This window comes from Homo sapiens, chromosome 20 (genome assembly GCF_000001405.40).
Source record: "Homo sapiens chromosome 20, GRCh38.p14 Primary Assembly".
NCBI classification, from domain to species: Eukaryota; Metazoa; Chordata; class Mammalia; order Primates; family Hominidae; genus Homo; species Homo sapiens.
The window spans coordinates 20,966,114-21,038,202 of record NC_000020.11 but is presented as its reverse complement, the minus strand read 5'-3'; the positions used below and the strand labels follow the sequence as shown (position 1 = coordinate 21,038,202).

Below are 72,089 nucleotides of genomic sequence, written 5' to 3'. Positions count from 1 at the left end.
AGTCTATTATTAATGGACATTTGGGTTGGTTCCAAGTCTCTAAAACCATTTTTTTTTTTTTTTTGAGATGGAGTCTTGCTCTGTCACCCAGGCTGGAGTGCAGTGGCATGATCTCGGCTCACTGCAAGCTCCACCTCCTGGGTTCACACCATTCTCCTGCCTCAGCCTCCCGAGTAGCTGGGACTACAGGCGCCCGCCACCATGCCTGGCTAAGTTTTTGTATTTTTAGTAGAGACGGGGTTTCACCGTGTTAGCCAGGATGGTCTCGATCTCCTGACCTCATGATCTGCCCGCCTCAGCCTCCCAAAGTCCTGGGATTACAGGCATGAACCACCGTGCCCGGCCTGAAACTATTTTTATGCATCTATTTGGGAAGGCTGAAAGTTAGAAACCAACAACTGACATTTATACTATTGTGATTATGTGAGTATTCAGCATTCACCAAAGTGTTAAATATAGGATAGTCTATTTCTTTTTCTACATTGCCAGTGCTTCTCAAAGTAGACTCTTCTTTGCTTCGAGGTAAAGCTGTAAGCTGGTGGGGGTGGGGGAAACACTGGTTTCCATACAGACCTTCAGCCAGTGGTTCTCACCCTGGCTGCACATTAGAATCACCTGGGGAGCTTCTAAAACTCCCAACACCCAGATTGCACCTGAGACCAATTAAATCAGAATCCGTAAGGTAGCATCCAGGCACTGTTGCCATGCAAAGCTCTCCACACATTCGCCTGTGCAATCAGGGTTGAGAACTACAGCTTTATTCCTCCAGTGCTCAGCTTACTTCTTGTCCCTGCCCCTCCTGGCCCTGCAGGGTTCTGCCAGGCAAGTGGGCCTCCTCCACCTCAGCGCCACCTGCAAGGTTCTTGCCTGCAGTTCCCCTAACCCCCCTTCTACCTTTTACTGTCTTCCCAAAATGTGTTGAACTCTCACTAACTGCTAAGGCTTCCTCCACTCCATTTGCTTTGCTGTTACTGGGTTTTATTTTTAAAAACCCATTATCACAATTTTAACTGGACCTCAGAATTTTAACTGGACCGCACAAAGTGTGCGCTCAATTTACCATCTTGAGCTGTAAAAGTTTAGGTTATTTAAAAATGTTTTTAATAGGCTTTTAAAAAAAGTTATCTGCCTGATAGTGACTCACAGCCATGAGCTTACTTGTGTGCATTAGCAAACGGTGGATACACCAGATTTCCTGAGATAGTTGTTGATGGTGCGTGATGATATACTCTGGCTGGATAATGTGGCTGTTTAACCATGGGGCGCTGTAGTAGGAGAAATACTGGTCTTGGACTCACAGAGTTGTGGGTTCTAATTCAGTTCTGGGTAAACTATCATGTAAGTTTTCCAAGGCTCAGTTTCATTATGTAGAAGATGGGGAGAATTACAGTTGCCTTACAGAGTCGTTGTGAGAATGCAATTATAGCTCCCAGAGGAAGCTCCTGGTGCAGTGCCTGGCACAGGCCATTTTCCTTCTTGCTTCAAAACTGCCTTGGGATGGTGCAAGTAAACTTGAACTTTCTGCCTAAATCAAATGTCTCCCTATTTTATTTTGTGGTCGTGCTGGTGTGCCAATGCAGGAAACTGTCTGCATTTTCAAAGGAAAAAATGCAAATATAGGAGGAAATGGTTCTGTCTTTATGGGCAGGGCCCAAAGGTTCCTCTCCTGTTTTGGGTTACGCAGGGCCATGCGTTAGTTGTGATAGCAATGTGATTTCTGTCCTTTTCAGGCAAACCTTGGTCATCTCCGGCATATGCTGCTCCTTCTATTGTTTGGTTTTCCAGTGATTCCTAAAATATTCTCTCTCCCATTCCACGTCATTATAAAGAACATTTCTGAAGGAAACTTGAGAGTATTTCTAACCAATATCCATAATTTTTTTATTTTTATTTTTATTTTTTTTGAGATGGAGATTTGCTCTTTCGCCCAGGTTGGAGTGAAGTGGCGCGATCTCGGCTCACTGCAACCTCCGCTCCCCAGGTTCAAGCAATTCTCCTGCCTCAGCCTCCCGAGTAGCTGGGATTATAGGTGCCTGCCACCATGCCCAGCTAATTTTTGTATTTTTAGTAGAGATGGGGTTTCACCATGTTGGCCAGGCTGGTCTTGAACTCCTGACCTCAGGTGATCCACCTGTCTTGGCCTCTCAAAGTGCTGGGATTACAGGCGTGAGCCACCGTGCCTGGCCCTTTATCCGTAATTTCATGAGGACCCAGCTGTTGCTGTTGGTAATATATTGATAAGAGCACAGCTTCACCAGAGAAATAATGCAGAGAGAATGCAACCTTAGCAAGCTGACATTTTGTATATTCTTCCAGCCAGGGCTGTGTAGACAGGAACAGAGATACAGTGAGGCAGGAATTGGGGCATTACCCAGACAGCCCAAATTCCAGTTTTTTGGTCTCAGTCATGGTCCTTCCTCTTTTTGCTCCTCAATAGCACTGAGTAGTGTTTAAGCCCAAAGCCTTTGGAGAAACAGAGGTTGGTTTGAATCCTTGTATGAGCTGTGGGCATCTGAGCTTTGTCTGCAGCCTGGACGTGGCAATCCTTATCCCATGAGGGTGAATGAAGATCACAGCACAGGGCTTGGCACATAGTGCTAGATAGTGCCCAGCATCACTGTGCTACTGAATGGGGCCAGAGAAGAAAAGCAGCGGGAAGCTGGGTGCGGTGGCTCAGGCCTGTAATCCCAGCACTTGGGGAGGTCGAGGCAGGAGGATTCCTTGAGCTCAGGAGTTTGAGACCAGCCTGGGCAACATGGCGAAACCCCGTTTCTACAAAAAAAAAAAAAAAAAAAAGTAAAAATTTAGCCAGAGGTAGTGGCGTGTGCCTATAGTCTCAGCTACTCAGGAGGCTGAAGTAGGAGGATCGCTTGAGCCTGGCAGATTGGGGCTGCAGTGAGCCGTGATCATGCCGCCGCACACCAGCCTGGGTGACAGAGCAAGACCCTGTCTCAAAAAAAAAAAAAAAAAAAGAAAAAGCAGAGGGAAACATGAATCAGATAATTTTCCTATGTAAGAACTGCTGAAGAAATGGTTAAGGAAGGAGACTTCACAGCTAACATAAGGTGTGGGGATTACCTCTTGGTCTTAGAAGCTGGTGTAAATTCTGTTTAGGAAAATGGGAGCTCAAGTCTTATGTCTAATTAACGACACTGTGGACTTTCTTATGCACAGCTCCATTTTGTCCTCAAACATCCTCATGGAGCCAGGATGGCAGGAATCACCTGCATTGGCCCCAGATTTTAGCAGCATCAATGGCAGCTGATCTTGCCCTGGAAAAATGAAGAGCAGCACGAAGACTGGAATGCTCATGTCTTGATCAAGTGTAATGCGCAGGAAAGTTAACCTGACACATTTGATGAAATGGATCATCATCTTGGGGCTGGGGGTAAATTAAGCCCCTGGATAAGTCAGGGAAGTGACATTCTGTTTTCTTTCTGAGTGACTTTAGAGGTGGCTACGTATGGATCAAAAAAAGGAGTAGAGAGAAGTGAGTGATGCATCAGCCTCTTGTGTCTCAGGGTGCTTGGATCATAATCTGAGGGGGCCTCAGCTTCATTCGTTCTTCCAGGAGCACCAGTGACCAGGTGTTTCTGGAGCTCAGGCTCAAAAGTTCACCACCTCTAGGTATGCAGAATGCTGAATCCACAGAGTGGATATTGAGCTTCAGACTGCATGGTCAGTGACAACCATTTGTGCTGAAAGATGACCCTGCTAGCCAAGGGATGAGGAGCAGACAGGGCAGTTGAGGCTGAAAGCTAATGAGGGACCAACTTATCCACTTGGTGGGAGAAAGAGTTTGTCAAGGAGGTCGTGGGGGTGTGTGTGTGATGGTCCCTTCCTATTCACACCAATTTTAAATTTCAAAGAAAGCCTGGTATTGTGACTTATGGAGAGACTTTCACCACTGTTCACACATTCCTTCTTTGCATGGCTTAAAATACAACTAATTAAAAATTGATTTTAGTGAACAGATATCCATCTGAGAACAGATAAATGCTTCAGCAAGGCCGTTCCCTATCAAGTATGAGTGAGCGTAGCTGGCTTGTTTTTCTAGAGCCTCTGAGGAACCTAGCAAGGGGGTTGGGGTTTTGTTAGACCCTGAAGTGGCTGCAGGGCCTGGAGGTTGTGTATTGAGGCTGCAGGACACAGCGGGACTGGGCTGGGTGGGTGGAGGGCTGTCTACACCCCAAGCGAAGATCAGGAGGTTAAGTGGCTGTCAACACGTGTGCGTGCGTGTGTGTGTGTTGTGCGTGTGTGTGTGGCGGTGCTGATAGTGGTGGAGGTATGGAATATGGGATGAATAGGCAAAAGTGAGACCAGGAAGCAGAAGTAAGGGAAGAAAAAAAAGAGAGGTGGCAAGAAACCCCATTTATTCAACATATTAATCACCCACTGTGTACAAAAGAGCATTCCAGGTCCTTTAGGGCTGTAGTTCTCAAATCTTTTTAAGTAAAAAGATCTTGTTGGGTATGAAAATCCTATTATATAGAGGGCCAATGCATATATAATAATTCATGTTTTACTACTTCTTGACTAAAAAACAACATAATGTCCAAAAGTTAAAGCACCCCTGGTTTAGGCCCACATGTTAGAAACACTTCATGGGTGGGGAGAAATTAATTAAATGCAAATGTTGTAATAATTGTAATAGGCAACGTTTCTTAAATGTTTACTATGTTCCAGCCTCCTGCTAATTGCTTCATATGGACTGTCTCATTTAACCATCACGATAGCCCCCTGAATAATACCTGAAGCAGGTATCATTTCTATGCCTGTTTACAGACAAGGAAATTGAGGCTCAAAGATAAGTAACTTCCCCAGGTTTTCACAGTGAGGCAGAGACAGCTATGTGATGGCTAAGGCCCATTTTTTTCTTCCTCTTGAGCATCTAGCTAGAATATATTTCCTCATTGTCTTTGCAGTTAGATGTGGCCACATGACAGTTCTGACCAATGGACTATGTGCAGAAGTGGCTGTGAAAGCCTCCTCCACGATCCTCCGCATGCTCTGCCCTGATCTGGCAGCTGACTGCAGAGGGCCCAACGAGGAGTCTGAGGCCCAGGGAATGGTGCAGCCATAAGATGCAAGGAAACTAGAGTCCTGAATGATCACATGGAAAGCACCTCCCAACCAGAAACATCCACTTTGGATTTTGTGTGAGCAAGAAATAAACGGTTTTAAAAATTTAATTAATTAATTAATTTTTATTTCATTAGCTTTTGGGTTACAAATGGCTTTTGGATACATGAATAATTCTATAGTGGTGATTTCTGAGATTTTTGTGCACCTGAGCAGTGTACACTGTTCCTAATATGTAGCCTTTTATTCCTCCCCTACTCCAGCCTCCCCACCTCTGAGTCTCCAAAGTCCACTATGTCACTCTGTGTGTCTTTGTGTCCTCATAGCTTAGCTCCCACTTACAAGTGAGAACATACGTATTTGGTTTTCCATTCCTGGGTTACTTCACTTAGAATAACGGCTTCCAGCTCCATCCAAGTTGCTGCAAAAGACACTATTTTGTTCCTTTTTATGGCTGAGTAGTATTTCATCGTATATATACACACCACATTTTCTTTATGCACTTGTTGGTCGATGGGGACTTAGGTTGGTTCCACATCTTTCCAAATGTGACTTGTGCTGCTTTAAACATGCATGTGCGTGTGTCTTTTTCATATGACTTCTTTTCCTCTGGGTAGACACCCAGTAGTGGGATTGCTGGATCATATGGTAGATCTACTTTTAGCTATTTAAGAAATGTCCATACTGTTTTCCACAGAGGTTGTACCAATTTACATTCCCACCAGCAGTGTAAAAGTGTTCCCTTTTCACCACATCCACACCTACATCTATTGGTTTTTGACTTTTTAATTATGGACATTCTTGTATGAGTAAGGTGGTATCTCACTGTGGTTTTAATCTGCATTTCCCTGATGATTAGTGACGTTCAGCATTTTTTCATATGTTTGTTGGCTGTTTGGACATCTTCTTCTGAGAATTGTCTATTCATGACCTTTGCCCACTTTTTGATGGAATTATTATTTTTTTTTTTGCTGATTTGTTTGAGTTCCTTGTAGATTCCGAACACTAGTCCTTTGTCAGATGCATAGTTTGTAAATATTTTCTCCCTGTCTGTTGGTTGTCTGTTTACTCTGCTGATTATTTCTTTTACTGAGCAGAAGCTATTAAGTTTAATTAGGTCCCATTTATTTCTTTTTGTTTTTGTTGCATTTGCTTTTGGGGGCTTAGTCATGAATTCTTTGCCTAGGACAATGTCCAGAAGGGTTAAGAAATAAACTTCTATTGTGCTAGGTCGCTGAGATGTGAGGCTTTGTTTGTAATAGAAGCTGGTATTATACACCCTACCTATTTGTGTAGTTTGCAAACAGTGGAGCCAGGATTCACCCAGGCAGTCTGTGAGCTGAACTACCATGGCATACTACACATAGACAGTGACAACAAGAAAAGGAAGTAGATGTCTTTCTTAAATCTTCTTATTCCCATTCTTGGCACTTGTAAGAAAGGGCCTCATCCCATTATTTTGGCCTTTAAAAAGATGGTCAATTGTACACATGAGCAGATGCAGGAAAGGGAGGGGATGGCACTGGGAATTTGGAAAGGGAAGTGGGGTGCACAAAGGGGACTGAGGTGAATTGTGGTCAAGAAAGGTGAAAAGAAGGTACATGCTGGGGTGAGTTGCAGTTCAGTGTGACACCTGGTGGACCATGGGGCTGGGATAACTCTTTTTTTTTTTGCTAAATGATTTCCATTCTTTATTGAGATTCCCTGTTTGTTTTTGATTATGGTATTAAAAAAATCCTTTGAACATATTTGTAATAGCTGCTTTAAGCCCTCACCTGCTAATTCTAAAAATACTGTCATCTCTGGGTCGTTTCTATTGACTCATTTTTCTTCTGGTTATGGGTCACATTTCCCTACTTTGCTTGTCTACAGTTTTTGGATTGTATGCCCTTGAGTTCTGGATTTTGTTGAGCATTGAGTGTAGTTCTGGCAGGCAGTTAATTTCCTTGCCAATGAGTTTGATCCCTTGGAAGCTTGTTTTTTGAACTTTGTTAGGGTGGGTCTAGAGTAGTCTTCACTTTAGACCTCTAGTTGAGTCCTACTCCCAAGGTGTGGCTTTTTGGGAGTATTGACTCAATGCCTGGGACATTCATTGATGTCTCTCCACTCTAGCTGTTAGAACTCCAGCGTCTCTCTATCCTCTGTAAACTCCAGAATCCCCATCCAGCACATAGCTCCCCAGGGATTGTTCTCATGAATTTTTTCTTTGCACAGGTGCAATTTAGTCTTGAGCCAAAGGTTTAAGAGGATCTTTATGCAGATTCTGGAGCTCTTTTTGTGCACAACTCCATCCTTTTCAGTCTCCTGATCTCATACTTCAGCCATGTCAGCAGATCCAAACTGTGATGTTTGACTCCTCCTCTCAATGCAGCCACCATGGTCTGTTTGGTCTCCATCTCTCTGTACTGTGGTCTGGACAGTGTCTCCAGGTAGACAGCTGGGCCATCATTGGTCTCACCTTGTGTGTTTCTCTTCCCTCAGGGCCACAGTCTTGTGTTGCCTTCTAATGTCTAAAAATAGTTTTGTTAGTGGCCTACAGTGGAAGAGATAGTCTGGAATTTGGCATGCTGTCATGGCAGGAAGCAGAAATTATCTTCCTGTTGATCTGATGTTCTTAGATTTGGAAAGAGTCAGTTGCCTCTTCTACCCTCTTCATACCTACTCAATATCCGTTTGCAAGCAGGCTGGAGGGTACTTCAATGGGGGTCTTGAGGGAGATGCCCTCTATGCTGTGGATGGGATCAGGACCTCAGAGGGGCAATGAGTGTATATATCAAGGGGTTATGCCCTGTTGGCCGGAGTTTCTTGCTCAAGCCCCTTCACTTGTCAGGATGCAGGCAGCCTTTTTATTTTCCTTTTCTTAAATAGGGGAGTAGGAAAGAGCTAGGAGGAGTAGAAGGTTCAGACCAGGAGATCTGAGGACCATACCCAGTCACATCAGTTATACACTGTGGGATACTGGACCAGCCATTTAGACTGTCTTGACTTTCATTTTCTCATCTGTGAAGTAGGAGAAATGGTCATAGTGCCATACAACATCAGTGAGCTCATGGGTGTGAATGCAGCTTGTAAACCAGGAAGCCTCATAAACATGAAGAGTTTTTTCTCTCAAGGAATCCAGGTGCAGTATGTAGTGTGTGATTTGCCCAGGGCCCCAGGATCCCTTTGGAGAAATCCCAGATTGTGGAAAGAAGCAACTGGGAGAAAGAATAAGGGAGACATTTCCTTTCCCATCAGCCCCCCTCAGGCCTCATTGGTCCGTTTGTCCCTCAGGCCATAGTGAAATCACATGTGTCCCCTTGGGTGTGTGTGTAGTGGTGGTTATTGGCCCAGGAAATAAGCAGGCAGCCCTGAGGCCTGCGATTGCCTTGAGAGGCTTTCTGAGGTCTGCCTGGCCTGTGTCTGGATGCCAGGGCTGCTGGTCCCCAGGGTTCAGGCTGGGTGGCTTTGGGGACCTGCAGGAGAGGAAAGCCCTTCTTTCTGTGAGGTTCTGGCTTCTCTCCCATCCACCCACCCTACCCCTTAGGCTGCTGCAGAAGGTCAGGTATACAACTGTCTGAGAGGCCGGGTTGGGTAATCTCCTGTGCTCTGAGGCTGAACAATAGGGACCACCAGGGAGGGGCGCCAGTGTGGCCTCCAAGGCTGACCCCAAGGCTTTATCAGCAGGATAAGGCCATATGTCCTCATTAATCCAACATTTGGGTCACAGGGTGAAGAAGCGTATAGAGCCTGGCTAATGCCATGGCTTAACTCCCCTCCCAAATTATAATTATCAGTGGCAGGGGAAATTTAGTTATTAAGAGATGGTAGCGGGGAAGGCAGAAAACAAAGTAGATTTTGGAAAACAAACACATTTAATTTGCATGTAGTGTTCTTGAAAGCATAATGGGTTAATTTCAACATCACCCTCCCTTGCCCCAAGATTAAACAAGAAAGAGGGGGTGGAGTGAGAGAGGACAGTTTCTTTATGGAACTTTAGACTGTGATGTGGGATTTTGTGGTTTTCTCATTAACCTTTCTGAACCCAGGTTAGACCCACACCCCACTCCCAGTTGCATTTTTTTGGTTGTTGTTTCAAAAGTGAAATTTGAATCCAACTTAACATAATTGGACACCATTCCTAGTGTTCACAACGTAGCCCCGGAGCGGCTAGCTGGCATTCTTGGCTGGCCAAAAAATAAATAAACAAATAAAATCTGCCTTTGCAAATTAAAAAGATAATCAGGACATGAAGAGAATAAATAATTGAGTGGCAGGTTTTCAGGTCTTGTTATTTTAATTATGAAATCACTCTCCTAAAGTTCACTGATACATTTTCAAGTTCATTCTCCACAGAGTGGAAGTTCTACATTCCAGAACAAAAAAAAAAAAGCACTTTCCTCCCTGCTTGATTTAACAGACAAAGGTGAACTGGCCAAAAACCAGTTGTTGTCCCCCCCACTGCCACCCCCACAAAGCCTGAGCTCTGTGAAATGTTCTGACTGGTGCCGTGCATGTGCTAGCAAATGGCAGCAGTGGGAGGGTGGGGGCTTCGGGATGTGTGGGTGGCCCAGGGCCCCAGCCAGAGGCATCTGAGTGTAAACAGATGCACGGTTTGCTGTGCCTTTCCTGAAGACACAAGAAGACAAGCTTTGAGCTACTTGTTAAGCAGGTAGAAAACCTAGGATTTCTACTTAATTATAACCAACATCCTTCCATTTTGGGAAAGATTCACCTTTGCTAAATTAGAGACTTGATTTGTAGAGTAGCCAGCAAGGGAATGAACAGGGACTGATGACTCTGCCACCCAAGGCTCCACCATCACGAGAGATGGCTCTGGAGTGGCAGCATCTCAGTCACTTTTTTTTTTTTTTTTTTTTTGAGACAGAATCTCCTTCTGTTGCCCATGCTGGAGTGCAGTGGCAAGATCTCGGCTCACTGCAACCTCTGCCTCTCATGTTCAAGCGATTCTCCTGCCTCAGCCTCCCAAGTAGCTGGGATTATAGGCACCCACCACCACGCCTGGCTTATTTTGTATGTTTTTTTAGTAGAGACGGGGTTTCGTCATGTTAGCCATGCTGGTCTCAAACTCCTGACCTCAAGTGATCCACCTGCCTCGGCCTCCCAAAGTGTTGGGATTACGGGCATGAGCCACCACTCCCAGCCAGGATCTCAGTCACTTTTGAAAAGGCTGTTCCATTTTCTGTTTGACTGTCCACCAAGCGCATTAGAACAAATTGCACAGTATGCACTACATTGCTATAAATTTCCCAACTCTTTCAAAATGGTTTCTTCCTGAGCCCTTTTCTCCTGGGCCAGTTGGGTGGAGCAACCCCAGGAAGCAAATGCTGTGGCAGAAGCGAGTGTAGCCTTCAGGCTCCCAGGTCCCTGCTGGCACATGTTGGTACAGCACTTTCCCGAGCTCTGCCTGTAACTGGTAAAGGGGAAAGTATTCAAAGGCTGAGAGCGACAATGCAACACTGCAACACTGAATTCCAGAGAAGCGAGTGGACATCGAGAAAAGACGTCTTGGCCAAAACTAAAACTTGCCCAATGAAAGGGGGAAGAGGGATAGCTGTGGCGCTTTGAAAACATCACCTTAGTACGTGATGAATGTGAGTTCTTCTGTGTCCAGAATGTCAGATTAGTGGCTTGGGATCCTTATTAAATAGTTCTGAGTCATAAGAAAGCTCATATACTAGTGTGAAGATACTGACTAAAAGAATCGTGATGAAGCAGCCGTAGAGCTAAGCAAATGTGCCAATCACTTCATGAACTAGAATGAGGTGACCAGGGAGGGAGATTTAGCTGGGAGAAGACTAGGTTGGGGTACAGCTCGGGGTCTGTCTCTGAGGAAGAACGCACCCACCCTATGACACGTCACCATGATTGGAAAGGCGACAGCAATAAATACAGGTTACCTTTAATTTGTCATTAACTTGTTTGCTTTCCTGAGGGTGTACTATGTGGCCTTAGGTACCGTGAAATTCCAAGATCAAAAACATGGCCTCTTGCCAGGTGCAGTGGCTCAGGCTTGTAATTCCAGTGCTTTGGGAGGCTGAAGAGGGAAGATTGCTTGAGCCCAGGAGTTTGAGGCTACTGTGAATCATGATCAGGGCCACTACGCTCCAGCCTGGGTGACAGCAAGACCCTGTCATTTTTTTTTTCAATTTAAACAATTTTTTTTTTTTGAGACGGAGTCTCGCTCTGTTGCCCAGGCTGGAGTGCAGTGGCGCGATCTCCGCTCACTGCAAGCTCCGCCTCCCGGGTTCACGCCATTCTCCTGCCTCAGCCTCCCGAGTAGCCAGGACTACAGGCGCCCGCCACCACGCCTGGCTAATTTTTTGTATTTTTAGTAGAGACGGGTTTTCGCCGTGTTAGCCAGGATGGTCTCGATCTCCTGACCTCGTGATCCGCCCGCCTCGGCCTCCCAAAGTGCTGGGATTACAGGCGTGAGCCACCGCGCCCGGCCCAATTTAAACAAATTTTAAAAAGACCCACATGGCCCCTGATTGTTGGGACTCATGGTAAGGACAGAAAAATTCATCCTCATCATCCTCCTCCTTCATAAAAATTACCGAGCATTCACGTATGAGGCTTTATATATTTCAGCTCAATTGATTGCCACAGAAAGCCCCTGAAGTAGGCAGTCTTTATATTCCCATTTTATTTTAGAAATGTGGAAAATGAGGCTGAGAGAAGTACAGCGTTAGCAACTGCGGAGCCTGGATCTGCAGATACAAGTCGACAGATCACTAGGCAAGATGTGGTAGGGGCTGCTGGAGAGGTAGAAATCAGCTGCAAGGGTGGTTGAGAAGTGGGAGGTCAGTCACATTTGGGTAAGGAAAGGGCAGGCTTCAGGGAGGAGGTGGCAGTTCAGTGGGGGCTGGGAAAGGTAAGACGGATTTCATCAGGTGGGGACCAGGGTCTGGCAAAGGAGGACAACTGATGGTAGACACTTACGTGGGTGAATGCTCAGCTAGGCCCTGGCGCTCTGTTTCTGAGGACACTGTCCTAGCGCTAGGGAGGGAGGCCAGGCAGCCTTGCTGTCCGACATGTCCTGTCCACATTCAGACTGACATTACCAGTGATCACATCATATCAAAAGGTGAGTTTCTGTAACTAAAACAAGTATTATTCAAGATAATATCTACATGGAAGAAAAGGTAAGTGGAATGTTCCCCAGATGGCAGTGTTGAGAGTATGTTTGGGGAAAGGGTGAATAAGGCTTCCTATGGGTGAATATTTGACAATAAAGATAGAAAAGGAAGAGATAATTAACTACAGTGAGAATTAACAGCTGGGGGCCTGTGGGGCAGAACTACGATGCACCCAGTATCTTTACATACCTTATGTCATTTTATCCTAAATAATATCTACAAGGTAGGGTAGAAGGGTAAAAAGTATCAGGTAGATATTATTGCTGCCATTTTATTGATGCACAAATTAAATACCAAAAGATGAAGTAGCTCACTCAACACCACGTGGCAGGTTCAGTGCAGGTGCCGGAGCATTGAGCCCAGGCCTCCCTCATTTCAAAGCCTGAACTCTTTCCATTATACCGCTAAAGCCAACTCATAGCACATAGCGAATGCCAGGCAACTAATTTTTTTTTCATTTTTATTTTATTGTGGTAAAATACACATGATATAAAATTTACCATCTTTTCCGTTTTTAAGTGTGCAGTTCAGTGGTATTAAGTGCTTTCTTATTGTTGTGCAACCATCAGCACTATCCATCTCCAGAACACTTTTCCTCTTGTAAGACTGAACCCCTATACCCATTAAACAATGACTCCTATTCCCCCCACCCCCCAGCCCCTGGCAACCACCATTCTACCTTCTGTCTCTATGATTTTGACTATAAGTATCTCATATAAGTGGAATTGTACAATACAGATACCAAAATCCATGGATACTCTAAAGTCTCTTATATAAAATGGTGTTGTATTTGCACATACCCTACATACATCCTCCTTAATACTTGAAATCATCTCTAGATAACTTATAATACCGAATACAATGTAAATGCTATGTAAATAGTTGTTAAACTGTTTTTTATTGGTATTATTGAAAATATTCAGAAAAAACAATAAAAAATAATACAAATAAAAATAGTGAAATAAGCCAATTGCAAAAGGACAAATACAGTTGGCCCTCCATTTCTGTAGGTTCCATATCTGTGGATTCAACCAGAGGTGGTATTTCATTGTGTTTTGATTTGCATTTCCCTAATGATTAATGATGATGAGCATCTTCCATGTGCTTTTTGGCCATTTGTTCATCATCTTTGGAGAAATGACTATTCAAGTCCTTTGCCCATTTTTAATCTGGTGATTTTTATCATTTGCTCTTATTTTTAACCCACTTTCAAAGCCTGTATCCAAGAGGTCTGGGGAGGGACTGTGGTATCTGTAGATAGAAAAAGCATCACAGATGTTTCTGAAACAAGTAAAGTTTGAGAGCCGCTGTGTCACATGGCAAGAGTGTTGTCTCTGCCAACTTAATTAAACATGCACATATTCATATGAATGATCCAATGTTGTCCAATTCCTCTCTATGTCAAACAGAGTCGCTATGATTGTGTTTTGGTCATGAATTGTCTAGGCCTCTTCTTTCATCTTTAGACAACCTCAAGGTTAATGCTGGTCACTAGTGGCTGAGGAGGCTGAGCAAAGAAGAGGGAGCTAATGTCTAACGAAGTAAAGAGCTTTAGTTAGGAAAAGGCTGATGCTGTTCTCCGCAGTGCTGTGAACTTCATGTTTTTATTCTTCTTGGGACCACACTGCATGAGTGGACAAAGAACAGACTTCAGGAACCCTGAGGGGAAACACCATATCCAAGATATGACCAAGAAGGAGCAGTCAGTCTAGGTCTAATAGGTGGCTTCAGCAAGTGGATTTCAAATAAGACCAAGAGTGCTAGGAAACCAGGAATCCAGAGGTGTCAGTCAACCAGAGATCTGTTGGTTGCAAGTGACAGAAACATACCTCTAACTGACTTGGGACAAAAAGGCACATTGGTGTCTCATCTCATGGGGAAGGCCCATGACATATACTCTACTGGTCTCTTTTTTTCTCTGTCTCTCTGAATATCAGACTGGAAGGGAACACAGCTGCTGAGAGGTCCTTGTTGATAAGTCTAACCATCTGTCTCTCCTAGGCTTTAGTTTGAAAATTCCAGGCCAGGATTCTGGTTGGTGTGATTTGGGTCACTTGCCTGTTGATGGATCAGTCACCTGTGGCTGGGTTAGGGGTGGACTAAGACTGTCAGTCCATGAGAGAGCCCTGTGGTTTGGTTGGGTGAGGAATAGTTTCTCCCAAAGAAAGGAGGTCCTGGCTGCTGGAGTGAATGCACACACATAAACATGAGAAGGACGTGTAGGGAATGGGGACAGAGCACAGACAGCATTTACTATACACAAACATACACACACACACACAGACACACACTCATTTAGTCCTCAAAATATTCAAAAGTGTCATTTCGAATACAGTTACCTGTATGGTTAAGAGCAGGCTTTGTCAGATGGTCTGGTGTAATTGGTAGGTAATGAGGCACACCAGGAGAGTCCTAAATACACTATCCAGTCTCCACTGCACCTGAACATGCTTACCACAATTTTGGTTGTTTAAGAATATTAAAAAATTATTTCGGTGGTTCAATAATAAAAGGGAATTTTTAGGAAAATGGGCCTAAGTCTTAGACTCTGTGCATATTTGCCTACACCTTGAGTGTCATATTTAGCTCATGATTCTGTAGGTTGTCTGGGCAGCTCTTCTGGGCTGGGTTGTCCCGGCTGACTCCTGTTGTACTCTTGCCAATGTACATCTGTGGGGTGTCTTGTGACTGGATGACCAAAGATGGCCTCATTCGCAAGTCTGATGGTTGGGCAGGTTGTTAGTTCTTATCCATGTGTCTCTCATCTTCCAGCAGGATAGCTCGGGCTTGTTCACATGGTTATCTCCAAGTGCAGCAAGAGGGCAATGCTAAATGCTTTTCAAGTCTCTGCTTACATCATATGTGTTGATATCCACTGGCCAATCAACAGAGTCCTATGGACAATCTCAGAGTCAGGTCTGGAGGGCACTACCGGGGGCGGGCTTGGGTTACTTCCTTATCATAGGTGGCCACGGCACATATTCAACAGCTCCTTTAATGGTCAGCTTTCCCTATATTTTCATTTGACTTTTAATTCAGTTATGAGATTAACCAATTTTGAGATTATAATATTTTATTTCATTAATTTTTTTGAGATAAAAATCTCGTTCTGGTACCCAGGCTGGAGTGTAGTGGTGCAATCACAGCTCACTGTAGCTTCAACCTCCTGGACTCAAGTGATCTTCCCCGTCAAGCCCCACAAGTAGCTGGGACTACAGGTGTGCACCACCAATGCCCGACTAATTTTTTAAATTTTTTGTAGAGAGAGGGTCTCACTATATTGCCCAGGCTGGTCTTAAACTCCCGGGCTCAAGTGATCCTCCTGCCTTGGCCTACCAAAATGTATTTTTTTAATTAAAAAAATAAAAAATAAGAGTAGCCTTTGGATCCCAACCAGATAAGGACTCTTCTCACCTGGCATTAGATCCCATCATTCTTCACTCAGAAGGGTTGTTTGTCAGGCATTTCCTTTTTCTGTGTGCCTTGGCTGAAGATGTATGAGGAGCTCACATCAATGTGGTTGTTGTTCTGTCAATGAACAGACCAGAATTTGCAAAACAAAATCATGTGGAAGCAAGGTCACTCAAGGTTGGTGAGCGATACTTCACTCCCTTAGGTATGCCCTATATTTTACCCATGATTACTCCTGAAAGTAAATTTTTGGATTAAAAAAATGGACACATTTTAACAAATGTGTAACCAGTAACATTCAACAGGAGGGGTAACCCAAAGAAACTCTTTATGATGCCAAATGTAGACCCAGGTAGTAAGTGCCTTCTTTTTCTTTCTCCCTGATTAAGCGCAAATATATATATATATATATATATATATATATATATATATATATATATATATATATATATATATATAGTCTCTTCTTGAGGAGTAGCAATGTTCTGGTGCTTTCCCCATCAGGAGGAGCAGTTTCTGCTTATGTGCCCTTGTCCAAAACTTGAACGTGTATTTTAAAAATGAGACACCCCCACCCCACCTCTCCCAAACACACAACCCTCAGACTTTACATTTCCCGTTTTCTCTATGTTGAGTCAATGTACCTACTAGTTGTGGAGCTGGTGTTCAGGAATAAATGATACACTGTCCTCAGTCAGCTTTGAATCTGAAGTCTGGGTCAGCAGTTAGGATCAGAGCAGGGGGTGGACCCAGGTCACCTGCACACAATAACATATTTACTCAATGGTAAGCTGGTTTGGGCTATTACTAGAGCAAATGCCACCTGGTTCTGGAAACATGGCAGGTGGCAAAATCCTTGCCTATGTTTAAGGACTGGCTTGGGAAGTAGGGAAAAGACTGAAGCTTAGACAGGCCAGGCAACTGTGGACTCTACAGCCCTCAACTATCCTGGCAGAAATGAGCCAGTGAGCTTAAGACCTCAGTCTGTGACAGACAGCTCCTTATTTGTGAGTAGTTAATGTTTCTTAGCAAGCACTTCTAAAAGAAATTGGTATGTAATGACAGCACTCACTGGAAAACAGGCCGATTAGAAAATGCACTAACTTATCTGGTATTCATTTGAAAAGTAAATGGATGCACGGCAAGGTGAGAGTTCACTATCAATTCAAATATTTTCCCTTAACGGGCTCTAGCACTCCTGCTTTAATTCAAGCAGAAACACAAGTATGAATAATCAAACTAGATGACGCTCATCAAGAACCTTTGTGCCTTCCACCATTTCAAATGGTCATTGAAGCTTAATGGCAAAAAATTTACATTCTTCCTTTAATTTGTATTCTATTCCTTCCTTCTGAGTGATGTGATTGTGGCTTGCTGTTGCCTGCTGTATTATTTTGATGCAAATGCTATGTTGTGTGTAGCTGAGTCCAATTTCCTGGCTTTTGCTAGCAAGAGGAGTGACTGTGAAAATAGTTGAAAATCAGGGTTATTTAAAGAGTTTATAACTACTGCTCCTAATGAGTGAAACAATGCAATTGATGAGCCCACTGTTTGGAGACACCTTGATGGCCCTAGGTTAACAGATGCCCACAAAGGAAAATAAAATCAACAGGAAAAAAAAAATCACTGTTTGCTTGTGTCTGTTTCCCCAGCCGGAATATTAGACTTTATTCTGGCTGCTGTCTACGAAAGAATTAAAAAATTTGTAATCCAAGCCAAACTCCCCTTCTTGCGACATACTCACCCGGGAAGGAATGCTTTATTGAGATACGGGGGGTTGCTCGCCAAAGACTGCAAACACAGGGCCCCAAGGGCGATCCTTGAACGTAATGTATGCACAAACTAATTTATGGTACTGTGACTAATTTCCATTTCTTGTGCTTAGAGTTGCCTGGCTAATTACAGGGATGTTTTCTTAACTTTAGTAATTACGCTCTGTGCTTTCGACAGGCAACGGAGCAAATGAGTGAGGGCGGATTGTGCAGTATTGGAGACAGGCACGTCCAGGAGAGAGGGGAACGCGCGCGGCCCTCGCAGGGCCGGCAGCCCTGATCACAAGCCTCGCCAGCTTTGACCAGCGCCCGCAGGCTGCATCGGAAGCATCTGGAGAAATATTTGATGGAACACCCCGTAATTAGATGGACTGGCTTAATTAGGAGAAGTTTGCGGGCAGAGGGAAGCCGGGGGGTCTGTGCTGGGATCTGAAGGTTTGCAGCCTCGTCCCAGGAGGCCCGGGGCACAAAGCTCTGCCCGCTGAGCGCGCACGCGCTGCTGTGTCTGCACATCCAAGGCGGCCCCGTGGGGTCTGCGAATCCAAGCTGGGGGCCAGGGGCCTGCCCCCCGGCAACAGCATTGCCAAAACGACAGCAGCCACGCTGCATCATCCGATGCCCCCACCGCGCGTGTAGTCTAACAAGGCGGACAGGATGAAAACTCGATGCAGTCGCCCTGTGGAAGCTGGCTGTGGGAGGCATTTTTCTGAGACTGGGAAGAGGTGGGTAGTGGTGGTGGGGATGAAGGGACCGAGGTATTTCACTCATTATCTAAGGCCCCCTGCCCCAGCACGGAATTCAACATTCCAAGCAAGCACTTTGCTCTTTAGGAACCAAGGTCATAATTGTCTAACCCCATCAGTCAGGGCTTTCAAGCAAACAAACGCCAGGCGCTGCCCATAGAATCAGGCTCCCCAGGAGGGCAGAGAAAGGGGGCTGGGCAGGGGCTGTGGGCACATCTTGGAGATATCTACCCACTGTTTGGAAGCAGGTGTTTACTAAACACTTACAATGCTCAGGATTCTAGGTATTGTGGCTTGAGCACGCACAATATGAGGGAAGAATCGGACGGAACGTTTCCACCATCTGGAACCACAGCAGCCAGAAGCAGAAAGGAGAGGTAATTGTCACCAAAGCATCACAAACTCTCCATGTTTACTTACTCTGCTCACACTTCTGGAGACATCTTCTCTTCCTCCCATATGGGGGGACAGCAAGGGAAAAACTGAAGGTGCATGTGAGCGTGAGAGAGTGTGTGTGAGTGAGTGTGAGTGTGTGTGTGTGTGTGTGTGCGCGCGCGCGGCAGGGTAGAATTGTTTTCCCTCAGCTCAGAGATTTTTGCTTTCTGGAACATCAAGGCTATTTATTGCTAACATACTATTAGAAAACATGAGAAGATATCAATAATTTGTTCCCCCTTTAGCAAATTAGAATGATTCTCCTTCCTTATGAAGATGAGGTGATTTTTGTACACCAGGCCATTCAAGATATAAAAAATGATCTGTCCCCTAAATATCTCATTAGATATAAACATTTGATGAAATGCGCTTTAAGGCACTTGTGATATCAATTTTAAACTAAGCCAACCAGGTAACCTGCATCAAAACAGGCCACACCAAGCTCAAATCTGTTGTATTGTGAATGCACCATTGAAAAACATGAATGGACTTTATTCTGAAATTCTAAAAATGATTTTCAAATGCATTTGAACAAAATTCTTCACAAAATAATGAAACCTACATCCGAGCTACTACTAAGTCCCCTTTTAAAGTTCGGCTTCTGAGTTAAAGAGTGAATGTTTCGGAGGATATCACCTTTAGTAAAGGAAAAATAACACAGTAGAGGGAATTTGCTAGTGGCAGGAGTATCTGCAACATTGCAGACATCATACGGGACATTCGCAGGGCAAATATTCCTGACAGTATGGCTTCCTAGTCACCTGAGAAAGAAGAGGTATAACCAAATCCACAATGTTGGCTAGAATTAGCTCATGCAGTGCCTAAAATCCCAGTCAGCCATGACGGAATGGAGGCCCTCTCACTGTTGGTCCTGTGTTCCTCTTAGAACAGCCCTCACTGAAAAAACGTCCTTCTTTCATCTGTTCAAGTGAGGCTGATGTGCTTGCTCATGTGATGTGGAAGAAAGGAAAGCAACAAGAAATGTAATTATTTTGACACATTCTTTAAAAAAAGGTTATTATTCCTACTTAATGCAAAGTGGTTTACACTGCCATTATGAAAGAGAGTCCACCGTCCTTGGTCTCTATACTGTGAGCGCGCCGAAGATTCAATGCCAGACACAATCGGCAGTCACTAATAGTTTGATGACAAACTGCGGGGAACGATCATCTCAGGGCTCTGAGAAGTGTGGAGGTTCCCTCCTCCTTCCAGCATTCTGTATGCCCTACATTTTACCCCCTTTTACAAGGAAAAGCTTATTTTTACCATGTGAGACGGAGCAAACAATTTTGAGGGTCCCATCCCTCATGATTCTATTGTTTTCTCCCCAAGTGACTTATTTATCCTGGAACACCATTGCATGAGGCCTAGGTGGTGTGATTCTTTTGAAAGAAGTTCTGGATGAGAATTGCACCTTCGAGTTATCATGGCACTGTCCTGCCTGCTGCGAGAGCAGTTGTGGGTGCCTGTGAATCATTGTGTGTGAATAGTTGCTCCTTTGGGGGAGAAATAGGCTCGTTTCTGTCCCATCCCATTTTGTCCCGAAGACGGTTTAATGCTAGGAGATGGACATCTTACAAACCCCAAACTCTGCTCAGCTTCGACCCACCCTGCAGCTACAGAGGGGGCTCAGATGTTCCACCACAAAATACCATTTGCGAGCAGGAGATCAAAGCCACTCTGATAACTCACCCGTCTTATCATGCTCCTCGGGCATCCGGGGGAAGGAAAGGATCAAAGTCATAAATAGAGGCCATATCACTGATGAATAATTTACATGCACAGTAGGTGGGAGTGAGTTAGTACATAAAGGTCCCTTTGAAGAGGAGAAAAAAAATTGCTGCCTTTCCTAGCGAACACTGGCTTTGGCAGAAGCCCATAAGAGGGAACCTTTTCACGAAAGGATTTAGCTTTGCTCGGACCATGGCCACAATGCTCTGAGAGTCATATATGCACACTGGGGCAGGCCTAGCAGGCTCAGAGGGCTTTTAAACACTCATTTATTCATTCATTACCCAAGTGGTGAGAGCGCTCAGACTCCATAGCTGAGTTAATAACTCCAGCCAGAAGCCTGCAATGAAGGAATTCCAGCATCCCTGGTTTTCTCATCATGATAACTACCTTTCCCTACTGTGTCCACTCTCATCTCTAGGGGTTCTAATAAAGTTATTTTAAATTAAAGACAGGCTTAAAACTCCACCAAACCAAGAGATTCATACCAGATTTTCCCGCAGAGTAATAATTATATTTGGAACAAAAGTGCTTTTAGGTATATGTGTATCTGGATTAAGTGAGGCTGCTGGTATTCTACTATAAATGGAAATTTCATCTCCCTTTTCAGGATGTAGGCATAACAATTGGCTTTTGAAAGCAGTCAAATTCATGTTTCTGAAAAGAGGAAAAAAAGCAGAAAGAAATAAAGATGCATTTAGCTTTTTACTCGAGAGCAGGCACGTTGTTCTCCCAGTCTGCCTTAATTTTGGATGCTGACATCATTCATGCGTTTTAAATTATTAGATTGATAATCACTTCCTTAAAATAATTTCAGCAGTCAGCTACGATAAAATAGATTTCTTTCAAAGACTCCTTAGTTAAATGTGCTCAGTGCTACTTTCTGTATCATGCAGGTCAATTTAATTCAGCTCAGCTCCTCTACCCAGCTAAACAATTGCTTTTCAGTCTCTGGAGAGCGTGGTGAATACAGCCAAGAATACCCATCTAGAGATGGCCTTGGACACTTTTGCTCATAAAAACTTGACATCTGAAGTCCCACTCTTTATTAATCTCTTGTCAAAGAGTTAGTCAAGATTTCTGAAAAAAGTCAATGTCATATAAATCATTACTAATGATTCAATAATGAGTGAGATTAAAATGGAAGAATGCAACATTTTAAGAATAGCTGGTTAGGCGTCCTGTCTACAAGCAACTCCTCCCACGATGGCTCCACCTTGCCATCTGCAGCCTGCTTTTCTCTGTAGCTCCAGACTATGGCAAGTAGCCTCCCATTGCATCTGATGGTTTCCATAAGACCAACATTGCAGGTATCTGCATCTGTGTGTCTCTCTATCCAGGCATTTTCCCCATGCCTCGTTTTTTCTCTCTTATTAACATGGCCTTGCCACTTGCTTTACTTGGAAGGCATCTTTGCCTGTGTTTCTCCAGAAGCAGACCCTCAGAAAGGTGTTGAGTGCAAGGTGTTGAGTGGTTTATTTGACAGGTGACTGCAGAAAGTACAGGTGGAGGAGAGTGCAAGTGAGATAGGGAAGGGAAGAAATCAATATGTTTGCATAAGGAGCAGTTTACAGGTGTGGGCAACTGAGGCTCAGTCCTGCTGGGGACCTCTGGGAGGTAATGTGGGACACGTCTCAGACTTGTCCTACCCAAGGGGTGTGGAAGCTGGGGTATGTACCCCCAGATTTTGTTTGTCTTTAGTTGAGAGGCCAAGTATACCTCTTCAGCCAGAGAAAGCTCTCTCTGAAGTTGCTGGCTCACACGAGAATAGTGAATGTCCAGAGGAAACGGAAGGGGCACCGACTGCCTCGGCCACACCAGGCAGGCTGAACTCACACATACAAGGTGCTCATACAAGATGCTCACACCTGGCTCCATACCCAGCGTGTCACTAACAGGCTGTGTGTGACTTCCAGAAGTCATGTACCCTCCTTGGGCCTGTGTGGTATGAAATTGACTAAAGGATTCTTTGGAGCACTCCAAGCTCCCACAGGAGTCCATGGTGGGCTCCCTCATCCTTAAAGTACTGCGCTAAGGCCTCCCACCAAAGCTGCCCATCATGTGATTGCCCCACAGCCCTGCTGTCCATGTGGGTTGGGTCCTGGATCCATCTCCCATCCTAGAATACAGTTGGTTGGATGAGTGACCACCTGATCCTAGGAAACCAATCAGAAAGTGGGTCAAAAATATTTTGTGACTTGATTTGAAAAGATAAGCTGGGCCAGAGGGCTTTTTCCAAGGATCTGAGCTAAGAAGCAGGGAAAAGGTGCCCCTGAATGGCGGGAGCATCTGCTAGAAGTTCATAAAGTAAAGTAGAACTTTAGCTGAGAAGAGCATGATAGAATCAAGGTTGATGAGGTCAAGCATATTTGAATGACTGACACAATGCCCAATTGATTGATTTATCTCATTGACCCAACGCTGCAACCCCAGGGCTTAAAATAGCACCTAGCACACATTAGGTGCCAAGTAAACATTTGCTGAATCAATGAATGAATTTGCTGTACAAGCCGAAGTAATGGAGGAGCAGTAACTCTGGGTCACTAAAGGAAGCCAGGTGGAGAGAGAAGAGTCAGCAGTGAAATTCATTCCTTGCAAGTCGTATAATACATACATAAATAGTTAACCCATCATATAAATGATCCTAGATTACAACTTCATGTAATAGGTACTGGATTGTCCATTTTAACAGATAAGGAAGCAGAAGCATGGAGACATTAAATAACTTTTCCAGAACAACACTGTTAGTACCTGGTGGAGCCAGGCTTTGACAGGCTGTCTGGCTCCAAAAGGGTGCTCTTAATACTATGTTTCCCCTATATTAAAAGCCGCAGAACTCCCTGCATCCAGAACAGGTCCCAAAGTCAACTGCTGAGAGGTGCAACTCTATTTCCTATAGACATATTCCATTTCTGGCCTTAGATTTGTTCCTGACTGCATCCCTCTTCTGTTCCAGAACATCCCTATGATAACTTTTTCCCTAAAAAGTTATTTTAAGGAATAACTTTTCCTGAAAGAAAGTTTCTGGAGACAGCCTCAGTGGATCCCATTTCTTGCAATCAAGGAACAATATTAAAACAGAACACAGATAGCATTGAATATGCAGTCCTGCAGCTCCCTCCCAAGTGTTTTGCATGTGGCCTGGCCTGGGTTCTTTGAGAACCACCCCAAATGGTATAGTCCTGATGTCAGAGGGTGTTTGCTGAATAAATTCTGAGATAGTCACCAGAACCTGAGTCTCTAAGTCAAGTACCTTAGGCATATCGTTGTGTTTTTGTTGTGTAAATAAACCACTTCAAATTTTAGTGGCTCAAAACACCAGCACATTTATTTTGCACATGAGTCTGCAATGTGGGTGGAGGCTTAGCAGGTGTTACAAGCTGACTTGTGTCCCTTGAATAAATTCATGCTGAAGTCCTAACCTGCAGTGTGTCAGAATCTGTGTTTAGAGACAGAGATGAGTTAGTGAAAACAAGGTCATTAATTAGGGTGAGCCCTAGTCCAATATTACTGGCATCCTTATAAGAAGAGAAAATTCAGACATAGGCAATGACAGAGGGTGACATAAAGACACACTGAGAGAAGACAGCCATCTCAAGCCAAGGAGAGACACTTGGAGCCAATCCTTCCCTTCCAGTCCCCAGAGAGGACCAATTCCAGCAGATACTTTGATCTTCAATTTCTGGCCTCCTGAACTGTGAGAAAATAAATTTCTGTTGTTTAAGCCACCCAATCTGTGGTTCTTTGTTATGGCAGCCCTGGCTGACTAGTACTGCAGAGGTAGCTCATCCATGCTGTACGTGGTGTTAACTGCGGCAGCTCAGAGGCTGGGGGCTAATTCATGAAAAGACTGCTTACTCACACCTCGGATGGTTGATGCTGGCTGTGGGCTGGACCTCAGCTGGGGCTGTTGGCTGGAACACCTGCCTGTGACCACTCCACTTGCCTGGGCTTCCTTACAACATGGTGGCTGAGTTCTGAGAGTGGGGCCTGTCAGGTGGAAGCTGAACCCATTGTGACCTAGCTCAGAAGTCACTCAGAGACACTTCTGCTGCATTTTATTCATTAGAAGTGAGTCCAAAAGGCCAGTTCATATTTTATAGGAGGAGAATTAAACTCCACATTTTTCGAAGGGATGAGTGTCAAAAAATTTGCAGGCATGTTTTAAGATCACATTAGGCAAACAAAGCAATATCCTTGCTTAAGCAAGGGCCTCAAGATAGCATAATTCACGCTGTCTTGGACTCCCACCAAGATTCTTTGTAATTTGTTCACATGAGTACAGTTTGAAGAAAGGATGCTCCAAATGTGTGCATAAGGGACATCACTGTCATGTGGCCAATGTCCATTGAACTGGACATTGCCAGATATTTAAAGCTAATACAAACCACAGAAAGCGTGCAAACTCTAGCATTGTTAATTCATTGAACTGTGGCTATCTCAACCTCCTCTGTTGTAAAAGGGCATCCCCAGGTGATGTTTGAACGGATGGGTCACAGGAAATTTAGCCATTCAGAAATTGGCAGTGCCCTGACTCCAGCCCATGGAATTGGTTCTTTAAAACCAATCTGTCAGAACTTGATAATGAACTGAAAGATCAAGGTTGATATGACATTCTACAGGCAATATAGACAAGTGAATTGCCCATGGATAATAACTGGTAATACTTTACTAAGGTTTTACACATTGAAGAAAAGGTGATGGGAAGCAGACAACATGCAGGGGCAGGAATTGGAATCAGGGTGCGTAAGGAAGCAAACTCGGAATGCTTTGGATGTGCAGCTTGTCCCTGGAATAGCTTCTGCCTCTGACTTCACAGCAAGAGGGAAGTTTGTGGGTGGGGGAGGAAAAAAGAGCTGTCTTCTATCAACCTGGGGGCATCAGCTACTCCTTCACCTTTTCTCCAGCCTCTCCCACAGCAGTATTTCAAGGCAGCCAACTGGATAGTTGGGGACTACTGTATGGATATTCCCTCACCAAGCCAATTTCTCCTTTCCTGTGACAGGAAGACTGGAAGCTGCTATATCTTGAGAAATGAATGCTACTTATTCTTTTAGGGGCACCTGCCCATGGCTGCGAATCACCAGGACACCTATGACTCTCAAGAAGCATAAAAGCTCATGGGTACTTGGCCTATGCCATGGGGGTCAAATAACTCTTATTACAACAGAGGTAAGATGCAGCATGACAGTGGGAAATGTCATTAGGGAGGCATGTGGTGTATGCATTAAGCAGTGTTCTTCACCATGGACATGGCTGGGAGGGCAAACTTGAGAAGTGAGAGCATCGTAGGCATTCCGCTGGTTCCAGACCTGTAATCCCCAGTGCAAAAATCTCTTTCATCTGGGCCAAGTCTTTATACCTACCAACAGTAGCATTGTAGCATCTTTGCTCTGCTCCTCTTTCATACTCCGCCTACATCAGCAAAAGGACAAAAGATAGAGGGAACATAATCCATCATCAATGAAGTAGAAACTGCCACAGCATCACACCACAAACCGCCACATTCCTGGCAAACATAAGGAAATCGAGGCCAAGAGCACACATGCTGCCACAAACCTGAGTAGTGTAAGTACCTCTCCAAAAGCATTTCTCCACATCAAGAAAAACATATCCAAGGATTCTTAAAGGGTCAAGATCCAGTTTCATGGGCGGGCCAGGGGAGAGATGAGAATGTCCTTTGTCCACTGCTTATAGCGAGGTCAGGGATGAAGGGGTGGCTAAAAAAGCAGTGGCCATGTGGGTCTGTTTCTATTGCTTGTGACCTGGTCTCCTAGTCAAGGAAAACTTCCAGAGAGGAAGCGAGGGGAGGGGTGGGGAAGGACAATCAGAGCCTGCTCACAGCCCTGAAGGTGTGTACCCCGAAGAGCTTTGCTATTAGCAACAGTAGTCCGGGACACAAGACCTGCGATAGGATGCGTCCTTGTGATAAGGAAATTAAGGGATATGGGGGAATATACCTGAAGATAAAGTCAGCCTTGAGGTTATTGCACAAAACGAAATGGTAAAGTCAACATAAACAACAATTGCAAAGAAGATGATAGATATGGAAGACAAAGGAGACCCTCATATCCATGATTACTGTTTCTGAAAAAGAGAACAGGAAAATGGAATGAACTACTCAAAGATCTAATATATGCGAACTTTACTAAAATAAGGAAACATTGATAAAACAAAGTGCCCCAGGAAAAGATTATATACGATGATCAACACTGAGATATATCTTGGGGAAGCCATTGAACTCCAAGGTTAAAGAAAGAATCATAAGAACATCTAGGAAGAAATATTTTGTAAAAAAAAAATTTCAAATAAAGAAATATGTTTTAGAGACAGCATCTTGCTGTGTTGTCCAGGCTGGAGCATAATGGCGGGATCATAGCTCACTGCAACCTTGAACTCCTGGACTCAAACAATCCTCCTGCCTCAGCCTCCTGAGTAGCTGGAACCACAGGTGTGCACAAATGTTCCCTTCTAAGTAGAAACATTTCAACATTTAACAAATATTTTTTGAGAGCCTACTAAATGCCAGGCACTGCACTAGGCTCAGAGGGTTCCATGATGAACAAGATAACTAAAGTTCCTGCCCTCATGGACTTTTCCAGTGTAGAGTTTGGGGTGGGAGGTCTGGAAAACAAAAAATGAGCAAGTAAATGAATAGGATATTTAACATGATCTTTTCCCCCTAGTTGACTTCCTATCTATATTTTGCTCATTTGAGTTGTGTGAGTCAAACACAGAGGTCCGGGATGGTGCTCACCAAATGCTGAAAATCATGATTTCTAGTCAGAAAGGTTTTGCTCTTTTTCTTTGTACTTTTAGGCATCACTTGAATATTTCATAATGAGCATGTATTTAAAAAGTCAAGATAAAAACATTATTCTAAAATCAATAAATAAAAGCATAGTGTCAGGGCCTATGGCATAATAAGAAACATATATTAGGTCTCTCCCCACTGGTTCCTGGCACAGAGCTTCGGAAACCTTTGTAACTTCCTGAGTGACTGGGGTGATAGGAGCAACTTTTGTTATAATATTTGTTTTTTTGTGCCTGAAAACAGAGCTTCTAAAATCCTTGGAATTTTCTGAATGAGTGGGGTGAGAGAAGTGTCCTTTTCATAACAAGCCCCTTTCAGCCATATCTGAGTTTATGCTAATGGGGTGACTCTTGGTGGGGCCCTAGATGGCTTCAGGATGGGAGTCGTTGTCAGAGGAACCCATCATGTGATTAGAGGGTTGGAACTTTCAGTCCTATCCTTCAACCTCCATGGAAGGGAGAAGGGCTAGAGATTGAGTTTAATAACCAATAGTCAACAATTTAATCAAACATGCATGTGTAATGATGCCTTCATAAGAAACATGAACACTGGGGTTTGGAGAGCTCCTGGGTTGGTCCCAGGAGGGTGATGCACCTGGAGAGGGCATGGAAGCCCTGAGCCCCTTCCCTATACTTTGCCTTATAGATCTCTTCATCTGGTTGTTCATTTATATCCTTTATGATAAACCAGTAAATATAAATAAAGTGTTTTCCTAAGTTCTTTGAGCCATTACAGCAAGTCATCGAACCTGAGGAAGGAGTCATGGGAACCTTCAACTTGTAGCTAAGATGGACAGAACTGTGGGTAACCTGGGTATCAATTACTTGGAGTTGGCATCTGAAGTGGGGGGCAGTTTGGTGGAACTGAGCTCTTCACTGTGGGGTTTGTGCTGACTCTGGGTCATTAGTGTCAGAATTAAATTGTGGGACACCCAGTTAGTGTCTGCAGAGAATTGGCACACTGCTTGGTGTAGAAAACCCACAAATTTGCTCTCAGAAGTGTTGTATCAGTAGAGAAAACAGTTTTTCCTTTTAGGGACAGTTGATTCCCTTTCCATCCCTGACCCGCTAATTCCTCCTTATTGCAATACGCTACAGCTGGGATGGCTGAGGTGGTGGATAACTTACATGTCCAGGCTGAGGCGAAATCCCAACACTTTGGGAGGCCACGGGGGGAGCGGATCACCTGAGGTCAGGAGTTCGAGACCAGCCTGGCCAACATGGTGAAACCTCATCTCTACAAAAAATACAAAAATTAGCTGGGCACGGTGGTGCACACCTGTAGTCTCAGCTACTTGGGAAGCTGAGGCAGAAGAATCGCTTGAACTCGGGAGGTGGAGGTTGCAGTGAGTCAAGATCACGCCACTGCACTCCAGCCTGGGTGATAGAGTGAGGCTCCATCTCAAAAAACAAAAACAAAAAACAACAATCAAACAAACAACAACAAAAAAACCATATATGTCTACAGATCATCTGGACTGAGCTAGAGGTGAGGAAATGAGACATCATCTGGTGATGCTATTAACACAAGGGTCACGGGAATAATATGTTGTTGTCTTGCCTTCTGGCTTTTAATTATTTATGAATAAAACCTTCAGGCCAATCTCTCTGTGCCAAGGATGGGGCCAGAATTCAGATGGGAGGAATCACAATCCGTTGCTATTGCTGAGATCAGAAAACAAATGCTGCCTGTAGCGAGCCAGAGAGCAGGGAGGGCTTGTAGAAGACTGTCTTTTTAACAGTTCCTTAGACACAACATGGGCCTGGCTCTCCCAGGAAAGCACTAAGTGTTTTGATGATGGAAACGAGGTTCGTTTAAGGAGCAAATGGTCATTTTTTTCTTGATGGCCTACTATGTGGCAGGTGCATCGTTTCACTTCAGAATCTTACACTATTTTATAGCGGAGGAAAGTGAAATTCAGAGAGGGTGAGTAAGTTGCCCAAGGTCACACAGCTACTGAATGGCAGAGTCAAAAACTGAAACCAGGACTGTCTGAAAAACTAGTATCTCTTCTCACTGAAGGGCCTCCAGACAGGAGAGACTTCTGCCCACAGAGGGAAAGTTTGCGGGATGTCCAAATCCTTCTGATTTTATCGTCAAACCAATTTAAGAGGGCAGCGGGAAGAGCAAAGACTTTGGTTGGTGTTGCCAGCGTCCCTTATAAATATCAGTCCACCAGTCTTGTAACACATAAGCCAATGGCTACGGGGTTCCTTCATGGCTTGAACCATTTGGGGAGCCAGAGGACCATGAGGCAGGAAGACAGTGGACTGGTCTGGCATATGCCCGGCCGCCTGTCTGCAGATGCCCAGGTTCAAATGCTCAGTGGGACATTCATTATTATATTTTCATTTCATTATTATATTTGTAATAATGAAAACTGGAAAGAAGCATAAGTGTACATCCAAGAGGGAATGGTTAAATAAACTGCAGCCCTACCTAGGCAATCATAGATAAGAATAATATCAAGCTCTATGTGCTCATGTAGAATGATCTCCAAGATATATCGGTAAGTAAAAAATCCTGGCTGGGCACTGTGATCATACCTGTAATTCCAGCACTTGGGAGGCTGAGTTGGGAGGATCGCTTGAGGCCAGGAGTTCAAGACCAGCCTGGGAAACACAGTGAGACCCCATCTCTATAAAAAATTTAAAAATTAGCTGGGCATGGTGGTGAATACCTGTAGTCCCAGCTACTTGGGAGGCTTAAGGCCGGAGGATCACTCGACCCCAGGAGTTGAAGCCTGCAGTGAGCTATGATGGCGCCACTGCATTCTATCCTGAGAGATGGAGTGAGACCTTGTCTCCAAAAACAAACAAAAAAACCCCAAGATGCAGACCAGTTTATTGGTTAGACTCTTATTTATTTAAAAATATTAGATTGATTGATATGACATTGCTACTTTTATAGATCAAACATGTTTCCACAGCGGCAATTTCATATGGTTTAATCTACTACACAGATGCTCCTCAACTTGAGATGATGTCCCAAAAACCCATGATTAATTGAAAATACCATAAGTTGCAAATGCACTTGATACACCGAATCTAGCAAATATCGTAGTCTAACCTAGCTAGACTACCTTAAATGTGCTCAGAACACTTACATTAGCCTACAGTTGGGCAAAATCTTCTAACACAAAGCCTATTTTATAATAAAGTGTTGAATATCTCATGTAACTTATTGAATACTGTACTGAAAGTGAAGAACAGAATAGTTGTATGGGTACTCCAAGTATGGCTTCCACTGAACATGTATTGCTTTCATACCATTGTGAAGTCAAAAAATCATTAATTGGGGAGTGTCCATTTACGTGTAACACACATGTACATATGTTTGTGTGTATAAGCATACAGGATATAAGAAACTAGTAATGGGGGTGCATATTGGGCAGGTGACTGGAGACTAGAGCTCTGGGGTAAGAAGAACAGGGAATTTACTGCTAGGAGATAGTATTATTTCTATGAAATAAAACTAATAATAATAAAAAATAGATGTATTTGACACCTTTAATCTGTTGTTATGGGTTTCTCAATTTATTGCAGATTTATTGATCCAAATAATAAAAATAGTCATATTTTTCATTTCCTCAAATTCTGATGTAAGAAACAGAGTATATTTACTCTTTTATTTCAGAACACTTTAAATAGGAAGGATCATTAAACCAAAATAGGCCCCACTCCACTGGGGAGAACCTAGTATGGATTGGGGATGGGAGCAGATGTTTAAAAATGGAAGAGGGGGCGGGGTGCGGTGGCTCACGCCTGTAATCCCAGCACTTGGGAGGCTGAGGCAGGTGGACCACCTGAGGTCAGGAGTTCGAGACCAGCCTGGCAAATATGGTGAAACCCCGTCTCTACTAAAAATACAAAACATTAGCCAGGCATGGTGGCTCGGGCCTGTAATCCCAGCTACTTGGGAGGCTGAGACAGGAGAATCGTTTGAACCTAGGAGGGGGAGGTTGCAGTTTGCCAAGATTGTGTCATTGCACTCCAACCTGGGCAACAAGAGTGAAACTCCGTCACAAAAAAAAAAAAAAAAAAAAAAAAAAAAAGAAGAGGGAAGCCAATCCAATTCTGCCCAGTTTTCTCTCTCCCTTAGTTTTCCCTCTTCAGTGGCACAAACCTCTTCCAACCCCTCTCAAATTTCTCAGGAGCAGAAGACATGATACAAGATGACCATCAGAAGAGGTAACACAAACCACAATGGCCAATTAGATTTCCACCTGGCTGAGTCAGAGGAAAAAAAAATGATTTAGATTCTGTGGTTTTGTGGATTATAAAGATGGCCAAATGCTGCTAGGGTCATAACTGAGGCCCAATTATGTGAGTTACACAATGTAACATTCAACTCTTGAGAATGTTTGGGCATCACAGAGGGCCTAGGATGTTAAGCAATCTCAGAAGAACTGTTATCTTCATATAGAATTATAGCCTCAGAAAGGATAATATCTATGGTGGATTCATTACAGATATGGTCCAAGTTTGTTCATTCCTCTCTATATACATGCCTTTTGGTAGTTCCCTCTTACATAGACTCTAGGCTAGATCATGTAACTTGCTTTGGTCAAAAGGACAGTAGCAAATGTGATGTGAGCAGAGACATGAAAAGCTCTTGAGCATTGGCCCTCTTGCTGCTTTTGAGGTCCTGCTCAGCCACCATATCGATAAGCTTGCTGGAGGATGAGAACCCCCATGGAGCAGAGACAAGCCATCCCAGCTGAGCCACCCTACACCAGGCAGTCTCCAGCCACCCTGGCAACTGACAGCAGAGCATGCCCAGCCAAGGTCAACTGTGTCTGGTCCAAATAGGCAGAATTGCCCAAATGAGCCCAGCCCAAATTGCCCTTCCTTAGGATAGTGACTAAATAAATGATCATTGTTTTAAACCATTATAGCAATGGTTTATTACAGCAATAGCTAAATGATACATCTTTGTTTTTTAATATCTGATTTCAAAGGTACTAAAAATAATGAACATTTTTGGTGTATACATACCCACATTTTGGTATATATTTTATACATAATATAAGTTATATATATGTTATATAACTATGTTATATAACTATATAAAATATATTATAAATTTATAATTTATATTAATTATATACTTATAATTATAAATATGTATTATATAATATATGCATAATATATATTACACATATATTTCTTATATTATACATATAATATATGTATAATATATAATATACATATAATATATAATATATATGTAATTATAATATATATTATATATGTAATATATAATATATATACTTAATTATAAATATATTATAAAATATATATAATATATAATTATAATATATTATATATGTATATTATATATTATATATAAATTAAATAAATATATAATATATAGTATATAATAAAGAATTAATATATATTAAATATATAAATTATATATTATAAACTTTACATATAATATAAAAATAAATAATTTTTATAAAAAGGAACTTTTTTATTAGCTCTCCAGAAGTGATATTTTACTAAATCCAGCCAACTCTTAAATTGTGGTAAATATATATATATATACACACACACACAAACACATACATATATACCAAAAGTGTCCATTATTTTTAGTACCTTTGATATCAGATATTAAAAAGCTATATATCTTTATCTATATCTATATCTAGAGAGAAAGAGAGCATGGAATACTACTCAGCCATAAAAAGAATGAAATTGTGTGTTTTGCAGCCACAAGGATAAAACTGGAAGCCATTACCCTCAGTGAAATAACTCAGAAACGGAAAGTCTAATACTGCAAATTCTCACTTATAAGCAGGAGCTAAACAATGTCTACACTTGGGCATACAGAGTGACATAATAGATGATGGGGGAAGGGTTGAAGGGGTGAGGGTTGAAAAACTACCTGTGTGATACAAAGCTCACTATTTGGGCAATGGGTTCACTAGAAGCCCAGACTTTTCCACTAGGCAATATATGCATGTAAGAAATCTGCACTTCTATGCCCTAAATATATAAAAATAAATAATTTTTATAAAAAAACCTTTTTTATTAGCTCTCCAGAAGTGACATTTTACTTAATCTGGCCAACCCTTGAATTTCTAGATAAATGCAGGACAGAGACATGATGAAAAAACAAACTTCAGAGACAACCCAAATTCTCCAATCTGTTGAAAAAGTTCTGGAGGTGATGGTGGTGATGATTGCACAACAATGTGACGGCACTGAATGCCACTGAACTGTACACTCAAAAAAGTTAAGATGGTAAAGTTTATGTTTTACATTTTACCACAATAAAAACATGAAAAACTTATATTCTCTGTTACTGGTTTAAACTTCATTCAGGCAGACCTGAATCTATAGAAAAAAAAGAACTTCCGTGGTTCTGATCCCACCATTGCGCCTTTGCCATGGGTGCTAATGAGCAGTGAAAGGGAAAAAGGCGAGCAGCTCGTAGGGGTGGGAGGAGAAGCAGGAGATCTGAATCATCAGTTTCTGGTTAATGAGTCAATGAGCACCAGGGGTCTACTGGAGGTGAGCACTTTTCCCTCCTGCATTCTTTTGATCAGCTTGAATCATAATCAGCTGAGACGCACCGCGGCTCCTCCATTACACAAATCCAAGGTTCACTTCTTAAATACACTCCAGTGTAATATGTGACAAACCCTAATGAATGAATCTTGTTTTTGAAAAATAATGGGTACTCTGCCTACTTCTAAAAAAGAATTTGAGGTGGTGGAAAGTCTGCCATGGTAGAGACGGGAGAGGGATATTTGTACTGGGAGCTGGTGGTTGAGATACTGTGAGTGCCCTGCCATATCTCCTTGGCTTGCCCTGGAGGTCTCCAGTAGATAGTCCTGTACATGCTGATGGCTTTCTGTGACTCTCTAGGTGGGGCAGCCCAGAAGTGCTATTAAGTGCTCCCAGGAGTGACCCCCAACCAGTGAAGGACAGGAGATGGTGGACAAGGACCCAAGCTTCCTTGACCACAGTGGGGCAGCCAGGCATGGCTCTACCCAGTCCCAGGTTGCCCTGTGATAACCTGTTCATTAACACAGTTTATGTTAGCTTTTTGCCCTTCCCTGCCTCCCCTCCCTGTTCCCTCATAGTGCTTTCTGGAAGCATTTGACGAATAAACCACTTGCGCCCAATTCCTCAATTTAGAGTCTGCTTTGTGTTGGGTGGGGGGACCCAAATCACAACAGAGTTACAACTGGTATCCAATATACTCTTAGCTTCCCAGCTAGCAAGAAAGGTTAAGAGAAACACAAATTCTACTATGCAGTGGCACCAAGTATAAACCATTAGTTATTAAAATACTCTCCCTTTTCAATGAATCATCTTGGCCTTATAAGGGACAGCTTATTCCTTCAGGTCACTGTCTCAGAAGCCTTATCCTGTTAACGGGAAGGAGTCACCCCAGAGTTGGGTACCATCTTGGGCCCTAGAAAAGTTTCTCTGGGATGGAAAGTTTATAAGGGTTCTGAAGAGGAGACTAGCTCTCCCGGTAAGGATAATGTGGGAAGTCATCACGTGGAGGAATAAACAGTAGGACCCAAAAGTACCAGTTAGGTTGCTTGTGGTGGCTTAAAAACTCATCCGAAAATTATTTGAAACTCCTCCTATCAAGAGGTGAAGTCTATATCCCCTCCCTTTGAAGGAAGGGCCCACCTTTGTAACTACATGATGAATAGAATTTGGGGAAAGTGAGACTGTGTGACTTCCAAGGCTGGGTTAGAAAACGCCTTGTCTTTTCTTTGGAAACATTCTCTCTGGAGGCCTTTGGCTGCCATGTAAGAGGTCCCACCTGATTTCCCTGAGGCCACTAGATAGATAGACATAGATGGATAATAGATAGATAGGATACATGGATGACAGATAGCTGATAGGTGATTGATAGGTAGATAGATAGAATAGATATATGTGATAGGATAGATACGATAGACATATGGCAGATAGGATAGACATATATGATAGATAGATAGATGACGGGTAGGATAGAGACAGAGAGAGGTGACTGGGGAACCCCAGGTCTTCCTGCCCCCAGGTCTTCCTACCCTGAGCTGCTGAGCCTTCTCAGCCCAGGTGCCAGGCATATGAGTAAAAACACCTTCAAAATGACTCTATGCGCAGCCAGCATCTAATTGCAACCACATGAGAAACCCATGCAAGTATCACCCAGCTAAGCCATTCAACCACCAGATTCATGAGTAAAATAAACGCTTATTTTTCTTTTAAGTGACAATTTTAGGATTGTTTGCTATACAGCAACAGATCTATCTGGTGGCAAGTGACGGAATATCCCACTAAAATGATGTTGAGTTTTCTTTCCGACAGCAAGTCTGGAGGCAGCTTGTTCTGGGGTCCATTCATTCAGCTGCTCGCAGATGTCAGGGCCCTGAGTCAGCTCCTCTGTGGACATTTTTACTTTCTCCTCAGATAGCAAGACAGCTGCTGCAAACCCAAACAGCATATTCTCATTCGAGATCCAAAGGCGGGGTGGCGGGGAGTGGGAGGTGGGGAAGTGGGGATGGTTAATGGGTACCAAAAATAGTTAGAAAGCATATATGAGACCTGGTATTTGCTAGCACAACAGGGCGACTATAGTAAAAACAAATTTAATTGTACATTTAAAAATAACTAAGAGTATAATTGGATTGTTTGAAACACAAATGATAAATGCTTAAGGCGATGGATAGCCTATTTACCCTGATGTGATTATAACACATTACCTGCAAGTATAAAAATATCTACATAACCCATAAATATATATCCACATAACCCATAAATATATACACCTACTATCTACCCACAAAAAAATTTAAAAATCAAATAAAAGATCCAGAGGTGGGCACAACAGAGCATTTTGTCCTACGTGGTGCTCTTTTTATGAAAAGTCTTTCCAAAAACCCCGTTTGCAGACTGCCCCTTGGGTTCCACTGGCCATGACTTAGCTACAAGGAGGCAGGGAAAGAGAATAGCTCATCATTATAGTCTCTTAAGTAGCAGGTGGGCTCTGCCATCATGGAAAAGAGGGCTGGATAGCTGTTGAATGGACAACCAATAGTGTTCTCTAAAAATGAATTTCTAGATAATTGAAGTTACCTTAGGCGAAGTTTTATTTTAATGATTTATAATGAAAATCTAAGTGTTTTTTTTTTGTTTTTTATTTACTTCTGGTTCCTTTAACCACCTGGAGCCAGTTCTGTCCCCATTTGGGGCATGGAATCTACTCAACAGCATGGGGAATTTTTCCAGCCCCTCATGGGCTGCTTGGTTGTTGACTTTGCCATCTGTGCTGAGCCCTGTATTTTCACCCTGGCCTAGTTCTGGACTTCCTTCTTGGTTTAATGTCTGGATCTGCCTGGACCCCAGCATTTGGTACCACCCACAGGTATACAGACTCATGCTTTGAAAACATGCTTTCTGCACTAGTTGTCTATTGCTGCATAACAGATTACTCCCAAACTTACTGACTTAAAACACCTACTATTTATTATCTCACATCTTTTCTGGGGGCCAAACATTTGAGAGTGGCTGAGCTGGGTGGCTCTGGCTTACGGTCTCTCTAGAGACTGCAGTCAAGATGTTGGCAGAGGCTGAGGTCTCCTGAAGGCTTGGTGGGGGCTGGACAATCTGTTTCCAACAGCTCACTCACACAGCTGTTGCCTGGTGGCCTCAGTTCCTCACCTTCCATAGGGCTGCCTGAGTTCTTTAACATGGCAGCAGGCTTCCCCCCAATCAAGCAATCCAGAAAAGAACAGTCAGAAGCCAATTTATCTTTTGGAACCTAGTCAGCAGAAGTGACACACCATCACCTCTGCCATATTCTATTGGCTACACAAACCAACCGTGATTCACTGTGGGAAGAGCCTACACAAGGGTGTGAATCCCAGGACAGGAGGGTTGTGATGGTTAATACTGAGTGTCAACTTGATTGGATTGAAGGGTGCAAAGTATTGAACCTGGGTGTATCTGTGAGAGTGTTGCCAAAGGAGATTAACATTTGAGTCAGTGGGCTAAGGAAGACAGATCCACTCTTAATCTGGTGGGCACAATCTAATCAGCTGCCAGCCAATATAAAGGAGGCAGAAAAACGTGAAAAGGTGAGATGGTCCTAGCCTCCCAGCCTACGTCTTTCTCCCATGCTGGATGCTTCCTGCCCTAAAACACTGGACTCCAAGTTCTTCAGTTTTGAGACTTGGACTGGCTCTCCTTGCTCTTCAAGCTTGCAGACAGCCTATTGTGGGACCTTGTGATTGTGTAAGTTAATACTTAATATACTCCCCTTTATGTATCTATGTATCCTATTAGTTCTGTCCCTCTAGGGAACCCTGATTAATACAAGGGTGTTTGGGGCCATGTTGGAGGCTGCCTCCCCAACTTCATAATGAGTCTAACAATACTACCTGTCCCCTGTGATGTTTTGAGTTTTGTCCTGATTTTTGAAAAGAATATTTAATTGTTCCCCTTCTTATACTTTCTCCCACTTTTTAATACTTTTTTCTTCTTTCTCCTTATGTCACATGCCCCTTAAAGTTTTCTACCTTTAGAAGATTCTGCTAGCACTTTGCCTATATCTCCTCAGATACCTTTTCCCTTCTCTTGGGAGGGTCTTCCTCTGGCTTTGAGGTGCTTTGAATCTTTGCTTCAGGTTGAGATAACTGTGAGGTGTAATCTAGGCTCTGGAGTTCCCCTGTGAGAGGAGGCTCAGGTTATCCTCATGCAGGACTTTGCTTAAGACCACTCTCTTGCTTGGCTTTTTAAAATTTTCCTTTTAATCTTTTCCTATCCCCTTCCTGTCTTCCCTAGGAGCACTTTCATAAGAAAATACCTGTTTAGGAATACAGTCTCTGGGTCTGCTTCTGGGGAACCTGCCCCAATATAGCTGTTGTTCTTAGAGGAGAAAATGTCCTTGTTTTATAAGCTATGCATATGTGTTTGTAAGCTTCCTCTGAAAAGGAACAAGAAAGAATTTCTTTTTAAGATTACTCAAGATTTCAAAATAAACAACAAAACTCATTTAAACTAGACATATCTACGTATATTAAAATACAAAAAAGTATGTCCGAGTAACAGAAAAATGTGTTGTGCCTTTATGTATCTGCTAAAGCACTCCTCGGTGTCTTCTTTGCTCAAGCTCTGAGTATGCTGAGCACCTAAAGAGAGTCAGGGAGTCAGACATCGTGTGCTGATGACACATGAGTAGGGTCATTAACTTTTGAAGGGCATATGCTAACCTACTCTGCAGTAAGGAGCTATTAAGCTCACTTAACACCTTTCTCTAGGAGCCCTCTTTGCTGCTCCCAAGTCTCTGGAAATATGAAGAGGGCTATCAAAATTGCTGCCTCCAAAAACAGGCATGCATTTGGTTGATGGCCGAGAATCCTTGATCATCTGGCACATGTTTATTATTAAGATTCCAGCTTCTCATGCAGTGCACAAAGTAAGGCTCTAAAGATGCCTTCATTAGCCTGTGAACGGAGGAGAAGTGACCTATCTTGCTTTTCAGATCCCTGCAATTTCTAGCTTATCTACCACGTTCATGAATCACTGGTGAACTTTTTTTAAGGAGTAGAAACCTTGTAGACACTCCGTTCACAGGAACCTGCTAACATGGCCATGCTGGTTGGTTTACAGCGTCTCTACTCCGCAAAGACTTAGAATCTCACTCCTGTAGGCACCACTTTTGTTGTTTGGGTGTGTATTTTAAATGTGCGGTTTGTCCTGGGAGCCATATTTTCTCCACATACCCTCAAGCTTCGTTTGGGACCCCATTTGCAAACCCCATTGTGGGATACATCACTTGGCAGTGAGACACATTCACCTTTGGAAGCATAAGCATTTCCAAGGACACCGTTGACATTCTTCATTCCCAGCACAAATTCTTCTCTACAAAGGTTTCGGTGTGTGCAGAAGGCTGCAAACAACAGTCCTTTATCCAGACCTACTGGGGAACCCCTTTTTCCTCCTCAGAATGGACTCTGTACTAGTCTCCTTCCCCTCCAAGAACATATTTTTCACTTTTCATAGTAAGCGCCAAAATGACTCAATCTTCACTAATACTCATTTTTGCTGTTTTGATTGTTTTAGTGATATCTGGAAATTTAAGTTCCCACGAAGAACATCTTTTCTTTTTGTTTATTTCACCTCTTTTCTCTCTAAGATATATAATACTTTTTAAAATGTCTTGTTTAAACCAAATCTCTTTGAAGTTAACCCAATTGATGTTTTGTTTTCTTTAGGGGTTTCTTAGACCAAGATTATAGCTGGATCTGTGGACAATTTGTCCACCAAATAAATAAACTCACAGTTAATTCAATCAAACCAGGCCTCACTCTTTTCAATCTCTCACTTATTCATTTGTCAAGTCAGACAAAATAATCAGGCTAGCATAAGGTTCTCTAAAGAACCTGAAACAGTCTCTCTCTGAGTTTTTTGGAAATTTAAATGAAAGACTGGCCATCACTACAAGCGATTATTTTATGTATAAAGAGGTTGTAGTTGCAAGCAGTGAAGAACAGAAATAAACTGAAGGTACACAAATGTCCCCTGCACTGCAGGAATTTCCCTTCCTCTCTATTCCATAGTCTGCACAAAGAGATAGCAGCTACATGTGCTCTGGCATTGGGGCACCATGATGCCTTGGGCTTAGCTCTGGTAGAAATCCATCATCTGTACCCATTTAACCATGACACATGTGGACTTACTAATGAAAGGAATTAGACACACCACACACATATGCACACATGCTGTCACTCCAGGGAGAGCTGCATTCAGAAAAAAATCCCGCCAGCATTTACCTATTCAAATTCACAAACTTGCCGCAAATTATTGTTCTTGGTTACTTACGTCTCAACCACTGAGGCTGAGAACAGTCTCAAAAGGGAAGGAGGAGCCTGGCACATCATGGGAAGCTGGCCTCCCTGGGGCTCTGTGGTGCTGCTGCACACACAACTAGCTGGGAGCTATCTTAGGGGACTCTTTTATTGAAAGAGAAGGCATTCCTCAAGCTGGACAATAATCATGCTAGTATTATGTACAGGGAAAAATATCCTCACTTAAAGCTTCACCTTTACCCATTGGAGTTTGTCTTCATTCAGAAACAAGGGAGGCACAATCCATTCAACCAATATTTCTGAACTCCCACTTAGTTCCAGTACATGATAAGTGCTGTGGGAGAGTCCATGATGAAGCTGACTTTTCTAAATCTAGGGGCATACGGCGTTGTTGGGAGGAAAGTTCGTGCAGGTACATGTGTGTGCACACACACACATCCCCCAGTTGCTACAAATACAGTGCCTATTAAGGTAGATCCTGAGGGATCTGTGAGCATGGAGGAGGAAGATGTACTAACTAGGCTCGGCTGCTGCGCCAAACTACCATGTCAGTGGTTTATGCAACAAAGGTGTGGATACCTGCTCCAGGTAATCTGGGGCTGTCCTCCACTCACTCAGGGACCTGAGGTGATGGCGGCGCAGCCCTCTTGTAGCTGCCTCGTTAGAACCCTGTGGCTCCTGAGGTTGCTGTAGCAGGAAGGAAAGAAGGGCTGAGCATGGGCTTTTCACGACCATATCCTGGAAGTGTTCACATGGTTTTTGCTCACATTTTATTGGTCAAAACAAGGGAGGCTGGGACATGCAGGGGACCATGCAGGTAACAGCAGGGTAGCTCTATTGATCTGCAACAAAACTCATGAAGTCCCACTGTGTGTCTGCTTCTAGGTACCTACCCAAGGGAGCAGAGGGTTTATGAAAGAAAGAGCTTCTTGACTGTGCCTTGAAGAAATCATTGGTTTTAAATTGGAAGAAATAGATGGAGGAAAAGGAGGAAATTCCATCACAGATGCCTGTGGAAAAGGGGTGGAGACAGGGAGGGACAGAGCAGGTTTGGAAAATGCGGAGGGATCTGATCTATTACAGATCTCAGGGCTGTGCGTGCGATCAGATCACAAAGTGCTTTGGCTGTCATAGTCAAGGGTGGGTTTTGTTTTCCAGGCAATGGAAGCCTGTTGCTCAAAGAAATGGCATCATAATCGTCAATGTTCTAGGAGCCACCATTTAGTCAGTGTGTCCAATATATACTAGGCTCCATTCTGAGAGCTTTACATGGATTATATCATTTTTATCCTCATAGTAACCCTTAGGGCAGGTACTTTTCTTTTTCCTATTACACAGATGAGGAAACAGAAGTTCAGAGAGTTTGAAGAACCTTCCCAAGATTACATTGCTAGCAGATAGTGGAGAAAACCCTATTTCCATGAAAATAATTTAGAATTGGGTAGATTCATTGATATTATCATGCTTATTGGTATTATTAAAAACAAAAACAAAAGTATTGTTCTGGTTTCATGTTTTAAAAAGACGAAGAGCCTGCTAAGAGTCTTGTGTAACAAGATAAAAATGTGTATGCTGTTGACTGTTTTTTCTTTTTGAGACGGAGTCTCGTTCTGTCGCCAAGGCTGGAGTGCAATGGTGTGATCTCGGCTCACTGCAACCTCCACCTCCCAGGTTCAAGCGATCCTCCTGTCTCAGCCTCCTGAGTAGCTGGGACTACAGGTGCATGCCACCACGACCGGTTAATTTTTGCATTTTAGTAGAGACGGGGTTTCACCATATTGGTCACGCTGGTCTCAAACTCCTGACCTCAGGTGATCCACCTGCCTTGGCCTTTCAAAGTGCTGGGATTATAGGCATGAGCCACCGCGTCCGGACTATGCTGTTGACTTTTATTTTTATTTTTTGAGACGGAGTCTCACTCAGTCGCCCAGGCTGGAGTGCAGTGGCGCGATCTCGGCTAACTGCAAGCTCCGCCTTCCCGGTTCACGCCATTCTCCTGCCTCAGCCTCCCGAGTAGCTGGGACTACAGGCGCCCGCCACCAAGCCTGGCTTGTTTTTTTGTATTTTTAGTAGAGACAGGGTTTCACTGTGTTAGCCAGGATGGTCTTGAGTGAACACTAACTTTAATAAACCCTATGTCTGGGCAGATAAGATGAACAAAACAGACTGCCAGAAGGAACAAATGAAGGTAGAAAGTGAGTTTGAAGGCTAGTTAATCGTCCAGGGACATCTCCATTTTTCTTTGGAAACAAGCCAAGCAATTTACATTGCAGAATCAAGTCCAATTAGCACGTGACTTTGTCCGATGAATGATGGCTTGTTTCTGCACACCTTTTTTCCCCACATTAACAGGGAGCTTGGGAGCTGCCCTTCTGGAAGGATTAGAGACTGCGAGTTTTATGTTCTGCAGGCTGCTGTCCCTCTGGGATGTGATTACCAGAGATAAAAATGCTTTCCTTGAGCTTTATTGTTCAGATAGGGAAGCTATGTATAAGTAGTAATTCTGAAAGGGTGTCTTTTCATTCACGTGACTTGATTTGGCAAATGCATTAGAAAAGCTACGATTTGAGGCAGGGCAGGAAGAATTTGTGAAATGTTTGTAGGAGTTTGGGAAGCAGCCCTGGGGCACCCGAGTCTTCACCCCTATGGTGGTGGCATCTGTAAGCAGAGCAGACCACTAGTGACATCCAGCTGTGAAGTGATTTTTCTGTCCTTAGTCCCCTTGTACTACTTTTTTAAAAAATTTCAACATTTATTTTAGATCCAGGGGGTACATATGCAGGCTTGTTACATGGGTATGTTGTGTGATGCTGAGGTGTGGTGTACTGATCCTGTCACCCAGGGAGTGAGCGTAGTACCTGATAGGTAGTTTTTCAGCCCATACCCCCTCCTTCTCTTCTGCCTCTAGCAGTCCACAGTGATGACTGTTCCCATGTGTATGGCCACGTGTGCTCAATGTTTAGCTCCCATCCCTTGTGCTATCGAGGCAGACAGAACACACAGATGCCTCATATATTGCCTTAAAAACATTAAATTAAAATCTTTTTTAAAAAGTGTAATGTACACACAGAAAAGAACATAAATCAGTAAAGTTTTCAAAACCAAATACAATACTATAACCAGCACCCAGATCAAAGACAGAACATTTTACCAGCAGAACATTTTACCAGCCCCAAGAAGCTCCTCATGTGTCCTCTCCCAGTCCTTACCTCCACCAAGGGCAATCACGATCCCAGCTTCTCACACCATAGAGCAGTTTTACCTGCCTCACAGTCCCTATTAATGGAATTCTTTTCTTTCTTTTTTTTTTGAGATGGAGTTTCACTCTTGTTGCCCAGGTTGGAGTGCAATGGCGCGATCTCTGTTCACTGCAACTTCCACCTCCTGGGTTCAAGTGAGTCTCCTGACTCAGCCTTCTGAGTAGCTGGGATTACAGGCATGCGCCACCATGCCCGGTTAGGCTAATATATTGTATTTTTAGTAGACACAGGGTTTCTTCATGTTGGTCAGGCTGGTCTTGAACTCCCGACCTCAGGCAATCTGCCTGCCTCAGCCTCCCGAAGTGCTGGGATTACAGTCATGAGTCAACGTGCCCAACCTGGAATTCTTTACATATGTACTCTATCATGCTTGGTTTCTTTCATCCAACATCCTGTTTATGAGATCCATCCACACAGTTGTAGTTCATTCATTCCGATGACTGTATGGTATTCCACCAAAAACCAACTCCTAAGGCATTCTACTGTTGATGGGCATTTGGACGAATTACAGTTTGGCATTATCATGAAGGATGCTGCTATGAACATTCTAGTTCATGTGTTTTGTCAAATACACACTTGCATCTCTGTTGGTTATCTACCTAGGAACAAAATTGCTGGTTTTGACATTCTATGCATGTAACAAATACTCACATGCACTTTATAAATATGTAAAATATTCTGTATCAATACAAAATTTGCTGGGTTTATATATGTCTGGCTTCAGTAGAGACTGCTGCTTTTCTGAGGTGGTTTTAGAAATCAGCATCAGTAGTGGGATCTGGTTGCTCCAGATCCTCATTGACACCTAGTGTTTTCCAAGTTATGTGTATTTTTTTGTTCTGCAGCAGTGTTATTCTCAAAGAACCAGGAAAGATCAGGCCTGGTGTAAGAGTAATTTGATTCAGTTAATGTCCTGAAGAGGAAATCCACAATCCACACACCAAAAGCCCCAGCAAATGATGTTGGTAGTGTCACCACGATTGTTTATAAGCTCCAGCCACCCTGGCCTCCTTGAACAACACAGGTGGCCTGGGAAACCCTTCTAGAGGCAAATTTGTGCAGACAACTAAGAGATTAGCCAATGGCTATGCTTCTGCAGCAGTGATCCCACCTTTCCCCTCCCCATCCTTCTTCCCTCCTGCAAGGCCACCACCAAAGGCTCAAAATGAAGCCGACTTCTACGTCTAAATCCTAATAATAACTCAGCATCTCCACTGCCTGCCTGACAGCCAGAGCCCGCTCTCCTGGCGTGCACAGTGCCTTGGTTTGCTTGCCAAGACAGAGCACGGTGAAGCTTCCACATAATCATTTCCAAACATTAAAATGGCCCCATTGTCATTACAGCAGGGAGATTGAATTCGCCTCATCAAAGCGGAGTGTGACAGGTGACTCAATAGGACAGTGCCAAGCGCAGAGGCAAGAAGATTAGCAGGGCACTGATATCATTATTTCCGCCTATCACAGATTCGGCAGGGAGGCAATTGTAATTTCTGGGCTTATTAGTCTACATTCGGAGGGAAAAACTGAGTGATAAAACTCACGGTGACAGCTAGGCATTTGTGCAGCAAGTGCTGTCACGGTGACACTTAGAAAATGCCAATGTGGCTACGTCCTCATAATCCTCACTAATAGAGGTTAAAGCCGGGCACAAAGGCACCCTTATCAGTGATCAGTCCACTAATAACATTTGCATTTTTAAGTTAAATATAGTAAGTAAAGGAGTAAGTCGTTCTTTGCAGTTGGGACAATTAATTTCACACTGGAATTAGAGAGCAAAGCCCAAAATTTCCAGCTGCTCCTATCTGTTCGATCGCTTGCAAGAATCCTCCGAGGAAAGACATGAGTGAACGGTGTTAAGAACAATGTTACCCGCAGTATCTATTGCCTGTGAAGCCGTCAATAGGAGAACATCACTAAACTCCTGAAATTAGATTTCTGCCCCCTCCAACCAACAGACAATGCGGCTCAAGGACTTAAAACTAACAAATGCAGTGGAAAATATCTTCAGATGCTTAACATATTCCTGTCTTAACGCTTCCTATTTTGCCAGCCGGAGGTATATTAAATCACATAATCCGAAATCCAAGAGCTGGGGAGGGAAAGGCAGTATAACTGTTGGCAACGGAGACAGATTGCCGCCTATTTTAAGGGCCACTTCCAGGAAAAGCCTTCCTAGCCCAGCTGATTTGCATAAATCTCTCCAATTAATATGTGTCTATATAGGCAGTTTTCACGGCATTGGCAATGAAAAAAATTCAGAGAATTTTATTTTTGAGATCATACAAGAATGATATTTTCATGGCCAAACCTTTCCCTAGAATGGGGAAAAATATTAGAATTCTAATTTTATTTTGTTGGAAACGTATTACAGGTGGCAAGCCGTTACTTTCTCACATTTAAATAAGACACCAATTAAGAAGACTATGTAATTCAATTCTTGAGTGAGTGCCACTGAATTCAATTTGTTTCAGGTCAACGAATGCAACGCAAAGTTATTAACGAAAAGGTCAGGGGCTGCGTAGAAAGCGTACACACAGGATACAACAGGGGTAATTAGTACACATTTCAAATGGGTTGTTGTGCTGGCATATGGTGGAGAAAATCTTAACAGGATTAGATGCTAATAAATTTTTAAGTCTGTCTTTCCTCCCCACCCACTTCATGAAGAAGGCTTGAGTTGGTTCCTCAGTCTCTCCCTCCATCAATACTGTAGATTAAACACACAGTAGTTGGTTCCAAGGGCCCACCTATCCATGAGCAGCCATGAGAATCCCTGCTGCTCAGAGGAGGGTCTAAATTAGGAGTCTTGGACTCTATATTGAAGAGAGTTCTGATAAGGCAGGTGCCACCCATGCCTGTCCCCATTCTGAGTTCAGAAATCCAATCTCCCAAATTTACCAGAGGAGGCCAATGGGAAAGGGCAGGGCATGCACGATTCAGAGTGTTGTTTTGTGTGGGAAGGAGGAACGTGGAAGGACACTGTTTAAAAGCCTCTGCAAGTAGAGCATGTGGAGAGACACAGGGCTGCATCCTGAGGGAGCACCAAGCCCTCCCTGCAAGCACAGTGCCTGTGGCTCCCAAAAGGCGTAAGTCACCTTCTGCAGGAAGAGGAGAGTGGCACAGGCTGCCAGGGCCCCACACGACCCCTGCAGACCTCATTGCCACCTCTAACAACAAACAGGGCTGCAAGGAGTCTTGTGGATCAGTTCCCCAGTGTGCCTGGTGGGCTACACATGCCCCTGCTGGCTGGCATCCCTGGCCTGTCTCACTTCTCTGCTCCCCACCAGGTTTTCCTTGTCACCTCCTGCAGAAAATATCTGCACTCTCCTTCTCTCAGGGTCTATCTCTGGGGAAGTCCCATGACGGGATAAGCAGGAAACCCAGAGAAAGGAAGAGAGAAGCTGTGGCTGACCCTCAGCCCTGGTGTGGGAGCGGTCAACCAGCTGCTATGCCCAAGTACAGCATGTTCTTAATGCAGATTGGCTCACTGGGAAGGGGCCTGTCCACTGGAAGGTCTAGGGCTCCAGCTGGCTTGATTCCTACTGCACCATGAATTGGCTCCTTCCTCTCCCTGCCTGACTTCCCCTCTCCCCAACGGTGTTTCCTGGGATCACCTACCAAGTAAGCTACTTGCCCTTTGTTGTGGACAGAATGCTTGTGCTCTCCCAAATTCATAGGTTGAAAGCTAATCCCTAATGCAATGGCATTTGGAGGTGGGGCCTTTCGCAGGTGATTAGGTCACACGGGTTCCATCCTCATGAGTGGGATTGTATCTTCATCAAAGACACCCTGGAGAGCTCCCTCTCCCCTTCTGCCATGTGAGGACGCGGTGAGAACATGGTCTTCTATGACCCTCACCAGAACCAGAGTCTGCCTACACCTTAACTGCGGACTTTCCAGCCCCTAGACTGAGAAATAAATTTCTGTTGCTTATAAGCCACTCTGTCTTCGGTGTTCTGTTATGGCAGCCTGAGTTGACTGAGACACACCTGAATTCAGGTCTGCTCAGAATCTCCTGGGAGAATCCAAATAAGGCAGTGGTCAAGGGTGGCCTCAAGAGCTCAAACACCCCACATCCCTCTCACAATCATGCCAGTATGTCATTTTAAAAGTAAAATCTCATAAAACAGTCTTTCAAATAGTTATAAAATATTTATCAGCCTCTGTGTGCGAATAATTAAAAAATCACAAACAACCTATTTCCCCTGCCTGAGATCATATAGGGAGCAAAGAAAAACATGTCCATTCAATTTTCCCCTTTGACAAGATGCTATCTGTAAGGCCACTCTAGATACAAATGAATGAGAAATACGAAACCAGAATATGAGGCTAGTACCTGTTGCTGACACATGGCTGAGGTATTATCTAAAAAAAAACTTGATTTTCATGTTTTTAGGTAGGAACCATTCAGCTAAATGCTTAGTGCTAATGTCATCTAATTTCCAGCTCTGATTATGTGATATGTGCTCAACCTTCCTTTGCACCCACTGAAGGACATTAATCTTGAGTTGAGGGAGGTAAAATGACTCTTCTCTATAGTTGAGTTGAAGACCTCAGTAGTGTGGCGATTAACGTGCTCGTATACATACCCAGGCACACACAGAAGGCTGGTAAACACACTCCTGTAAAGCGGACTACCTAGAACCAAAAATGGAGAAAGGTGTGCTTGGCCTGTCCTTCTTAAAATTACAGAGATGTTTGTGACATTGAGCAAGGTAATTCGTGTCTCGGTTTTTGCATCTGTGAAATGGGCATAAAAGATCTAACTTTCAGGAGATGAATCAGCTACTGCATGCAAAATGCCTAGAACATGGTAAGCTCACATTGATGGGGTCATAGTTAACATTTAGGGGTTTGCGTCAAGAACTTGATTCTCAAGGCAAAGAAACTCTCCCCTCTTTAATATATATTTAATAACTTAAGAAATACATATTTAAAAATTAGAAATTACAGATAAGCAAAAAAACTCCCATGCAATTCTATCATACCAAGAGGACAGTGCATATTTTGATTTGTATTTTCTAGATTCCTTCCTGAGCCCATATTGCCATATGTATTTTAACAAATAAGAGATTGTACAATAATGCTGCATAGTAAAGTGCATTTTAAAAAATTAATAGTCTTTGTATTTTAGAGCAGTTTTACCTGTACAGAAAAATTGAGCAGAAAGTATAGCATTCTCATGTGCCCCTTTCCCACAGTTTCTCCTATTATTAACATCTGGCATTAGCATAGTACATTTGTCACAACTGATGAACCAATAACTAATATCGATACACTGTTAACTAAATTCTATAGATTACATTGAGGTTCAGTATTTGTGTTGTGCAGTTCTATAGGGTTTGGCAAATGCGCAATGTCATGAACCCACAAATACAATATCATACAGAATAGATTCACTGGCCTAAAACTCTGTGGTCTACCTATTCAACCCTCCTCTTTCCCCCCAAAACCACCGGCAATCACTGATTTTTTAAAACTGTCTACAGTTCTGCCTTTCCCAGAATGTTGTTTAGTTGGAATTATACAGTGTGTAAGCTTTTCAGATTGGCATTTTTTCAATTAGCAATATGCATTTGAGCTTCTGCCATACCTTTTCATGGCTTGTTAGTTCATTTAAAATTTTTTTCAGAATAATATCCTATTGCGTGAATGTATGACAGTTTGTTTATCTGTTCACCAATTGAAGAACGTTTTGGTTGCTTCTAAGTCTTGGCATTTATGAATAAACCTGCTATGAACATTTGTGCACAGGTTTCTGGTTGGACATAAGTTTTCAACTCATTTGGGTAAACACCAAGGAGCACGACTGCTGGATCATATGGTAAGACCATGTTTAGCTTTATCAGAAACTGCCAAGCTTTCTTCCAAAGTGGCTGTACCATCTTCCCATTCCTACCAGCAATGAATGCAGATTCCTTTCACTCTGCATCCTTGCCATCCTTTGGCGCTGTCGGTGTTTTGTATTTTAACCATTCTAAAAGGTGTGTTGTAGTATGTCACTGTTGTTGTTGTTTTTGTTTTGTTTTGTTTTGGTATTTTTTGAGATGGAGTCTCGTTCTGTTGCCCAGGCTGGAGTGCAGTGGCAAGATCTCTGCTCACTGCAAGCTCCGCCTCCTGCGTTCATGCCATTCTCCTGCCTCAGCCTCCCCAGTAGCTGGGACTACAGGCACCCGCCACCACACCCAGGTAATTTTTTGTATTTTTAGTAGAGACGGGGTTTCACCATATTAGCCAGGATGGTCTCGATCTCCTGACCTTGTGATCCTTCCGCCTCAGCCTCCCAAAGTGCTGGGATTACAGGCGTGAGCCACCATGCCTGGCCATCACTGTTGTTTTAATCTGCAGTTCCCTAATGACATATGATGTGAAGGATATTTTCATATACTTATTTGCCATCTGTATATTTTCTTTGGTGAGGTGTCCATTCAGGTTTTCTTCCCATTTTTAAATTGGGTTATTTGCTTTCTTATTGTTGAGTTTTAAGAGTTCTTTATATGTGTTAGATACAAGTCCTTTTTCAGATACGTATTTTGCAAATATTTTGTTCTGGTCTGTGGCTTTTTATTCTCTTTATGGTATTTTTTTGTGGAGTAGAAGTATTTAATTTTAATGAAGTCCCACTTACCAATTTTTTCTTTCAGAGATTATGCTTTTGGTGTGGTATCTAAAAAGTCGCCAGGCCAGGCGTGGTGGCTCACACCTGTAGTCCCAACAGTTTAGGAGGCCAAGGCAAGAGGATGGCTTGAGGCCAGGAGTTTGAAACCAGCCTGCACAACATAGTGAGACTCTGTCTCTACAAAAAATTTTCACATTAGCTGGGAGTGGTGACATGCACCTGTAGTCCTAGCTAGGGAGGCTGAGGCAAGAGGATTGCTTGAGCCCAGGAGTTTGAGGTTGCAGTGAGCTATGATCACACCACTGCACTCCAGCCTGGGTGACAGAGCAAGACTCTGTCTCATTAAAGAAAAACTCATCACCAAATCCAAGGTTACCCACGTGTTCTCTCATGTTATCTTCTAGAAGTTTTCTTTTACATTGAGGATTGGATCCATTCTGCATTAATTTTTGTGAAAGATGTAAGGTGTACGTTAGGTTTTTTTTTTTTTTTTTGTCATACAGCTGTCCAGTTGTTCTAGCACCATTTGTTGAAAAGATTATCTTTCTCCATTGAATTGTCTATGCTCCTTTGTCAGAGATCAGTTGGTTCTGTTTGTGGAGGTCTGTTTCTGGGCTCTTTATTTGGTTCCTTGGATCTATTTATCTTTCCCTTCAACAATACCACACTGTCTTGATCACTGATTTTACGGTATGTGTTGAAATCTAGTAGCATCACTCCTCCAACCCTGTTCTTCTTCATAATTTTTTTGGCTATTCTGGGTCTTTTGCTTTTCCACATAAACTTGAGAATCAGTTTGTTAATATCCACAAAATAACTTGCTAGATTTTGATTGGAATTGCTTTGAATCCATAGAGAGGAAACTGTATTTTACATATATTGACAAATTATAAATCATTTTTCTTATTATTATGGAATCTCAAACATGATGAATTTTTAGGATTCAGCATATTTCATTATATATAATGTGATCATATAATTTATCATTCAAACTGAGATACTCAGAGAGTAAAACAGGGGTGCTAATTCCAAGTGCATGGGGACAGGAGGAGTAAACCGAGATGCAAGGCTATCCTACTGGCTGGGCTCCTCTTAACTAATCTACCCTATATGGTTGGACATTTTAGTGCAAACTTGACTGTTTACTATTGCAAACAATATGATGAGGATGAGCATCCAGAAAAATGCAGTCATACACTTTTTTTGATGTTTTGGTTGGGATTAATTACTAAGTATGTAATTGCTTTGTCAAAATGCATGAACAACTTTTAAAAAGACCAACTTAGAAAAATAAAACCTCACTTCATTTTAGAACAAATTGGTTCAAACGTACAAAAAATAGGTTAATGAAGAAAAAGATCTTTCATATTTTTGACCTTTTAAAATAGCTCTCATAGTAACCTACCATTTATTTAATAGCTACTGGAATGCTTAGAATAAAATTGCACTTTCTTGCTGTTGTTTAAGAAACATGCTGATGTTTTTGTTTTTTCTATTTTAATATTACATTGAACTTGGTTATACCACAAGTACAGTCAGAAAGAAAATAGGAACGTAAAAATATGATGACATTCAGGATCACTTAAAAATGGCCAACTACCACTTTAAAATTTCTTTACAAATGTATATTTGAAAGGAAATAAAACTCTTGTTTTAAGCATTTTAAAGTAAGAATTTAAAAGCTTGGGGTTTGTTTTCTTTTCCTCCTCTGTTTCAAGTTCTTACTGTAGCTCATTTTTGTGTCAGTAGTTTGAAAGCTATGTATATTTTATAGATGGTCTATACATATTGTAAGCACGGCAGAGGTAGCTAGCTGTTGACCAAAATCAATATTTCCATAGCGTTTGGTTGTAGTTTGAAGGGGCTGCCCATGAAGGGACTACATTTCGAGCTTTCCTTACAGAGAAATGTGGGAATATGATCAACTTTCATCAATAAAGCGTGAATGGAAGCAGGCGGCAGTGTATCACTCTGCACAAAGGCTGAGGAAGGGGCGCTTTCACCATGCTCTTCTCTTAACATCAACTGAATAAAAACAGAGGTGAGGACTTAGGAAATGGAGGAGCCACAGATGGAAGAAACCCAAATTATGGCATGGTTTGGAGAAGTCAGCTAATTGTCATGCGAATGAGAAATAATTTTCCATTGTACTTTAGCCTCCATACATTTTGGGGATGCATGTGTTACAACAGCTGTATGTCTGTTACAACAGTTTGGCTTACTCTAACTGATACAGCAAGGAAACTTCCTAGAATAACACAAATCTGACATGAGAAATTCATGATTCCTTGCAGCAGGATTCTTCATCAGCCAACTAGTTGGATGTCCTTGGTGTGATGCCTCTGATTTTCAGAAAAATCCCATTCATATGCTCTGTTTGGAATTATCTATTCTTCTAGGTTGCCCTGGGAAACTCCTTTTCACTTCTACAGAACCATTTCAGATATCATCTCTCTTATGAATTCTTGTGTAAGCTCTATACCCTTTTTTTGGACACAATAATTTTTTTCATCATGCCATTTAATTCTATTTTTGTATCTTTTGTATACTATTACAACTACTTGCTTACATATGTCTCCACAACAGATGTAAACAGAGAACTGAGTTCTGTAAATGCAGGAATAACATAGTATTTAATTTTGCACCACTTGAATCTAGATGGTACTTTGCTCATAGTAGGGATGTAAAAAGACTTGTAGAATGAATGAATGAATGAATGAATGAATGGTGAATGGCTCCCATATTGCTAAAGATTTATTGATTTTATAATCCATAAAGGTAAAGAGTATCACTCTACAGCACTGATTTGGAATTTTAATTACTCTTGATTCCGATGGTTCCCATCTTGGAGGCAATAATTTCTGACTCAGAACAAAGGCAACCTCAGGTGGCAGGATTTTCGGTTGGGTATTACAGTGTGCCCAAGGGAGCTGTTTGTAAGCTTAAATGTGTAACAACTCATTGAGTGAAAAGCCTTGGGAGAGAGGGGACTTGGCAGCATTGGTAACTGGGGATGCTTCAGGTTCCATTATGGCAGGCTCTGCCTTTGGCTGGGGCAGATTTCCGCCATGTTTGGGAAACACACAACTACTGGCTCCCTTGAACTCAGCACCTAAGTCAACCAGCGAATGCAAGCTGGTCTACTAAAGCTGGAAGGAACCTTAATGGTTAGTAGGCCCAACCCTTTTATAAGAGAGAATGATGGTTTGACTACCAATGATCTCCTTTTTTACTGAGGACTTTGCCCTACAATCACTGTCGTGGTTATAGAGGGATCCACCATGTTATTTCACGACCATAGTTGACAGTATAAAGCAAGTCAAGTAGAGTCTTTCTCTGGAAACTTTGGAGCTGAAACATCTAATCTCCTCTTGGTGGCTGGGCTTTAGGACATAAATCTTGGAAATTATCTAGGCTGTATTTTACTTTATGAGCCAGAGGGACAGAACAAATAAATTCACAGTAGAGAGAAGAGTAATGCAGCTGTACAAAGAGGGACACATCCAAAAGTTGGAGAGAGCACCTACCTGGGGACTGACTGTGTCCCCTGAATCTAGTTGCTCCCGAGGCTGAGCACATTCCTCTCACAGCTCTAGGTTGCTGCCCTTGTTCCTGTGAAACAGCCCAGGACCATTATGATACAATCCCTTTGTATTTAAGCCAGTTCCAGTTGGGTTTCTGTCACTTGCAATCAAAGCTGTCCTAACAAACAGGCTCCACATTTTAAAGGGAAGGAAAATGATTCTGAGGAAGAAGGATGTATTTCAACACATGATATTGGATGTGCATTCTGTCCTGAGAAAAAAGAGCATTCTCTAAATCATAAAAGTATATGCCAAACAACGGTGCATGTTATTAGCAGCTTCTCTGGAAAGACTTTACAAAAAACATTTCATTTAGAGAAACTCTACTTCTTTTGTCTTTAATTTTTGGTGGGGGCAGGGGCATGGGTGGGGAATGGTAATCTTGGAGAAACTGGGCTGACATGGCAGCTTCAGCCTGCTTTCGCTCTGCCAGTCCTCCATTCTTGCCCCAAGGGCCTAGGTTCTGATGAAGCAGAGCAGACCCCTGGCCTTGTGTACATCCCTTGTGGGGCCACCAAGAAACCAGAAAGCCAATCACCATAACATCTCTTTCACCTCCTGAAGCTGGGATGCCCAAGCCAAAGACTGATTATAATTCTCTCCAGAATCAATTAAAAGAAAGATGTTTCTATTGTACACAGGCCTGAAATGGGAAATTGGGAAGTTTCTGAGGTAGAGCCAAATGAATTTGCACATAAGCTTTGGAGTTTTGTTCATAATGCAAGGAGACTTCTTATCAGCTAAAGGAAAATAGGCACAGCTTCTCTTAAAATAAAATGAAATTTATGGACACAGGATTATAGCTGTTCCAAGCTGCCAAAAAGGCAATGTTTGTAGAACCCAAATCCTTTAGACACTCTTCCAAATCCAAGCACTACATTTTGCTGCTGATATCTGTGTTGGACCTGGTACCCCATGCACTCTGCTTCCTGCCATGTATAGTGACTGCACATCAGGGAAGGCCACCATGTTTAAAAAATTCTCAAGAAAGTTCTTGTGCTATGTTAGGTAGCCTCAGAAGCAAATGCCAGAAAGCCATAGAGCAAATGTGAGATCATTATGGTCTTTCTTGAGACCGTTGGAGAAGGGCAAACTGAAGATAACAAAACAAAACACCTCAGTGGCTTAGCCAAAAAATAACAATGAAATCTGAAAATGTAAGAATGTATGTAGGAGACTTTTTTGTGTTCTGTGTGACATGCCCTTAGCTGGCCTCTGATTTTGGCGATGGCAGACATCTCCTAAGTATGTGTTACTCTCTTACTTCAATAACCTATCACAAAGCTCTGTTTGCCTTGTTTAGGCTCTCTGGAGCCATGAAAGTTTGCTCAGCCACAGGTGCCCCAGGTAGGCTGGAAGCAATGCCTCCTGGGGTAGTCCTAAAACAATGGCTGATAGCAGTTAAACATGGATTTTCCAACTTCTAGTCTTTTGAAGGGAGGATAATGAAGTGCATGCTATAGGATTTACCAGCAGAATTGAGCCTCAGTTGCCCACAGCAGTAACAAGCTTAATAACATATATTTTACTAGATTTTCCTCTTCTGTAACACTTCCCACCTTCCCTCCCTGGAATCACCTCCCAAATTAACCATCAGCACCCAAGTCCCTAACTAAGACAGTGCTTTAGTGGAGTTCAAACTAAGACGGTATATAAATCTAGCCCTTGTTTTCATGACCATATCATTTCAGACCAACTTCCTGTTCCTTGGTAAGATCCAGTTGCCCCAAAGGCACACTTCCTTTACTATATGCAGATGCTCATTGTTCTTTTACCTCAACATCACCAAGTGAAACTGTTCTATACAGAAAGCTTCCATATAAAGGTCTCATTATTTACCCAAGACTGTGCTGCATGAACCTCCGTGTGGAATGTTTCTTTGGTAATATTAATAGAACAGCTACTTGTTTAATGAGAGTCTGCTGTGTGTTGGCCCTTTACTGTATCTGTTTATTTGGAATGTCCCTGCAAGGTAGGCTTTAGCAGTCCCACTTTTCAGGTGATGTTGAAGATTACATAGCCAATGGGTGGGAGAGTGGAAATCCAGCACAGATATATAGGGATCCAAAGTCTATGTTCTTTCTATGGGTATAGACTTTTTGAGTTTCTCTCACTTTCTTCTACAAACTTTCCCTTTCATCTGTTTTTCAGTCAATTAGACTATCATGACCATTTGCTATGGCAACTGTGCACTAGGAAAAAGGAAATACACAGATCTTTACAGAGCTATTTGATATAGAACTGAGCTGACATGGATACTAGGGGACCCAAAACAACATTATGGGCTCCTATTAGAGTGGGTTTTATGGAGGTCAGATGACAAGTGGAATTCTGGACAAGTTGATCTCACAGTGTGTCCAATGAGGCCTCACACTCAGATGCATAATTAGGATGGCAATCATTAGCAGCTGAAAGAATCCTCACATTGATTTCCTGTTATGTGGATGAAGAGGTATTATGGAAGGAAGGGCCGAGTAGAATCCCCTTAAGCTGCTCCTTCCCTGTCCTGGCCAAAGTAGTAAATCAGAAAAACATATCTCAGGAGCCATTGTGCCACTCTCAAAGACTTTAAGAATGAAATGTTGAAAGCATTCCCCCTAAAAACTGGAACAAGACAAGAATGGCCACTCTTACTGCTCCTATTCAACATAGTACTGGAAGTACTAGCCAGAGCAATAAGGCAAGAGAAAGAAATAAAAGGCATCCAAATTGGAAAAGAGGAAGTCAAATGATCTCTGTTTGTTGATGACATGATTGTATGCCTAGAAAACCCTAAAGACTATTCCAAAAGATTTCTAGACTTGATCAGTAAGTTCAGTAGTTGCAGGATACAAAAATCAACGTACAAAAATCAGTAGCATTGCTCTACGCCAGTAACGTCTAAGCTGAGAACAAAATCAGGATGCCATCTGATTTATAAAACACACACACACACACACACACACACACACACTTACACACACACAATACCCAGGAACACATTTTACCAAGGAGGTAAAACACCTCCTAAAGGAGAACTACAAACCACTGATGAAAGAAATCACAGATGACACAAATGGGAAAACATTCCAGGCTCAGAGATAGAAAGAATCAATATCATTAAAATGACCACACTGCCCAAAGCAATCTACAAATTCAAAACAATTCTTATCAAGTGACCAAAGGCATTTTCACAGAATTAGAAAAAAAACTATCCTAAAGTTTATATGGAACCAAAAAAAGATCCCGAATAGCCAAAGCAATCCTAAGCAAACAGAACAAATTTTGAGGCATCACGTTGCCTGATTTCAAGGTATTATACTATTAAAATAGCATGTAAAACTAAAACAGTATGGTCCTGGTACAAATAGACACGTAGATCAATGGAACAGAATAGAGAACCTGAATATAAAGCCACATACCCACAACCAACTGATCTTCTACAAATTTGACAAAAATAAACAATGGGGAAAGGATACTCTATTCAATAAGTGGTACTGGAAAAATTGGTTAGCCATATGCAGAAGAACGAAACTGGACCCCCGTCTCCCACCATATACAAAAATTAACTCAAGATGGATTAAAGACTTAAGTGTAAGACCTAAAACAATAAAATTCCTGGAAGAAAACACAGGAAAAACTCTTCTGGACATTGGCCTAGGCAAAGAATTAATGATGAAGACTCCAAAAGCAAATGCAATAAAAACAAAAATAGATAAATGGCCTTGCTTCCCCTTTACTTTCTGCCATGATTGCAAGTTTCCTGAGGCCTCCCCAGCCATGCAGAACTGTGAGTCAATTAAATCTCTTTTCTTTATAAATCACCCGACCTCAGGTATGTCTTTATAGCAGTGTGAGAACAGACTAATACACACATATATGTCAATTGGATGAGGAAATGATGAGGACCTCCCACTCTTTCATTCTTTGTTTAACTGAAAAAAGTGATTTTTTAATTCACTAATTAATTTTTTTCCAAATGTCTTGTAAAGAGTCGTTAAATGTACACATGGACATAGAGTGTGGAATGATAGACAATGGAGACTCAAAAGGGTGAGAGTGGGAGGGGGACAGAAGATGACAAACTATTTAATGGGTGCAATGTATGTCATTCTAGCAATGGATACACTGAAAGCCCTCAGTCCATGACTGTAGTGAATGGTTTAGTTGGTTGATTAGAGGTCTGGAGAGAATAAGATTGGAAAAAGGAAGACAAAGGCATCTGGGTATGAGTACGAGAACTGACCTATGGCAGTGGGTAGGGGATGCTGTGTCTTATTCTAATGCTCTGAGAGGTGGGCTTTTCCTAATGAATGACTCATCCTCTGAATATCCCCTAACTTCTTTCCTAGGCTACTCCAGTATTTCTGAAATGGGTTCCTGAGTAGATGACCATTGTGGTGGGGATGGAGGCCATGTGTGTGTGCCTTCTTGCCAAGATGGTGCTAGCTGCTGCCACTGCCCAATGCCCAACCTGCCAACAGAAAAGACAGAAGTTGCACTCTAAGCATAGCACCATCCCTCAAGGACATCAGCCAGCCATTAGATAGCAGGTTGATTACATCAAACACCTTTCATCCTGAACTGGGAAACAATTTGTTCTTACTTGAATTGACACTACTCTGGATATATGTTTGCCCTGTTTGAACTCAATGCCTTTGTCAACACCACTCTCTCAGGGTTTACAGGATACCTGATTTACTGACATGGGGCCCTGCACATTATTGTCTCAGATAAGGGACCATTCAATGGAGAAGGATATGTGATAACAGACAAATGACCATGGGATCCACTGGTCCAACCAGAAACAGCCAGCCTAATAGAATGACAGAATGGTCTGCTAAAGGCTTAGCTAAGTTACCATCTCAGGGATGTATCTTGTGGAATTCGGATACTATCGTCTGGGAACCATTATATACAGTAAGCCAGTGACCAGTATAGGGTGCTGTGACCCTGTAATTAGAATTCACTGGTCAGGAAACCAAAAATTGTTAGTATGATTGGTCTTTCTTTGTATCAGTCCCAGTAATCCACTTTCAGATGTTGTACTTACATCTCCCAACTGTTTTCTCTGAATTAGAGGTCTTGGCCTCAGGAAGGGGAATGCTTACACAGTAGAACAAAGAAAGGGATCCACTGAACTGGAAACTATGAATCTGGTTATTTTGGACTCTTCATGCTCGTGGACAAACACAGGAGTTATTGTTCTGGTGGTAGTAATCAGCCCTAATGCCTCTGAAGATCTTTGTTACACTGGGGTGTCTCTTGGTGTTTTCACGTCCAGAGGTAGCTGTCATTGTAGCAGCTCATTAAGGGTGAAGCAACCATAGACTTCCTTCAGTGATGAATGTCTAGGTCACAAGCAAGCCACCTAGACTTTCTGATGTACCAATTGAGGGTTAAGAAAATCTGCATTCGTAGATCCTAGTGGACTGAGGGATGGACTGTATTGGTTGTATTTTTTCTCTGTTTACATTTTCTTTGGCCATCTTTTATTCTAACTGGTGATGTGGCAACCACCTTCATGCAGCAGTAACCTAAAAGGACCATGCCTTAGTTGCACCACTGGACCACTTCTATCTCACTTTCTGCTTGGGGCGCAGAATATCTGTGGGAGCCCTCTTAGCAAACCTGGGAAAACCTGGAAATGCTGAGTTATGGACGCCCTTGACCTGTGGGGGATGAAAGCCCGTGGATAAATGCTTCCCTCTGCTGTCCCTTGGGGCCCTAATTTTGAGGCTGGGTAGAGCCTCACTGCCTTTGTTTAATGCATAGCTGTACTGGCTTTCCTTATTTCACTGTTCCCAGCCCCTGCCCCACTCCCTGGGAACACTTCCCAAAATGAACTATCTGCAGCAAGCCCTTATATCTGTTTCTGCTTTCTAGGGGAAGCCAGGTCAAGACAGAAAACCACTCCTCTCTCTTTTTCTTACTCTATGAGGTTTGGATAGAGCTAATCACTCTGCCCCATCAGACTTAGGATACATAAACCATGCATTCCCTTCCCATTGCCACAGTAATTGTTTGAAGGAATAATCTAGACATTTCTTCATTCACTGGGTAAATATCTATTGCCTGAGCACTGTGATAGGCTCTAAGAATTCAGCAATGAACAAAACAAAAAACAAATTCTTTCTCTTATATTCCAGTGGTGGGGGCAGCAGACAAACTAAGAAAAATAATAAGTATATCATGTATGAGGTGCTGATGAGTACAATGAAGAAAAATAAAGATAGACCAGGATAGGGCTTGATGGGCATAGCTACTTTGGATAAAATTGTCAGGGAAGGCCTGGAGACCTTTGATAAAGAGACATCTGGCCAGGTGCGGTGGCTCATGCCTGTAATCCCAACACTTTGGGAGGCCGAGGTGGGTGGATCACCTTAGGTCAGGAGTTTGAGACCAGCCTGGCCAACCTGGTGAAACCCCGTCTCTACTAAAAATACAAAAAATTAGCTGGGTGTGGTGGCAGGCACCTGTAATCACAGCTACTTGGGAGGCTGAGGCAGGGGAATCACTTGAACCCGGGAGGTGGAGGTTGCAGTGAGCCGAGATCATGCCATTGCACTCCAACCTGGGTGACAGAGAGAGGCTCCATCTCAAAAAAAAAAAAAAAAAAAAAGAGACATCTGAGCAGAGACCTGAAACAGGTGAGTGAATTAGAGAAGTAGATCTGGGAAATTACCTCAGACAGAAGGAATGATAAGAGCAAAGATCTGAATTGGGAGCGCGCTTCACATCCTGGAGGGCTAGGAAGGAGGCCAGCAGTAAGAGTGGGCTGAGATAGGCAGGCAAAGCCAGGCCCTGACGTCATGGGAAGCTGTTGGTCAGATCAGGCAAGGCTTTGGGGTGGACTTGGGTTTTATTGTGTCCTAGATGGAAGCCATTGGAAATTTTTGAACAGAGGAGTGATGTGATCTGACAAGGTTTGAAAGGATCACTCCAGGGGTTGTATAAATAGTAGACCGTAGGACGGGCATGGTGGCTAACACCTGTAATCCCAACACTTTGGGAGGCCAAGGCGGGTGGATCATGAGGTCAGGAGTTCAAGACCTGTCTGACCAACATGGTGAAACCCTGTCTCTACTAAAAATACAAAAATTAGCAGTGCGTGGTGGTGCGTGCCTGTAATCCCAGCTATTCAAGAGGCTGATGCAGGAGAATTGCTTGAACCCAGGAGGCAGAGGTTGCAGTAAGCTGACTGCACTCCAGCCTGGGTGACAGAGTGAGACTCCGTCTCAAAAACAAAAAAACAAAAAAACAGTAGACCGTAGAGGTCAAGGATAACAATCAAGAAGACCAGTTAGGAGGCTATGGCCGGGCTGCAGATGAGAAGTAAAGATGACTTAGGTAGCGGAGGCTAAGTGGTGGAGGTGGTGATAATTTACCAGATTCAGGATCTAATTCGAGGAAAGTGGACATGATTTGCTGACAGTGTAGGATGTGATAAAGCAGAAAGGCGTCGAGATGGTAAGCTAAAGATACTGATTCTAAAATCTGTTGGAAGTGTGGGATTGCTAATGTGAGAAAAGTATAGGCCTGGGGGCTTCGGAGCCCAATCCATGGAGGGGGTTTCCTAGATGAAACCGAAACAGAAGCCACCTGAGCTGAGCTGTGGAAGGACCCTGGGTCTAGCCAAGTTCAAAGCCACATCTGTTAACGTGGGTCTCTTTTTCTTAATCCAGTTTGAGTGGGTTTGCTTTATGGGTAACCAACTGAAGACAATGAGTAGTAATGTCAATTTCTGACAAATAAGTCAATTATTAAGCAGATGATTTATGAGAATTAAGAGAGAAACTATAGTTGTTAAGAGTCTATTGAGATGTGCAAACGTGTTGACAAATATTCTTTTCTCTTTTGTAGGATTTAATAGGTCAGGTCAGGGGAATTCTGTACATAGAGTACAACCTGAATTTACCCTAATGTTAGACAGGCGCTTGCCACTGGGAGGCTTTCTCTGACATTATCAAATGGTCAGGTGCTCTCTCTGTCATACTTGCAAGATTGAGTACTTATAGGGCCAAGCAAGGACTGGGAAATGAGCATAGCAGGTACTCAGACAATAGTGAGTGGTGGGGTCTGTGGCAAATTGGAGAGTAATGAATAATGGAAAGGCAATACAATAGTATTAGTTTAAATATATTTCCTCCCATGAGACGGAGAATATCTCTCTGGGACTAATACTTACCCATCTTATTATAAATTTATAATTGGAGCTTGGTAAATGTTTTTTGAGTGAATGAATGGAAACAGTGGGCCCAGAAAGTATTGGAATTTCTAGAACTCAGGTCATTAGCTCTGCTCTTATCCTCAGGATCTGTACGTTGATTCATCAGCTCAGTTTCAGAGAGAAATAAGATTTCTCCCCAACATCCTTTTATCATAGAATAATAATGACACAGAATAGCTTTCTTTTCATTTTCTATTTTGACACAATTTCAGACTTACAGAAAAGTAAGAATAGTACAAGGAATCAAAACCACAATGAGATACCAATGTGAACTCCCTAGGATGACTAGAATAAAAAAGACAGAAAATAAGTGTTGATAAGTGTGGAGAAACTGAGACCATCACACACTACAATGTACAATGGTGATGGGACTGTACAATGGTGCAGCCACTTTGGAAACAACTTCCACTTCCTCAAAAGGTCAAAGATAGAGCTACCATATGACCAGCAATCCCACTCCTAGGTATACGCCCAGGATAAATGAAAACGTACGTCCACAAAAACATTTGTGTGTGGATGTTCATAGCAGTATTATTCATAATAGCCTCAAAGTGGAAATTGATGAAGGGCTAAACAAAATGCAATATACCCATACAATGAAATACTATTCAGCCATAACAATAAGTGAAGTGCTGATGTAGCTACAAACCTTGAAAACATTACACTAAGTGAAAGAAGCCAGTCACAAATGACTACATATTGCATGATTCCATTTGCATTCAATATCCAGAAGTGGCAAATCTATAGAGACAAAAGTAGGTTTGTCATTTGCGATATTGTCAGTTTTGAAAAGTATAGGTCACCTGTTTTACAGAACATCCCTCAGTTTGGGTTTGTCTGATGTTTCCTCCTGACTGTATTGAGGAGATACACGTGGGGCAGGAATACCCCAGGAAGACTGCTGTGGAACCCCTCTCAATGCATCCTATTAAGAGGTGCATGATGTCAAGTTGTTCCATGACTGGTGATGTTGGCTCTGATCACTGGCCCATCATGTTTCTTTACTTGAATTGACTATTTTTCCCTTTGTAATTAATAAGTGTCTTGCAGCAGCTTTCCAGAGGCTGTGTAAATATCCTTAGTATAGGACCTTTTGGTCATGGAAGCTATGCAGCCCAAGAGTCCAATCAGAAGTGATGGAAGACCAGGTGTGGTGGCTCATGCCTGTAATCCCAATGCTTTAGGAGGCTGAGGCGAGAGGATCGCTTGAGGTCGGGAGTTCAAGATCAGCCTGGGCAATATAGTAAGACACCCCTCTCTACAAATAATTTCAAAAGTAAGTCAGGCATGGTGGTGCATGCCTGCAATCCCAGCTACTCGAGAGACTGAGGTGAGAGAATTGCTTAAGCCCAGGAGTGCAAGATTACAGTTAGCTATGATTGCACCATTGCACTCCAGCCTGGATGACAGCGTGAGACCCTGTGTCTAAACAAACAAACAAACAAAAAGAAGTTGAAGATGGAGTAAGCTTCTGCTGACTTGCCCCACCTTCCTCTTACCCCCTGGGATCCTTCGCCCTTTCAAGAAAACAACAGAAACATTAATGCTCACTTAGAAGAGAGCTCTCAGCTTCGACCATAGTAGACAATGAAAATCATTGTCACTGCAGTTAAACACTACCCCTCTAGACTGACAATTACTTGAAGGTTGGATGGTCATTTTGCCTTTGTGGCTTTTTCACCTTTCCCTAACCTCTTCCCCTGGCAAAGTCCTACCCTTCCCTCAGGCCCTGGCATAAATGTCACTTTCTCAGGGCTGACTTTCTGGACACAAGTGCCCATCCCAGGCTGGATGGGCTCCCTGTCATCTGATCTCTGCCGTTCCCTCTATGGATCTCACGCTTCACAACGGGAAGACTGTCCTGCTCTCTACTGCAGTCCTGGGGCCGAACATGGTGCCCACAAACTCACATTTGCAGCTGGATGAATGAATGAATGAACAAATGAATGACGAGCACTTTGCCTCTCTTCCCAGGATCGATTGCATGTTGTAGGCTGAATAACTCATCCCCTCCTCCCCCAATGCCCTTGTTCTAATTCCTGGAACTATGCATGTTACCTTCTATGGTCAAAGGGACTTTTCAGATGGGATCAAGTTAAGGATCTTGAGATAGGGAGATGATCCTGGTTTACCTGGGTGGGCTTGATATAATCAAAAGGATCCTAATGAGAGAGAGGTAGGACATCACAGTGGGAGAAGGTGACATGAGGACAGAAGCAGAGGTAGAAGCAGAGGTTGGAGTGATGCAGCCTGGTACCAAGGAATGCTAGCAGCCTCTAAACCCTGGGAGAGGCAAGGGAGGGACGCTTCTGGAGCCTCCGGAATGAACCAGCCCAGCTGATACCTTTAAGACCCATTTTGAACTTCTGACCTCCAGAACTGTAAGAAAACTTATTTAAATTATTTTTAGCCACTAAACATACGGTAATTGGTTACGGCAGCAATAGGAGACTGATATGCTTGCCAAACATTGCTGGCACCTCCTGGGTGTTCATCAGGTATTGAGGGCCATGCAAATGGGAATGACCTTCACCTGTGTCTCTGAGAAGCTATTATGGGAGGTCAAAAAGATGTTTGGCCATGTGATGACACCACATCACATTATTAGAGAGGAATGGGCCCAGTAGAATTGCAAAGAAGAGAAAATAACCTACGTGTGAGTAATATAGAATTCAAAGAAATGTTTTTCGAAAAAAGAATTTGTCTCAGCTTTCTTAACTCCACTATTCGTAGGAAAGGCAGATTTAATTTACTAAGAGATAATATCAGTGTTTCATAACCATAGTTTTGTTAACATTCCCACACAGGTATAGTGATCCTGTGATATAAAGCGGTACAAAGACTTCCCAGAATGCTATCAGATCCAGCCAAAAAGAAAAGAGCCCGTCAATTTTGTGCAATGGGCTGGAGTTATGGAAGAACTCACTCCAGGCAGAGATTATGGCTCTGCGCTGATGGCCCATCCAGCGTGTGTTGTGCTCCATGATTAGATCCAATTGCTGTCTTCTCGGAATGAATCAGGAGCCACGGCTCATCTCAGGGAACCAGAGGGGAGGGCACCTTTCAGCTGAACAAGGGGAAAAGGGTCAGTTCACGGCCATTGTCCACAGTCCAGATAAGTTGCTAAAGCGTGACTCTTTGGCAGCGATCTCTGCTGACTTGGGGCTCAAGTGTCACTGTGGTCTGAGAGGCCTAAAGGAGGCCTGGATAATCAAAATTTCTGTCCCACCTTCAGTGAAAAGATTCTGTGAAAACTGAGTGGGATTTTGTTATTGAAAACATTCAGTCAGGGGGACTGTGTGAGATGGGCTTGTGCACCATTTCTGCCATTGTTGTGGCTTGAGCTGTTCTTTTCTTTTTTTTTTTTTTTTTTTTTGAGATGGAATTTTGCTCTTGTTGCCCAGGCTGGAGTGCAATGGTGCAGCCTCGGCTCACTGCAACCTCCTCCTCCCAGGTTCAAGCAATTCTCCTGTCTCAGCCTCCCTACTAGCTGGGATTACAGGCGCCCGCCACCAAGCCCGGCTAATTTTTGTATTTTTAGTAGAGATGGGGTTTCACCATGTTGGCCAGGCTGATCTCCATCTCCTGACCTCAGGCGATCCACCCGCCCCAGCCTCCCAAAGTGCAGGGATTATAGGCGTGAGCCACCATGCCCAGCCATGTCTTGAGCTTTTCAAGGGGGCGAAGGAGAGATCAGTAGAAAGGAAGGAAGGAAGGTGTCTGGGAAGGGGATTCTGGTGGGTACTTAGGGTGTAAAATTTGAAGAGACACTGGCTCTCTAGGCCTGGCCCTGGAATCTGGGGTCCAGTGGTAATGAAAAGCCTGTGAGACTGCCTAGGTTCAAGGCATGGCTCTATGGCCACTGGTGGAGTGAATATGGGCAAATTATTTTCAGGGCCTCAGTGACTCATCTGTAAAATGGGCCTAATGATAGCAGCATCTCATGGGGCTTGGGGGGAAATCAAATATTCGGTGCCTAGAATAGTATCTGGTAAATAGTGAATACTCAAATATTGTAGCTTAAATCATTTTATTACCATTATCCTTAAAGGCAATTTGAGGGACTAAAACAATTTGAGACACTAACATTTCTCAACTAACAAGAGGCAACAGAAATAAGAGGAGGGCCGTACCCCCGTAGGCTTGTAGTCAGCTGAGCTTCCTGGGAAACGGGAAAGACAAGCTGGCACCGGGGCAGGAACGGAAGCTCCTGTCTCTTCAGTACTTTTGTTCTACCTCACTCCGGCATTGGAAACCTGGTCACAAATGCCTTGTCATTTGCTGGGCTCTGCCTTCCTCCTCATCCATCAAGGGTTCTCCTTGGCTCTTCAATCCAGTGTTCTTAGACCTTTAAAACGCCTTTATTCTCCAGCCAGTGCTGTTGGCCTTTGAGATGTCATTACTGTGCACGTAGCGGCTCCGGTGCCTACACAGTGGGAAAAACCATCAAGAGTACACAGATAAACCCAGGCTGCCAACTTCACACACTCAGCAAGTCCCCTCTGTGGACAATTAGGGCCAAAAGACAAATATTGACACATTAGACTATTTCCTCATTTATTTTCTGTTGATTGTCTGGGCAATCTGATGGGGCAAAATTCCACTTTTCTGATAACTGATTCTTGGCTAATGGAAACAAATAAAGTAAAGGCTTCTGTCCACAATGGGTCGAGGCCCATTTTGCGGAACTGCTAATCGGATTAAATGGACTCCCAGCTCTATTTGCAGCCACCAAACTCCCTTGAACACTTTCCACATCTGAAGGGTACCCATCATGGTGGCTCTCTTGCTGTTGAAATCAAATGGAGAGGAGCACGCAAAGTCTTGAAACTGCAGCGAAGCCTTCTCCAAGCGAACAAAATACAGGGATGAGGAGAAATGCGTGCCGAGTCCTCCCAATTAAGTGGACAGACAGAGAAAGTGGTTCTGGCCAGCGAGCTGCAGAAATCTATTTTCCTCCTTATAAACACATTTTTCCCCTATTTTTCTTCTTCTTCTTTTTTTTTAAACTGATAATGAGAGTAGTGAACGTGTAAACTTCCACTACTGTGATCCTCATCTCCCGAAAAACCAGAAGTCCTGCAAAAGTCGTCCTCATCGAGCATTCTGGGGGGCAATGCATCTTTCTGATTTTGCCAATTTATCTAGAAAATATTACAATTTAATCTATGTTAATAAAAGACCAACAGGGTAACAATGCCTGGGGTTTTATGTGTCTGGCTGGCGTCTATTAGCATTTAAATCTGCATCCATTACGTTAGTCCCTTAAAATAAACACAAACATTTATGCGAGCGACAATTCGAGTTAGCCTTAGTCAGTCTTAAATAATGTCACTCAACTCGGTATTTGGACCGAAGCCTGTGAATCATGAGGTATATTTTTGCCTACAGTCTGATAATTTTCAAAGCTATTGGCAACCTGGGAATTTTCCTTCCTTATCACCAGGGCTCAGCTAACTTCACTAAGACTAATCAGGCTGGGAATCATTCATTCAAGGATTGCATGATCATGTTTTTCTTTAGCTGTGACAGCTGCCTCAGTCACATTAGCAATGCAGATTAGCCAGCCTAATAGGTTAATGCAGAACACACGAAAATTAGGTTTAATCCCCAGTGAAATAATCTAACATTTTCACATTTCTTGATGTTGGGATAGAGACATTGCTGGTGACTCAATTAGGTGTAATGTAGATCAAAGCAAATTTACCTTCTGGCTGAACCTTCCCAATAGTTTAGACAGAAGAATATAGCAAGGGCCCTCTACTAATTGGTGAATAGCTGTGGGGAAAATTGCATTAGGAACATGTAGGATGTGAGCAGAACTCTTCGGCCGAGGACAGACAATTGACGTATTTTGCAAATATCCACATCTCTCACTTTGCCATGCCTCCCAATGATGTTGCAGCTCAGCGCAGATGCAAACACCTTATGTACCAACCCATTCATCCTTTGGGCATAACTGCAATAAATGGGAACACACACACATACACACACACGCTCTCTCTCTCTCTCTCTCTCTCAATCCATACCTTTTTCACGTCCTGTCCAGGAGTATCACAATTGTGTTCTGAATGGGCCTGCATTGTGAGAGGAGCAGAAAGAGAACGAGAGGGTGTCTAATGTTTTCATTCTGGCGAATAGCATCTCAAACACCCATCTCTTTCAATCATAAAGGGAAGGACACAAAAAATTACATGCCCTCAGTTGCCAAATTATTTTTTGCCTTGACATCTTAATTCTTAATCCTTGTATGTGGTCAAATCAGTCTACTATAGGCAACCAATCAAGCAATTATTTCTAAATTATATTTGCCCAACTCACATTGATTGGCCATTCTTTTCTTACTGGGTTAGCTCATTAATTCTGAGCAGCTCGCTTATTATGCCTTCCACATCATTTTCCTTCCGAGCCTATCTGCTCCAGCCAGCCTGCTGATGTTTCAAGATGCCATACAGGGGAGGGGGAAAAAAGCAACCAGCGATCTACGCATTGTCTCCTCTAGCAATTACAATTCACATTGCTGATTAACTTTGATGTGAAAACTAATGAGATAAGACAAGTTATCAAGGCGGGCCTGATCATCATTCCATTTATACAGCATTTGCCACCGGTGAATGACAAAAAACTAATGAAGACATATCTGACAGCAGGCTGAGCGGAGGCAGGTTTCGGTTCCCCATCAGCCAGAGCTCGGCTCCCTTCTCATGGTCTATCTGAGACACGTTGGAATTAGCTTAATAATGAAAACACTTCATCTAAACGGACACATGTTTACATTAAAATAACTACATGATAAATAGATGGCGGAGATTTTATGCCTTCTTGAGTCTAAACAACAAAGTAAAAATGTGTTCTAGTATTCACTAAATCATTCGAAGGAAAATTCAATTTAAGCTATTATACTTATCACTAAGCGTCCCCCCCTGCTTATGGGTAACAAATGTTGGTTTTCAGAGGGTGGGGGAAGAGATGCGATCTGGGAAGAACAGGAGTGATTTACTTTGTGAAGATGGTAATGGCAGATAAACAGAAGTACAATATTGGTAAAGCTAATGAACATTGTTCACACAGTAATAACTTCGTGGTGGGGAAGATCCACTGGAATGGCATTCCCAGCTGTACATTTTTGTAAGTTCTCTTCATTTTCTGAACTCCAGCACTGAAGATCTCCGCTTTCAATTCACGTGTGAAGATGGTTCCATTCCTTTCTACACAAACATCTATGACTTTAGAAAAAACCCAAAGCATTTCCCTGGATATGTTTGTATATATTTTTTTCTAACGAATTAACGAGGCAAGGCAGATATTACACAGGAAATGTACATTTTCTTTGGATACAGTTTTTGGTGCTGAACATTAAATATTTTTAAAAAGTACATGCTTTATTTAGTTGGTTAAATAAAGTGGTTACATAGGAGCTGCAATAAAATTCATAAGTGTTCATATGGTTAAAAGGATTCGAGTTCATTTTTGCCTCTGCAACATCCTTGTTACATTAGCCTTATAAAAATGAAAGGAAGTCAAAGGCTGATTGTTTTTATAAATAACACTGCTTTCCCAATGAGTTATTTTGTTACTTTGATAAATCATTTCCTAAAACATAAAAAAAGAAAAAAAAAGTTCGTTTTCCTAGAAGCAGCTTTCTTCCTCATAACATATGCAAGTGTATTCTGTTTTTCATACATAAACATCATAGCATATTATTCCACTCAAATATCATGGGAAAAGCCAGAATAAAAAAGCAAAAATAAGTTCTGGCATTCCTTTTTTTAAAAATAGGTAGTAGTTTTTATTTTCTTTAGGCGAATATGATTAGAAATATTTTTAAGGCAACCGTCCACAGGTATTTCCAGTTATGTACTTTGAACTTTAAGAAACAGAAATACAAGAATAATATCAGCGACCATCATCAAAATCTCCCCCACCCTGTTGTTCTCCCAGCAGTCACAAACAAAAACAGCCACAAAACAAAACAAAAAATTAACACAAACCTATGTTTCTCGAGTGGCCATACTAAAGAAATCTACCGTTTCTGATGAAAGTTAACCGAAAGTACTGGTTTAAGGATGAAGAAACAAATTAGTACTCCAGTGAGGGATTAAGTTTAAAAGCTCTTCTCAGAACCGAAGATAAATCCTGTATATTAGAAGACACTATAAAAGTACTTGCGTAAGAGCTAAAGGCACAAGTGGAAAAAGTTGACCCCCAAGATGGTTTGATGATGGTGTGCTGTTTATAAAATTCACCTGCAATGAAAGGCGCCTGCAAGGACAGCACCCACTAAACACAGAAGCAATTGTACTAGAAAACAGGTTTCCAGTTTTGACTCAAGTGACTAAATTAAACCCATCTGAACAAGGGCTGACCGATTTCTTCTCTCCAACCCGTCTCTTCCCCCTCCTCTCTACACATTGGCTTCTCTTTTAGCCCATTTCTCTCTTGAATGCTCTCCTAGTTATGTTTACCACTCAATTCTAATGTTAATTAGAGACATACACATCAGTATTAGTAACCCACGTTTTCATCAGCACAGCCCACCCTGCCAAATGAAAAACCCGAGCGTGTGTCTGCGTGTAAGCCAACAATGCAGACATGGCCGTATTCTTGAAAGCACATATCTAACATTCCTTCCTCCCTGGTGTTAATTTTCCCTTTCTATGTACTCTTATTATGCTATCTCTAACATGGGTGGCGGGTTCCTTTTTAGCCTATTTCTTTAATCTATTTTAATAAATAATTACAGGCAGGCGGCAGGATTTATTCATTCCAGAGGGCTACCTCCTTCACATTTTTTTCCAGAGGCGCAGCTCAAGGAGACATGGTGATAATCACAGAGGCCTGGAATCCCTTCCACACAATGTCATTATGAGCTCCCATTTAAAATGAAAAATGTATATTACACTCAAAAGCGATACAAGGTTAGCGCCTCTTTCCCAGGAATGCTTCACAACAAGGGACACTCTGGTTCCATATTCAGGAAAGGAGCTGGAGGAAGAAGGAATGAAAATAAAAATCACTACAAAATATTTTTAAGACATTAAACAGGATCTTCATCGGGAAAAAAAGATCATACTCATTGTTTTTGCTACAATAGGGAATACTTATCTTTCACAGGGTTGTTTGAGAATTTTATTCCTAAACGGATCAATCTACTTTGTTAGTATGGTCCTTGGGGCTTATTATTATTATTATTAAAAGCAAAAAGAGATCTTACTCTGTTTTTCACAATTTCTGCCATGTTCTCTAGGATGTACTATAATTTCTAATATATTGATTTAAATGCTCACAGAAAAGGGTTTTCTCCCAGGGCTGAAGTTCCACTCATCAGCCTTCATGACCCTCATACTACAAACAGGTTTGTATAGAGCTGAGCCTGTAGCTGAATGTTTTTCTTCATTTTTTCAAAATGCCCCCCCAGATGAGCACCCTGGGTACATTTCACTGATGAGCTTCACTTCTTCAAAATCAATTTTACCCCCCATCTTATTCAAGCAAACATTTAAGAGAGTCTGCAACAGAAAACTAACTTCGCAGCTTAGCTGTAGAGTGGGTTTGTAATATTTATCTTTGGAGGACTGGGAATGAATTCCTTTATTAAGTGCTTGCTTGCTTGAAGTGTGTTGCTAAACAGTTCCTCCGACGTGTATCCTAAAATTTGTTAACTGAGCTCCCTTCACATAAATGGAAAAAAAAAGTATTGCTTTGAATTTATATATATTTCAGTCTTGACTAATGTTTTATTTAAAACAGTTACAGTGCACCTTTTGATTTGAAGTTTAAAGTAAATAATATTTGTACATCTGAAACATACTCAAGACAAATGAAAAGCCTCTAGATGCTTTTGTGTGAGATGCTGAAGGGCCCTACAAACTTAAAAGGACAACCTCAATTAAGCTCATCTTCATCTGGAAAAAAGTAGCAACGGAAAGCTGAATATATTAGATAATACACACTTGCCGAAGAGCATTCTCTCAGCTATTTAAAAAAAATTTAAAGGAAAAAAAGAAAGGGAGAAAAAAAGAGAAAAATATTCTTGATAACCAACCCAAAGCTGGCCCGAGTGTGGCTCGATGCTAATCTTGTTTGAAACTGTTCAACTAACTCTGAATAGATATCCATATTCCACAAAGACGTAATTAATGGCAACGTTTCCTTCAGCCTCAAGACATCATAACAAGCTGCAAAGTACAAAAAGATTTTTATGGGAACTAATTTAAGGACAAAGGGTTGACCTCTCGCATTTCATTAAATAACCAGAGGGAGGAAAAGAAGAATGACAGCGCTCATCCCCGTTCATTTCAAGCAGCCAATTTCAAAATGCAAATCGCAATCTGCAGATGTTGGAGGCTGATATAGATATTTTTAAATATCATTTGTTCAATTTAAGGACATCAGACATTTGAATTTTAAATAAAAATCAAAACCAATTTTGGGATTCGTTTTTATTCGGGGAATGAATGTATT

At 42.6% G+C, this 72,089-nt stretch overlaps 1 long non-coding RNA gene across 1 annotated transcript, besides 2 other annotated features; it reads right to left on the bottom strand.

Annotated features, from left to right (window-relative positions):
- Window positions 17,502-18,460: an enhancer, noted in NCBI's record as "H3K27ac-H3K4me1 hESC enhancer chr20:21000384-21001342 (GRCh37/hg19 assembly coordinates)". NCBI's record gives its function as "activates a minimal SCP1, AML or CMV promoter by ChIP-STARR-seq in naive H9 embryonic stem cells {active_cell/tissue: H9 hESC(naive)}" and the evidence as "EXISTENCE:reporter gene assay evidence [ECO:0000049][PMID:30033119]".
- Window positions 19,564-20,763: an enhancer, noted in NCBI's record as "CDK7 strongly-dependent group 2 enhancer chr20:20998081-20999280 (GRCh37/hg19 assembly coordinates)". NCBI's record gives its function as "activates an origin of replication core promoter dependent on BRD2, BRD4, P300/CBP, MED14 and CDK7 cofactors, with strong dependence on CDK7, by STARR-seq in HCT116 cells {active_cell/tissue: HCT116}" and the evidence as "EXISTENCE:reporter gene assay evidence [ECO:0000049][PMID:35650434]".
- On the bottom strand, window positions 65,641-67,755 carry LINC03083 (long intergenic non-protein coding RNA 3083). Its single transcript, NR_186504.1, has 2 exons — window positions 67,655-67,755; window positions 65,641-66,051 (listed from the first exon to the last, which is right to left on the bottom strand). It is a non-coding gene; the product is annotated as a long intergenic non-protein coding RNA 3083 (long non-coding RNA).
- Between the last annotated feature and the right edge of the window lie 4,334 nt (window positions 67,756-72,089).